Source organism: Molossus molossus, unplaced genomic scaffold (assembly GCF_014108415.1).
Source record: "Molossus molossus isolate mMolMol1 unplaced genomic scaffold, mMolMol1.p scaffold_m16_p_3, whole genome shotgun sequence".
In the NCBI taxonomy this organism is placed as follows: domain Eukaryota; kingdom Metazoa; phylum Chordata; class Mammalia; order Chiroptera; family Molossidae; genus Molossus; species Molossus molossus.
The window spans coordinates 67,925,578-67,997,666 of record NW_023425366.1 but is presented as its reverse complement, the minus strand read 5'-3'; the positions used below and the strand labels follow the sequence as shown (position 1 = coordinate 67,997,666).

At 39.9% G+C, this 72,089-nt stretch overlaps 1 protein-coding gene across 1 annotated transcript; it reads left to right on the top strand.

The window, feature by feature from the left end:
- Positions 1-20,627: 20,627 nt before the first annotated feature.
- On the top strand, positions 20,628-60,992 carry PCSK1 (proprotein convertase subtilisin/kexin type 1). The gene is made up of 14 exons (XM_036279466.1): positions 20,628-20,997; positions 24,592-24,696; positions 28,265-28,375; positions 30,569-30,715; positions 31,996-32,072; positions 37,827-37,915; positions 40,953-41,125; positions 42,123-42,335; positions 45,047-45,147; positions 53,685-53,918; positions 55,703-55,860; positions 57,232-57,365; positions 59,341-59,502; positions 60,059-60,992. The coding sequence occupies exons 1-14, from the start codon at positions 20,818-20,820 to the stop codon at positions 60,416-60,418; spliced, it is 2,244 nt and encodes a 747-aa protein (XP_036135359.1). The 5' UTR covers positions 20,628-20,817; the 3' UTR covers positions 60,419-60,992.
- The last annotated feature ends 11,097 nt before the right edge of the window (positions 60,993-72,089 follow it).

The window sequence follows — 72,089 nt, the reverse complement described above, 5'->3', positions numbered from 1 at the left end:
TTTAAAGTATCTTTATTTCAGTTGACTCACTTTTTAACCTAAAATTATTAAGAAAAGATAATTCATATCACTATCACAAATAGAAACTTGGTGCCAATGGTCATAAATAGAGGATATCAATAAAATAAATGCCCTTTTGCTTGCTGAAGCCTCTGAGTCAAACTCCTGCTTTCACTTTATTGGCAAATGACATTAGCAGGAGTTTAAAAGCATCGTAGCCCCAAACTGAGCCATTCTTCTTGATGGTTATTGCAAGGCTAAAACAGGAAATACATCTCCCTTTGAGATTCAATATTACTTAATTCAGGGGTTGGTGAATTACCTAAAATCATTCCAGTTGCCACTGCTTGGGAAATAGGGGGATTTTTTGAAAGCAACAATGTCTGTTTGGTTTTCCAAAGAAGGGGACTGACCTTCCCGTGTTTCACGCATTTCATTAGGCTCAACACAGGGCTAGGTACAGGGTAGCTGTGTCGTATTGCTGGTTTGATGTCTACAACCATGACTGCACCCTGCCTCTGCCAAACATTCACAAAATTACTTCTCTTGGTTACAAGGATTTGGGTATTGTGAGAGAGCTGAACTCCTGGGTAATAAAATCATAATGCTGGAATTATTTGACAGTGAATCACCAACACCTCTTTTGCGTTATAATGACACAAAAGTAGCAATGTAGCATTTTTAAAGGGAAAATAACTTTGGACCGAGGTTCAGATGTAAGCTTAGGAACTCACCAGTGTCAGGCCTTGGATAGGTTATTTCGTCTCTCTGCTTCGGTTTCCTTATCTATCATATAGGTCTGATAATACCTTTCTCAAAAGGATGGTACTAGGATTAGTGAGGTAACATACGTAATATGGCTGTCACATAGTATGGTCTCAATAATTTTGAGCTATTTTTTAGGATAACACATACTTAGGTTATGATATAGCTCTAAGGTCTTATATTACAGTTAAGAAAGAAAAATATATATATTTAGAGAGTTAGGCAAAATTAAAAAATCATTTCTATAGATACAAATTAGAGAAGTCTTGAGGAAATGAAAATCCTGCTTATTAGAACTAACCAAGGCTGGTTTGTGCTGTTTTGTTTTTGTCCTGATCCAGCTGGATGATTTCCTAAATTCTTCTGTCTTTTGCAGAATGAATACAGCTGTAGCATGGACCAGCAGACGCACCACTTTGCCCATCCTTGCTTCAAGGATCTTTCTGCATATTGAAAGGTTCTTTTCAGATGTAAGGTTTTTACTTAATGCTAAAGCATTTTTTTCTGATTAGATCAATATACCAAGATTTTCAACTGAGTCTAGTTACCCGAAAAGTCAATGAATCATACCCCATGCACACTTTGGAAACAAGTACTTATGTAGACCTCAGCTGCACATTGCCAACTGGGAGCAGCTCAGACCTATCATGCTTAATGGAAAAACCACACTCGAATCTTCTCTTCCAGTGGTGCTTTATAGGGACCCCCTAAAATACCTCCTGTAGCTACATTGATGCATTATTGTGATAGAGCCAGGACTGCCATTTTCCTCTTTATACTGTTCCATCTTGATTACATAAAGAAATTCAGGGGGAGGTGGAAGAGAGTAAAGGGAGAATAAATGGGGATGAAAAGAGATTTGACTTTGGGTGGTGAACACACAATACATTATACAGAAGCTGTATTATAGAATTGTATACCTGAAACCTATATACTTTTATTAACCAATGTCACCCCAATAAATTAATTTAAAACACTTCAAAAATAAGTTTCTCTTAATTAGAATTAAAATTCACAGTTTTCTTTATTTACAGGCCTCTCTGGAAGCATGCTATTAAGATTTACCACATATAGGCAGTAGCAAAATAAAGTTAATCTATAAAATAATTTCATAGACCAATTGTAAATCGTATTCTTTATTTTCCTTAAATACAATTAATAACTTTGCCTAAGTCAATGTCAGTAGGATTCAAAATTGAGTTGATGAATATACACAATGGTAAAAATTAACAGAAAAACACATTTTCAGTTAGTATCTTTTAGTAGCTGTTACCATTTGTGTTTTGAAATTCAGAAACAATGACTTTGAAGACCTACTTTTTATCATACCTTGCAGGCCCATTTCTCTGTATCCATTCTTTCTTAACTAAATAAACAGATTTGTTGGGTTTTTTCCTTATAACTGTTGAGGGTCATGTTTGTTGATTGGCTAAAGTTATTCCTTCACTACTTGGAATTTCTGTGACAGGGTTTTTAGAAAGGCGCACAGTGCCTTAGTTTCTTTCATTTATTCATTCATTTAACACAGACATTTATTAAGATCTAGGTCGTGGCCAGCACTGGGTTAGATCCTTGGAGCTAATACGTGGGTACTAAGTGATACACAAGGGTGTGTAGGACTAGATTCCTACCTTCCAGGGATTTACAATCTAAGATTACATAGAATTCATTTAAGCAATTAAAAGTATACCACACAAGTAAATGATAGACTCACTAGAATGCTGTAGGGAAAGTATAGAATAATCAGAGGAGAGGACATAGGTCAGATTTGGGAGGATGGGCTAAATGTCAGGAAATGAAGATGGTATAGAAGGAGGGTCTCAGGAGAGAATTTTCTTAATACAAACACATTCAATATAATTTGATTTAACCATCATTAACTGAGCAACTGCTAAGGATAAGATCCCTGGAACTCTAAGAGATAAAAATATGTATGTGAAATAATCCTGTACACAAGAATGGCCAGTCCAGGAGGTCTAACATGCAAATAATAGACGTTCCAGGAAGAAAGAACAAGTAATAGAGTAATACTGATGGCAAGGAAGTGAGTTTCCAATGGACCTGCCCTGAGGTACACCACTGTGAAATTTTAGAACATTGTAGAATATTTAAAATCAGGAATCATAACAACTTTGGACTTTTTAACAGAACTTGTGGTAGCAGTTAAGACCTTGGAGCAATGTTGCAATATTACAAGGAAAATTATTTTTCCAACATGGAATTACACATCCTACTAAATTCTTAGTTAAATGTGAGGGTAGATTTAAGGCACGTGTACCCTTTTTTTCAGGATTCTATTAAAAAGAGTGCTCTATAAAAACTAAGAAAAATACCAAGAGGGCAAAAGCTATAGGATCCAGGAAATTGGCTCTAACTCATTGATGATGATGGAGCCAAAGGTGCACCAAGCATGAAGAGAATCCTGTCCAGAGAGGCCAGGCCAGAGGCTCTGGGGGAATGTCCCCAGGAAAATGAGATTGATGGATTAGTTGATGCATTTGAACATAATAAGAGGAAATTCAGACAAATAGGTGAGAATTTAGAGATGAATTGATGATATTTATATAGAAAACTAAGCCAAGAACACACATGACAAAGTGTACAAGATAGTAAAGCATTCATAGACAGTATGCCTCAGGGTCAGTAGAATTTGGATGGTCTAATCATGCAGACATGGAGTGCATACTTGAGTCGGACTGTAACATAACTGTATGAAGAGACATAAGTTATTGTGTGTGGTTGACGTGCAATGGTGGTTAGAGAAAGCTTGATGCTTTTAGGCTAGATGGTGCCTAATGTTGAAAAACATCAGGGAAATGGAAAATAATAGTATTTTGAGTTGTATAAATAAAATGAAGTTAAGATACTAAAAACTAAGTAAGTATAAAGGGTTGTCTTGGAGGAGCTGGAAATGGATAGACTGAGGAAGGCAGAGGACTGTTGTTTTTCATTATACACCTAGCAGAAGTGGCTGACCTAATTACATATATAACTTGGTACAAATAAAATACTAAATATTTTAAAGGTACTATTTTTCCTCATAATTTATCCAGGGCGTCTATGTCTAGACAATGGCCACTGCTTTTGAATGGCATATGAGCCAATTAAGCAGCAAACAGGAATGTCTTGGAAGGTCTCTGCTGACCTTCCCTTTTTGATCAGTGATGTGGTCTTTGTGTCCCAGTGTCTTAGACCACAGTCCTCCCTCATGTGATATGACAACCTGAACAATCTCTTGATGTTTAGAGATTTTAGGTTGATCTTCCCAAAAGAACTACACCCACCAAGAGGTTGAGAGTTCAAATACTGACAGAAATACACCCAAATATCCACAGCTTGTTTTGATCTGAAAAGGCAGCCAACAGCAGAAGCCTCTATAACAGTTGGGGCGGGGGTAGGGGCAGGGAAACTGTTTTCATAGCAGCTGGCACAGTGCTTGATACTTGGTAAAAGCATGAAAACATGTGTTGAATGAATGAATGAAATATAGCAAATTACTTTTTGGACAGCTGACAGAATAGTCTATATATTCTAGCATAAAATATCTGGTTACATGCTTTTACTTCTCCTTTAAATCCAGAAAGGCAAGGACTTCAAGTCAAACGCCCAAGGGACACAATTAGAAACATTTCATGCACAAATTTCCTGTTCCATTTGGAGTTAAACCTAGGCCTTTAAGATTTATAGCCTACACACCCATAATACACTTTCTGTAACACTCCCAGTGTGGCAATGAGTAGAGCAATAGTTTTCAAAATGGCTTTCTTCATAAGGGTACTTCAAGTCCATGAAAACACTCCAGATAGATACCCTGAGCTGATTCCTGGCCTCTCGCCTCTGCTCAGCCAGAATGGCCCCCGTTTTATCTTTATGTTTTTACATATAAGAATTCCATTCAAAATGACATCTCTACCACTTAAAATGTTTACAAACCACTGATGTAGCAATGTGCTATTCTAGCAGAGCAGTGTTCTACTTCTCGTTGCATATTTTCTGGAGAGATTAAAAAGAATACAGGGGTCTGATCACACAGTGGACAGCATTTTAGCCAATTTAATTGAGAGTCAAAGGACAGGGCCCTTCAGTTGATGTCTAAGTTTTATAGATGTGTGTGAGTGTGAGCGCGCACACACACATACACACACCTGAGTAAGCATCTAATGGGTAAAACACATCTTTACTTTTCTATAAGTAAATCTAATTTCTATTATAAATCCACATTTCCTTCTAAAATCAGCAAACTTGATCAAATTTTCCCAAGTAAACTTAGTAAAATTATTGCTCAGTTATTTTAATATCAAACTCATACAATTTTAAGATTCTTCCCTTCCCTTCTCTATTTTCTCCCCTAAATGACATTCAAATTCCAAACAGGTGTGTGTGTGTGTGTGTGTGTGTGTGTGTGTGTGTGTGTGTTTTGAGTGTTTATGGTCAAAAGGCATTCTTTGTTCTCTTCTGCTATTTAAAGCGTCTTTCCTACCCTTTGAAAATTGGCCCTTATGGCCACTATCTCTGCTACTGCCTGTTAGAGATTCAAAAGTTGAGCACTAACTGCTTATTTTCTCTTTGTATTCTTGACATAAAACCCCACATCCTCTCTGAAGTGATACTTGCTACTGATTGAATAGGAAAGGAGGTTGTAGGACCCTGGCTAATATCTCAAAATCTCATCCTGCCACATCCATAGCAGTCATGGGTCTGTCCAATCTCTCCTTCTTTTAAAACACGAGAGAAAGCCCAGAAATCAGAGAAGCAACCGAGCAGGTACCCTTCAGTCATGTTCAATGTAGAGCAGTGTGTAATGTAACCCTGGGTCGTGAGCCAACAGTTCTCGTACCAGAGTAAATCAAGTTAACAATAGGAAAATGGGTTTATTCTGTAGACCTAATGAGAGTTTAGGAGGGAGGAACCCTAGGAGTTCTCTGATGTCATTTTACATCACAATTATTTTTTGCAATTCCAGTTAGAATCCCAGAATCCCTCACCCCTGCCCTGGCATCACACATGGCAATGGGACCTGGGCTAAAAGGGGCAGAAAAGAGAGTGCTTGAGATCTACAAAAAAAAGTAGGAGACTGAGAAAACCCATAAAACAAAGACCAGCCCGGCTGGTGTGGCTCAGTGGTTGAGTATCGACCCATGCACCAGGTCACTGGTCAATTTCCAGTCAGGGCACATGCCCAGGTTGTGGGACAAATCCCCAGTGGTAGGCATGCAGGAGGCACCAATCAATGTTCTCTCTCTTCACTGTTTCTCTCTCTTCCTTTCCCTTCCTCTCTTTCTAAAGTCCATTAAGACAAAAACAAAAAAACACACAAACATAAAACAAAAACCAAACCCAGAACTTGAGGATTCCAGAGTAAGAAGATGAAATGTTACCAAAATAGAGAAAGTAGAACTTGGAGTGAGGAGATGGAGTTTAAAAAAGGAGTGGACTGTAAATAGTAGAGAAGAAAGGTAAGGTTGGAAAACAGAAATGATTAAAATGAACAGCCCGTGGAGGTCTAGTGAGAATTCAAACGGACCCACTGAGGTCTGGGTAGTGAGGCCAGTTCTCTCCCACAGGCAAGCTGACAAGGTAGCTACACAGTGTTTGCTTTTCAATTCTCCGCCAACCTCACTCTGCATGTTTTGAATTTACCTGTGTGTGCTCGGTCTAGTGACCAGTGACCAAGGGTTTCCTTCCTCCATGGACATTGGGTAAATGCCTTCATTGTGGAGCTCAGGGTTACAGAGCACAATCCACAGGAATAGGAAACTGATAACACTGTGTCCAGTACACCAATGCGACCCTCAAGGAGAACCAGAGACATGCTCCTTGGGATTTCAAAAAAGAGGATTTCTATGGGTTTTGGAGATCTGTTTCTTTTTATTTTACAGAAATTGAATAATATAAACTTTGCTTATTAATTCTATAAAATGGGCTGTAGCCAGACCTGTTTATGGGGAGCTACTAAATGCACATAAATGAAAGATTCCCACAATTCAGGTATAGAATGAAGTAAATCACACAGTGGGCCACAGTAAGCACCTCTGGACTCTGAGCCTGGACAAAGTTAGGTATCAGGATTGCTATGTTGCAGAATTATTACTTTCCTTGGCAGAATAGGTTGTTTCTGAGCAATGAAACAACCTGGAACGCAGAAAAGAAAACAAGCCTGACCACTCTTTTTCCTGGGCCTTCAGACTTTCAGATGCTAAAATAAAAAGGATTGGATAAGGGACACAGAACATTGGAAGGTCTAGGAAATGGATTGGTTAGGGGGAAGGACCTAGCACCAGCTCTCCAAGGACTGGGAACTTGATTGGTTAGTTTGAAAGAGTGCCTGATCCTTCCCAAGTCCTAGATAAAAAATTGGCCTAAGAAAGGCAAGTGCTCTCTCTCAATCTCTCTCTCTCTCTCTCTCTCTCCCCCTCCCTCCCTCCCTCCCTCCCTCCCTCCCTCCCTCCCTCCCTCCCTTCCTCCAGGTAACATGCACTTGCCCTGTTCCTTTGTACTTTCTCTCTCTGCCTAGCAGACACACAGGCCCCAAGCAAAAGCCGGGGTACAGTAATGCAGCTCCCACCAGAGCGAAGCCGGGAATAGAGACTCAGATAGCTGAACAAGAGCAAGGCTGGACTGGACTGAGCTTTCACATGGACTGGACCTTGGTCTTTCTTCTGGGTGTGATGAAGACAAGGCTGGACTTCTTCCACAGCATTTGCTCCAGCTTCAACACATCTTATCACCTTACCTAATCCTTCCATGTGTGGCCCCTGAAATACTTTTCTTATGGACCCCATTTCCACCAGCAACTAGAATGGCAAAATACATACTTTCTTTGACGCTCTATAGACATAGTGCCCAAACAGATGACTGCACCTTGCTAGTTTAAGTGGTTTCCTACTGCGCACTTGGCTGTCTTCTCTAGTTTCTCAGTGCCTGGGTACAATGTGGGGAGTTGGAGAAGGACTGGGGACTGATGACATCTTTCTTGGAGGACCTAGATGACTTGAAGCAAAAGACCAATATAAGTAAAATTTCTATTGCATTGTATGGATAATGATGCTTTTCCTAGTTATTCACCTTTACAGGAAAGACTTTAAAACTTCCTGTCAGGGCATGTTGGCTCCAACATTTATAAGCTCTGCAAACAAACATGGGCCATTTGACTCTTTGTGAAAGGGCCAGAGCCCTACAGCAATGTGGGAGCAAATTATCACTTCAACCTAATGATTGTCTTCTTAATTGGCTCCAGGGAAATATATATATATTTTTTCCTTTCAGTAATTACTCTGTATTTTTCCCCCAGGCTCTGTGGCATTTCTCTAAAGAGATAATAATAGAGCTAGCCTAATAGTGGAAAATAACCTCAGGCAGTCTATTTGAAATGCTAAGGAGAGGGGAAGAGAAAGTGGTTGGGGGACAGGAAGAAGAAAGAAATGGAAGACAGAGAAGAGGATGACATTGGCTGTGACAACAACAGAAAAGGAAGAAGGAAGAAGAGAGGAGGATGGTGAAGGGGAGAAACCGCAGCCGCAGTGGTGCAGGAGCCAACAGGGGCTAACAGCCTTTCACAGATTCTTATGACCTCCAAGGGCATCTGCTCAAGTCTGCAGATTCCGGTGCTCCATGCTATCTCAGAATCATACTGGGAAGAGGAATGCTTAGAAATCTGAACTTTAATCAAGCACCCCACATGAGTTTTGTGCATAATAAACTTTGAAAATTATTGGCCTACATTATGCTGGGTATTAAAGCCAGAGGTGCTGTCCAATGTAACTAATTCATTTTTCAAGCTTCCAGAGCAACAAAGCAACAAAGGGTAATGTTTTATGATAATGTAAACCCAGGGACATAGAGCTTCTGGGATTAATCTCAAACCATGGGCAATTCTCTTGGATGCAAAGCCAAAAAAGTGACAAGAGAAGACAGACCAATAATCATGACTGCTAGTCTTTCCTGAGCACTTAACATGTGCCACGTCCAATTCTGACTGATTTACATGATTTAGTCACCTTCAGTTCTCATACGTAGCAGTCAGTATTATTTCCCCTGCTTCACAGATGAAAAAGCTGGAATTTCAGGTTAAGTAAATTGTGCTAATTAACAATGCTAATAAGGGGCAGAGAGGACTCATACCCTCAGAGGCTCAGACTGTTAGGTGTCAAACCATTCCATTCAAACCGTGATAAAAGCACTGCAGGACTGGGTTCCAGTTTTAGGTCTGTCACGTTAACTATGCAAACTCGGATGGCCTCACCTGCCTAGGATTTAGGTTAGTTGTCTGTAAAATGGGATTGTTAACAATGGTGTAATGAGAAGCCAGTAGATGTGAAATCTCTGTGAAGAGTATAAAGTACCATATAAATGTCAGTTATCATCATACTCCCACAATCATGGTGCACGTGGGCTGGATCTAAACATTCCCACATAAAGTGAGGAAACAGAAATAAAGTAGTTGCACTACTATTCGATCACACAGGTAGAATCACAGGCTAATTCTAATATCACAAGGGCAAGGTGGACGAGTAAGTACATTTTTTGTTGTTTAATCCTCACCCAAGGATATGTTCTTATCAATTATTTTTTATTTGTTTCATAAAGAGAGAGAGAGAGAGAGAAACATGGATGTGGGAGAGAAACATAGATTGGTTGCCTCCTGGATACACCCTGACCGGAATCCAACCCACAACATAGATACGTATGTACCCTGACCAGGAATCAAACTCACAAGCTTTTGGTGCACTGAATGATGCTCCAACCAACTGAGCCACCTGGCCAAGGCAAGAATCAGTAAGTATTTTTTAAAAGGTGCCCCTTTTGACTATTTTCTCGGTGTGCCTCCAGATGGGACCACCACTCCTGATGTTGGCTGTTGGACACACCGATTTATGCTTTCACACAATACTTTCCCATTATATTTACTGATAATAACATCGAGTGTACATAGTACCTTATATTTTTCAAGGCATTTTTAGAGGGTATGTTTAGAGTGAGCAATCCCCTAGGTCTTTCTATTACCCTTAACTCAGTCACTGTTTATTCTCCACCATGAAATCAAATCCAGCTACTCAAATTGGTGAAGTCAGCAGTGTGAGCCATGGGTAAATTCCTTCACCAATCTGCATTTCAGTGAACTGGAGCTAATCGAATCTTCCCTGCTTCTCTCAGCAGGCTTATGGGGAAATTCCACCAAGAATATGCAAGAGTATGTTAGAAAGAAAGAAATAAGGAAGAGGAGCAAATTGGAAACTAGTGAGTAGGCCAAGAGGAGAGTGATTTGGGAATTGGGTACAGAGCTAAACAGGTTTAAATTCTGAAATCATCACCCCATCCAATGTGCCTCCACAGCCACACAACCTTCTTCACACTTAAAAATACTTTAATGGCCAACTGTGGTGTATCCAGGGTGCTAGTTTCCCAATAAAAACAATGATCATTTACTTGCACAAGACAATGTTGTAGGCATGTTTTAGTAATAACTGCATCAGGCAAGTTAGTATTACAGCCCCATTTCACAAATGAGGAAACTAAAGCAAAGGGTCTAAAACATGTCTAACCCCCCCAGCCAATAGGTGGCAGAACTGGGATTCAATCCCTGGCAGTCAGGTTCCAGGGTGTGCTCTTATCTCTGTGCTTATTGCTTTTCAAAATAGTGCCATCTAGCCCTGCTGGTGTGGCTCTGTGGTTGAGGTCACATGCACCAAGAGGTCACAAGTTTGATTCTTGGTTAGGGCACATGCCCAGGGCCAAATACCCAGTAGGGTGCATGCAGGAGGCGGCCAATCAATGCTCTCATCTCTCTCTACTTCTCCCTTCCTTTCTCTCTCCAAAATCAATAAAGAAAAAGAAAAAAATAGTGTCCATCTCAAGTTTGGGTCCAGTGTTTCAAGTGATATACGTTTTCCAGTTAACTCTTAACTCACCTTGCAAATGAAATGAAAACCACTACTTTAGCTTTGTCTATTCACAGAGCACCAGGAAAGAATAAACTGTATCACCAGCCATTGCACCCCACAAAACACTTTCTCACACTTATTTCCCCCCCAGCTTTCTCAATGCCAAACCCTCACATTTCCCCATATGCAGGTGTGGCCTGCCCTAGATTTCTGATGAGACTGGGCTAGAGAGTCAGAAGAATGTGAGTGGCCTTAAATCGACCCCTTTGCCTTGCTAACACCCTCCACCCAGTTCAAGTCTTTCCAAAATTCCAGGACTGGGAATGAACTATTGCCACCTGTTAGTTTCTCCCTGGGATAGAACGACCCAGACCTAGACAATACATGTTTGCTTAAGATACTGGACCCACTGGTCTTTGCCCCTTTCTTCTATGAATAAAGAGCTATGGCTATAGCGTGGTCAGGTCTGGGCAGTATTGGAAAGAGCCTGCAGGAGGCTGTAGGCAAAGACCTGCAGACACAAATGCTCAGAGGAGACAGGCAGATGCCAGAAGGAAATGGAGTGAGTCAGGGGAAAGAGTAAATTGTCGTTAAGCACTTGATTCCCTCTGCTATATTTTGTTTTCCCACGTTCGACAGAGTTAAGAATACCTACAGTCTATCATAAGATAAAAAGTGGGTGTAAACATAATTGCAGAAATTAACACTTTGTCTCAGCATCTGAGAATGTTGGAATGTTGCTGTAAAGAAATTTAGGCCCATATTTTCCTGTTTTTAAAAGAAGCCAGGAAACCAGATTTTTATATGACAGCTCCTGAGTTTAAGTGTCAGAAACCAATTTAGAATTTTTAAAGTAATGTGCTGTGGACCAATTCTGCTTTCACAGGTTTGTTTTCTTTTTCCAGTTGGTGGTGGTCAGAGAGGCCCAGGAGGGCAGAGCCGAGAGATAAGCAACTGAGAACTAAGCTGTCCGTGCTCCGATGGGCAGCAACTTAATGTCCCCAGCTCTCCAGCGTCAGCTGTAGGGTGGGTCTTCTTCGGGCTTTCTTTCTAACAGAACCACTGAGGAATAAACAACAATGGACAGCTCTAACCTACCTTTGCTTCTCATCTCTCTCTAGTGAATGCTGGAACTAATCTGATTATTGTTTAAATAAATGTAATCCTTGAAGAACTGTATTGAAGCTATGGTAAACAGACAAGAGAAAAGCAGGCTTCAGACAATTGTCTCTAATTGCAGTTAAAAGAGTGGGCCAACCTTGATCCCAGACGGGACAAGCAGCAAACAGAATCAGTAATATTGGAAAGCTATCTCCTGACATGTGGGATAATAAGTAGCAAGGATCATGAACCCAAATGTCCATGAAAGTAAAACTTTCACTTTCTCCAAAATATATAAATTTGGATATTATTTTAGTATACTGTGTTCTTATCATGACTTTAACAATCATTTTTGAGTAGAAATATTCTTTCTCAAACAGTAACTTTATGGTTGAGAATAACCTGGCCAATGCCACCTTAACCAGGTGATCTGAGATAGGATCACTAGAATTAGACATATGGGCATCTACATCTTCTGAACCAAGGAGGTAAAGATGGCACACCATCCATCACTCCTTCCAGAAATTGCTTAACTTCCATCTAATCAAAAGAAAACTGTAGGATAGCTACCATTATTGTATCAATATTAGCATCTTGGGTACATAAGATGTCAAACTTTCGGAAAGTTGAGTGATGGGTATACAAAAGGTCTGGGTACTGTTTTTGTAACTTTGGTACTCTAATATAATTTCAAAATAAAAAGTTAGAAAAATAAATGATCTTTTTTCATAATCCGAAGTCTACTGTAAACAATTTTAAAGGATTTAAATTGATTACATGCTATCTTTCTATTATTTCGTCTAAATTAACTAATTCAATATCAATATTTGCTTTTCAATGTTGAATGATGCTTAAATGCTATGAACTATAGGAGGAATAATATTCAGAATGGAAAAATATGGATTTCCAATGCCTATTCTTTACTTGTTTTCTGTCTGCTAACGGGCATGGGCATTGTAGTTTAAGTTTCCTAACACTTTGCTTCCTTTATTATGGCACCTCCTCGCCATTGTTGTTTCCTTACTGAAAACACTGAAATAATGTTGGCTGCAAGCCATAGGAAAGCTAATATATTCCTCCCAGTTTCAAATAACCAGGTTGTCCACATGGTCTACATCTGGCCAAAAATAACAGAAAATTTCTGGCAATAGTGATTGGCCCAGGGTGAACATATTGGCCAAGCTTTGCACCTACAGTTCTTCTCTGGGATCTTTATATTGACCGTGGAAAGGAAGTCCTTTTTCTCTCTTTGCATTATAAACTGGAAAGCTGTGATCCCAGAAGTACCAACAGTCATGTACATCATCCCGTGGAAGAGCCTGAGAAATGAGAGCTGCGAAGATTTGTTAATGCTATTTAAGTCTCTGGTCCAATCTCCTTGGCCAGATCTATATTTCTTTTTTTATGCTTTAATTACACAAGCCAATAAATTTCCATTTTCTTGGTTAAGCTATTTTACTTAGAACATAGCTCTTTGTCTTTTGAAACCAAATAATTTTGATTCATTTAACATGACTTGAGATAGATAGATAGATAGATAGATAGATAGATAGATAGATAGATGATAGATATTGTTTATATCACTACTTCTTGGGGCTGAGTCAAGAGAAGGGCAGGCAATATTGGTACATTTTTAGTTTAAGAATAAATGTATTCTCACAGGGAGGTACCTGAACAAGTGTCAAAGATCACTGAAGAATATTAGAAAGCAGGACAAGGATCAGTGCTGAGAGACTGGAGATGGTAAAAAATTCTCAGTTCTAAGAATGAAAAGAAGGTAAATTCTATGACCTAAATCATAAATTTCTATTTATTCATAAATAAACTACCATTAATTTCAGAATGTAGTATAAAAAAATTTGGTTTGTATTACTGACAAAATAAACATTGAACCCTGGCACCAGCATAGCAATAGAGGAAGTCACACTATTACCAGCAAGAGTTGTCCTATAGCCGCTGTATCTCTGGACCTAAAGTATATCATGTGACAAGGTCTTTCTGCTATCCTTTGAATAGTACTGGAATGTAAATTAGTAACTGTTTCTAAAGCATAATGATTATTATATCAATTAACTTCTAGGAAAGTTTCTGTTGGCACTATCTTCTGTCTTTTTATTATTATTATTATTATTATTATTATTATTATTCCAGAGTGAGAGGAAGGGTGAGAGAGAGAGAGAGAAACATTGATCAGCTGCCTCCTGCACACCCCCCTACTAGGGATCAAGCCTGTAACCTAACAAACTTTTTCTGCATGGGACCTAGCCAGGGCTCTATCTTCTGTCTTTGTAAATATTTTTAATAATAGCCTGAATAAAGACACCAGTGAAAAGCTGACTGTATTTGAATATAACATGAAGCTAGAAGCAAATTGTTGGATGATAAAATCAAGATTTCAGACATCCCAAGAGGCCGAAATTCAGACAGGGAAATAAAATTAGTCTTACACTTAGCCTCCTGCCTCCATACACATAGATAACAGAAACATAAAAACAGTGTGAGTCAGGGTGGAAATGTGACTTAATAGCAGCACATGTGATTACAAATAGAGGTTCTAGTAAACTATTAGTTCAATAAGAAAAAAATAAAACTAGCTCAATGCTAAGCTATAGTGGTGATAGTTTCCCAAAAGAAGCAAATAAAATTCTTCCTGTAATCAGCACAGGTGTGGCCAACTATACTACATTTAATTCTTCGTGCCATATTTTTAAATGTATGTTTAAAAGATCCTGTCTAGACAAGAGTAACCAGGATGCAATTATTTTTAAAAAACTAAAGCTGTTTAACCTAGAGTAGAAAAAAATTAGGTAAGACATAATCTGTCTTCAAAGTCTGAAAAGCTGTCATACAGAAAAGAGATTGAGACTAATCAGTGTGGTGATATAGGGCAAAATTAGCATGCTTGACTAGAGGCAGGTAATGAGGAAAGATTTATGTCATTGTAAGGAAGGACTTTGTAATCATTTGAGCTGATCAAAACTAAAGAAAGGGCTGTGTGGGGAGACCCTAAATTATCTAATCACTTTATAGGAATATTACCTAGGAGTGTCATGTATTTAACAGAGTGGGGATGTGGGGGGAGTAGGGGGTGTTAACTAGATCGGTGCTTCTCAAACTTTAGTTGCAAATGAATCACCAGGGACTCATTAAAAATGCAGATTTTGATTCAGTTGCTCTGGGGTGAGGGCTGACAGACTGAATTTCTAACAAGCTCCAAAGTGATACCTATCACAATGATATGTGGACCACACTCTGAGAAGCAAGGAACTAGATAGCTCTTAAAGTCAATTTTCAATACTGAGAATCTCTAATTCTCATGGAAAAATATACTTCAGGAACAGAGAAAGCAGTTATATGTGGGATTTTCCGTGAGAAAATGGTAGTTTGCGAGCATAGAGGAAGCAGGAGCAGTGCCTGGAGACGGAAGCAGGGATACTTCAAAACTCACTCAGTAAACATATATTTTAAAGTAACCTCTTCTACAAAGTTGGAGGTATCACACTCTCTGACTTCAAACTATACTACAAATCTACAGTAATCAAAACAGTATGGTATTGGCAGAACACCGGACAGACCAATGAAACAGATTGAGAGCCCAGATATAAACTCATACATATAATAGCAACTAATTTTCAACAAAGGAGCCAAACACATGCAGTGGAGAAAGGAAAGCTTCCGCAATAAATAGTATTGGGAAAACTAGGAACCCATGTGCAAAAGAAAGAAACTAGACTGCTATCTGACACTATACACAAAAATTAACTCAAAATGGATGAAAGATTTGAATATAAGATCTGAAACAATAAGATTCATAAAAGAAAATATAGACACTAAACTTAAGGGCGTTGGTCTCAGAGGGGTCTTTGTGAACTTGACCCCAAAGGCAAGGGAAGTAAAAACAAAAATAAATCAATGGGACTACATCAAACTATAAAAAAAGCCCTGCACAGCAAAAGAAACCATCAACAAAACAAAAAGGCAACCAATCGAATGGGAGAAGATAATTGAAGACAACATATAGGATAGAGCCCTGGCTGGTTTGCTCCCTGGTTAGAGCATTGGCTTGAGGACCAAAGAGTTTCAGGTTCGGTTCCCATCAAGGACACGTACCTTGGTCCCCGCCCCTGGTCAGAGTCATATGGGAGGCAACCAGTTGATGTGTCTCTCTCACACCAATGACACATCAGTGTTTTTTTTCTCTCTCTCTCCCTCCCTCCCTCCATCGCTCCCTCTCTATCTGAAGATAAATGGAAAAATACCCTTGGGTGAGGATCTATAAACAAATTTATACAAACAGCAGACCAAATAGACATATTTCCAAGGAAGACATATAAATGGCTAATGGATACATAAAAATTTTTTTTCCAATATCACTAGCTATGAGAAAAATGCAAATCAAAACTATAATAAGGTACCACCTCATACCTGTTAGAATGGCTATTATTAATAATACAAGAAATAACAAGTGTTGGAGAGAATATAGAGAAAAGGGAACCCTCACATACTGCTGGAGGAAATGTAAATTTGTGCAGCCACTATAGAAAACAGTTTGGAGGTTTCTCAATCAATTAAGAATAGAGTTGCCATGTGACCCAGCAATTCCTCTTCTCTGTATCTACCTAAAAAGTTGAAAACACTTATTTGTAAAGATATATGTACTCCTATGTTCATTGCAGCATTATTTATAATAGTCAAAATATGGAAACAACCCAAGTGTCCTTGGCTGGATGATTAGATAAAGCAGATATGGTACTTATATACGGTGAAATACTACTCAGCCATAGAAAAGATAAAATGTTGCCATTTGTTGTCATGGATAGATCTTGAGAGTATTATGCTAAGGGAAATAAGTCAGATGGAAAAAATAAGAATTGTATGATTTCACTCATATGTGTGATATAAAACAAAAAACAACAAATGAACAATAAAAAAAAAACCCAAAATAATCTGATGTAAAGAAAGAAAAAGTGTTAATAAATACTTATATATAACTACATTTAATTATCCACTTTCATTAGAAATGACTGCTCGTTTTCAATAATCACAATAATAGCAATCATTTCTTCAATTCTAATAATTAAATTATATATTAAATTCAAGACTTTAAGTATTTGTCTAGTTCTTTAGAACTAGTTATCTATCTCAGAGTCTTTAAGTGTACAGACTTTGCTTTATTATTCTTTTACCTCCATTTCTGTAGAGCACAGCTTCTCAACTGGTGAAATTAGTGATGTCCCTCAAGATATCTGGTCTTCTCATCCTTTAGAAAGGCCTGTCAAGTTGCTTGATCCTGGGCTCCTGGGAAGAAGACCCAACCAGATTGTCAATCAGCCAATCATAATTAGTGACAACTAGCTCTCATTAGTCTGGCCTCATGGTAGGGGGCTTAATCAAGCTGAATGTCTATCACCTTAAAATCTGCCCCAGCAATTTTCTTCATGTCCTTTTCCATTATGGGAAAAGGATCTGTGGATCTGCTAGAGGAGTTCATGTTCTAAGTGCTTAATTAGCACACCATGCCCACCAAAATTTGGTCGTGGGAGAATAGACAATGAGAAAGACAGTCATGTACCTTTAGGTGTTGGCTCCAATATCATCAGTCTTTCCAATATCTTAAACAATCCATTGTGGCAAAGTAAGTGCATGGTAACATCTTTAAAAGGTATGTGTATTTTTTAATTTAGAATTTCAATATCAGTTGTAAAACTTGATATACAAAGTTTAGGTGGATTTTAAACCTATAGCTTCCTTTTATAACATTCCAAAGGTAAATTTGGTAAGAAAATAAAAGAAAGAGTTGCAATATTCAAAATCAAATCTTGCAAATGTTTTAATGGTTGTAACAGTTATTTCAAAATATTTATTCTTTATTTGTGCAATAGAGAATGTTTCATTGACAGCAGCTATCAAGAATTTGAAAAGATCTTTATTAAAATGCTTTGATTAGAAATGGTACATAGGCTTTCAAAGATAAAACTTGATTTGAGACAAAAAGTTATGTGGATGGAAGTATATTTATATTTCTCAATTTAAAGTAATCTATATTCCATTTTAATATACTGCTCCAAATATTATACTTTATTTTCTTACCAAAATTGTTTTATATAAAGAAAATGTAATGAATCTCTTTACCAAGCCCCATACAGATATCCCCAAATCTCCTCCAGTTTACTCCAGCGTGCTATAAATATTATTTTCTATGTTGGGAAGCACTGCTATAGGGAGATTTGCCTCTATAATATGTTGTGTTACTGAATATCTTCTAGTTTGATTACAGACTAATCAATTACAGATTTGTTTTAATATACAGTTACTATAACCCAAAGGCATCACGTAAGTCGGCACAACTGGAAAATGTCTAACCTAAGTTATTTCCTCACTTCTTCTCCAATGCCTCTTGAAAATCTTGGATTATTATTCTGAAGGGCTAACAATGTTCTTTTTCTTACCTCAATGGTTACACAGTGTTCACTTTGTGATAAATTACTGAGCACGTTGTACTTTTGTACACTCCAGTGTATATACTTTATTTCACAGTAACAAAGGGTTTAAATTTTTTTCTAAGACTAAAGAGATATGGTGATCTAAAGTAGTTTAACCTATTAAGTACATCAACCAAATGGTTATTCCAGGCTTGCATCGTGCTCCACTTAAGACAAACGTTTCACTAACGAGACCCTGGTCTATTGCCAACACTCTGCCAAACTGATTTTCCTTAACAGTAATAAGAAAGGGGCAAACTCTTCCTGCTGTATCCATACCTACCACTATTAAAAATTTGCCACAAGTTGCTTTTGCTTTGCTAGCACACAGCATCTGTCTACTGTGAAAATGAAATACCCTAGGGAGCTTGAGGGCACAATTCAGGCAGAGGGATGAAGGGAAAAGACAGTTCACCCAGCCATACTCACATATGTGAATTTACAGAGCAGACAGAGATATCATTCTGAGCCTATTCCACAACATTTCATGTGAAAGTTACTCACATTATTGTGATACACTTAACTGCTTCGCATGGCTCATTAACATTGGCATGTTTTTGTCAAGAAGCTTTCTATTTACATAAATTATCAATGTAGCCCAAATTTCTGCAAAAATAGAGGCAAATGAATAATTAGCTTTACTCAGCCTCATTCTCCATCAAGTGTAGTTTCATTTGCTTCCTGTAAAGGATAATTTTTGCTTCCTTTCTCCACAAGCTAACATGCCTTCTTCCTAATCTTATCCCTTTTTCTTTTTCTAAAATAGGCTGCGCCCCCCGGCGGCGGTTGGGAGTTTTTAAAAAGAAAAGAAAAAACCTTTCCCAGATGAGACTTGAGACCCTGCAATTTTACTTTTGGGCTGAGTCCAACACGTTCCCGTGAGCTCCATGTAAGTAGTCAGGAACATGAACCTAACCACATTTCTCCCCTGAGGTCAATTTCCTATGTTATATTTAAAAGAGGAGAAAGGCACAGGACAAAAGAAAAACAGCTTGGTTCCGGCCAGTTGCAGAAGGGCGGCAGTCCTGGGGCTCAGGACTGGCGTCTCGGACCACAAGCGCGTGTGGCGCTGTCCATTCCATGGTGCTGAATTCTACACACGGGGCTTTTCCCGTCAGGTTCAACCCTTCAGGATCTGAATGGGCTCCACCACGGCAGGCTAAACTTATTTCCGTGGGATGAGGGGTTCATTTAAACATTTGTTTATTCGCTTTCTACGAAAAACAAACAAACAAACATTCTTCCACAAAGAAACATTGTGCATTTTATAAGAAAGTAATGGCAGAGTTTTAGTTTTACACCAAAATGAGCTCTACTGAAGGAAAATGCCAAAGTTAGGAGTTAATGAAACCTGCTCTTTATCTCTCGAGTCAATACAACAGCACTTGGGCCCCTAGATATTGTAAAGTGGGTGGTACTGGGCTCTGCACTATCTGGATAGAAATTTAGATATTGTTTTACTGAGACTGAGAGACAGAGGAAGAAAAAAAGTAAACGTGTTAATTAAGATGGGTTGACTGTTTTAAAATACGTTTAAAAATGTTGCTCTGGCATTGTTTTCCAGACCTGCTAATTTTTTAAGGCAATTTAGATCAGACTCTGGGGAGTAACAGCTTTCCTCCTTCTACCCTCCCAGCCTCTGACCGACTGGAAAGATTTAAGAGCCCTGCTTGTTTATTTATTTATTTATTTATTTATTTATTTATTTATTTATGTTACAGATGTTTCTCCTTTTCCATTGACACCTTCCTCCCCCTCCCTCCCCGCCCTGTCCCCAGCTTTGTTGTCCATGTCCATTGGTTATGTGTACATGCATATAAGTTCGGTGGTTTATCTCCCCCCCACCCCCTCTTCTGCGTATTGTCAGTCTGTACCCTTCTTCCACGTCTCTGGGACTACCCTGTTCTTCAGACTGTTAGGTTCATTATATTCCACAAATAAGTGAGATCATGTGGTATTTGTCTTTCTCTGCTTAAAGAACCCTGCTCTTTATAGCAGGTGCTGACTGACATCCCCAGGGCCATTATAAAAATCCTTCTCTCTCCTTCCCCCACACATAAGAGATAATCAAATAAATATAAAGAAAACGGACAGAAGGGAGGGAAAGTGTGCTGCACTCCTAGCCTTTGGTTCTTGGTCCTTTGAGAAGTGAAGGTGTTTCTCACAGCTACAGAATTTATGGTCAGAAAGGGACAGAGTTAACTGATCCCAGCAAACGGTTCCTTCCTTTTCTTAATCCTTTGCTGCTTATTTTAGCCCCGTCTCCACCCCGACAGGAATACCATCCAGATCTTAGTCCAGGTAGATCTGACGTCAAGAGATGGCTTTCGTAGATTTGACGTGTAAACACTCATTTCCATTCCAGCTGGGAAGGGCTGGGGCTCCACTCAGCCGGGAGAGGAAAGAACTGCACTCAGCGCTCGCCACCGCCCTGCCTCTCCTGGAGTCATTCCGATCTCCTCGCAGAGCACCCGGGAGCGAGAAGTGGTCCAGAGCCAGAGGGTGGAAAGAGAAAATCATTCTGGCTTTTCTATCTTGCTTCTTTCCCCCTTCTGCTTCCCAGTTCTGTGCAAGCGAGTGTGTGAGCCATGGAGCGAAGAGCCTGGAGTCTACAGTGTACTGCTTTCGCTCTCTTTTGCGCTTGGTGTGCATTGAACAGTGTAAAAGCGAAGAGGCAGTTTGTGAACGAATGGGCGGCGGAGATCCCCGGGGGACCAGAGGCAGCCTCGGCCATAGCCCAGGAGCTGGGCTATGACCTTTTGGGTCAGGTAAGAGTTTGCACTTTCAAGAAACTTTCTGGGGCCCAAGGGGGCTGGCGGGACTGAAGCGCGATTTCCCAAGTGTGAGCTCCGGGTTGCACTCCCTGAGCCCTGTGGCAAAGAGCAGGAGCTTCTTCAGCTCCCGCTCCTGCGGGCTTGGAGAGCGAATACTTGCACTATTTATTGTTTGGGCTGGGCGCAGCCAGGCTAAACGAAGCCGCTGCTGCTGGGTAGAGCTTATTCTTGCTGTTGTCCGCTCTGGCATTGAAATCCGTTCCCGCACGATTTGAAGAAAAATCCCTCCACGCTTATTCACCAAACTTGAGATGCACACAGGCTCTTACCAACCAAGCGCCCGGGGAGAGGCGGTGCGCTCCGTCCCCTGGGACTCAGCCAGTCTGCGTCAGGAGCCGACTGTTTCCTTCTTTTCAATATGGCAGCACCAGACCCTCGTCCTGATGCAAGGGGCTAAAGAGGCTTGGAGGTGTCCACCAGAAGCCTTTGGGGGCTTGGCCAGGGCGTTGGAGAGCGCGCCTGCGGCCGGGACTAGGAACCCTGAGCCTGGGGGTCCGCGGGGTGGCCTGGGGAGCCGGCGGGAGAAGAGGTGGGCAAAAGACTTTGACTAACTCTTCACACCTGTACCGGGAGCCCCGGGATTTCTCCGGGAACTCGCGAAGTCCAAGCTTCACAACTTTGCTCGGTCAGCATCGCCCCAAGGGTCAAACTGTGCGGAAAGGATTTATTTTTTTCGAGTTCCTCCGCCAAATGCATAATAGCTTCCCTGGGGATTTCAGCTTGTGAGGGAAACTGCCTCCAAGTGAGGGCTGAGTTAATGGATAGATGGGGGTGGGGCAGGGGCTTTAAGGCATTGACAGGTGGGGGTTGGGTAGGGGTACGTAGGGCAATTTAGCTGTACAGTTCCGGGGGGAAATCAGGAGGTGTGAGTTCTAATCTAAATTTTCCTTTTCCTTGGTTTAGAATCAAACCCTCACCCCTTGCCTTGGAAGTTGAAGCGGGGGAGGAGGGAGTTGTAAAACATTTTGGCGCGTTTTTTTCTGGAGGTGGTGGTAGAGACGCGGCTGAAGTCACAGATGAGTAATCGGCGTGGGCGTTGGCTATACCATAGATCGAATCCTCAGGGGGAATACGCCTTCCGTTTGCCAGAAGTTTCATTCTCCAACTTTATGAGCCAAACTGTCTTTGAAATGCCCAGCAGGAAAGTCAGTACACAGATTGACTTCTCCGCGTCCCAGTAGCAGATCAAGATTTGAGCTTTTGCTCAGACATTATTCTGTGCCAGGCTCTGTGTTAGGGGCTGAAGACTAATAGAAGGAAAGGACTCTTAAAAAAAAAATCAAGAATGTAGAGGGGACTGCTTTAGAGACAAATAGTTGTAATTGCATGTAATTGGTGTAGTAAGAGCTGTGCACAGAGTCTCAATATTTTGTGATTGAAGGATTGGAGATGGAAGGGAATTAGGGAGGGGTGAGAGAAGACAGCACGAAGGAAGAAACACTTGCACTGCACTTAGGAAGAAGAGTCAAAGGTTGATAGGAGAAATCATGAGATTGGAGAAGGCACTCCACACATAGAAAACAGCTTGTGGGAGACAGGGAGATACAAAGAAAGCTGTTTAGTAATTTGGAAACTGCAAGGAATTGAGAGTATCTAAAGAGAGACCATGTGTTGAGTGGAATTATACTGGTGTGTACTGTGGGCATCATGGAACTCTTGTGTTTCATTCGGGGATGGGGGTTGGACTAAGGATTTAATCCTATAACCTTTGGACAGCTAAATAGCACTGGCAACTCCTGAAGAAGATTGTGGGAGAGAGTGAAAGATAATCCCTCTTCCTTTTCTCACCAAATAGCCCCAGGCCTATATCCAACCCTGGACCATTCATTATGGGAATTGCCCCAAAACTAAAAAAACCCAGTAAGTCAGTATTCTTGGTAGGATCTTCAAGGAAGGGATGACATAGCCACAAGCTTTAAAAAATAGTAGGAAAAACCATCTATATTTGCACATGATTTGCATATGCTGTATTTTCTCTAGCCATTTCCAGTTAAAGTGGCATTACTAACAAACATTTTTAAAATAACAATTATTTGTAAAAAACTAATAATGATTTTATGGTTCTGCTTATTTCTCCCTTTGTTCACACTAAGTTAGCATCCGGATAAAGCTAGGGTGGGGGGAGGGAGCTGTGACAAAAACCAGTTTGATAGCAGAAACACCTAAGCATTCATGATCCTTTTTTTAAGCTTCACCAGAGGATATGTTTGTATTGATTTTACAGTGAGAGGAAAGGAGAGGGAGAGAGAGAAGCATTGATGTGAAAGAGAAACATCAATCATTTGCCTCCCATATGCACCCTGACCAGGGAAATGGTATGTGCCCTGACTGGGAATTAAACCTGCAACCTCTCGGTACTGTATACAGGATGATGCTCCAACCTACTGAGCCACACTGGCCAGGCCTGGTGATCTTTTCTATAGTTACTATTTTTTTTTTCTCCCCATTCATTCTAGAGCTTATTAAAAGATTCACTCCCTGAGGTTCAGGCTTTGAGCAGGGCCTAGCATCTCTATTTAAAAATTCTCTAGGTAAAGAGAACCACCAATTTAAAGAATGCAATTCTTCTGAAATAATCCATTGTCAAATGTTTGCATCTTATTTTTAAAAGAAATACAGGGCATCTAGAGAATTTGGTAGCTTCAAATTAAGTACTATTTTAAATAAAGGGACACTAGCTTAAAAGAATATAATAAACATAGTTCTAAATGGACCAAAGATGTTGATAGTCACCCAGGGAAATTTATACCTGCCCTAAATGTGGCATGCTGGCCTTCCCCCCCAACCCTAACCTAGTGAAAAGTCTAATGGTCACTACTAATAGCTTATAACAATTATCACTGTGGATTCAATGGTTATATTTTAAATCTTTTTTTTTTTTTTATCCTCAGCTGAGGACATTTTTTTGTTTGTTTTTTGTTCAGATAGAGTGGGAGGGAGAGAGAGGAAGAAAGAGAGAGAGAGAAACATCGACATGAAAGGGACACATCGAGTGGTTGCCACCTGCACAACCCAACCAGGGCCAGGGACAAAGTGCAGCTAAGATACATGCCCTTAGCGGGAAAGAACCCGGGTCTCTCTGGACCGCAGGCCAACGCTCCAACCGCTCAGCCAAACCGGCCAGGGCTCAATGGTTATATTTCAAAACAAGTTGTTTAGCTGAACTTCATATGGATCAAAGGGTTTATTTGCTTTTCATAAATTATTGTTCTCTGAAAGAATGAAATTCATAAAATGGGTTTTTAAAAAAGAAATGCCTACCCACACAATATTGTCACATAGAAAAACAAATGGAGTTCCTGCCAAGTATAGTGGGAGCCCAAGTGATGATTTCATGAGGCTCATCGCACTCAACACACAAAGAGAGGGATGGCTTCTATCAGTATCTTCCTTGTGAAGAAAAAGATTAACTTCAAGTATAAGGAATGGGCTTAATAGAAGCTGTCTCTAAGTTTGTTGGGTTTCAATCTAATACATACATATTTATTTTGGAAAGTGGATTTTAATTTTAATCTTTTTCTTTTATAGATCGGATCACTCGAAAATCATTACTTATTCAGACATAAAAACCATCCCCGAAGGTCTCGAAGGAGTGCCCTTCATATCACTAAGAGATTATCTGATGATGCCCGTGTAAGTGTTGTGCATTTGTCTTCAAATCAACCTGACTTGTCTGCTTTCTTTATGGTTGCCCATAAGAGCAAAAGCACTTTGCAAATAGGATTCTTCTTTGTTGTGATCACAGTTATTCATCACTAGTGTTTCTTATTATTTCCATAGGATTATAATTGTACATAATAACTGGATTGAATGGAATTAACTAACTACACACACACACACACACACACACACACACACGTAATACTAGCTCACAAATCCAGTCTGATGGCATGAAAGTAAATATTGAAAATAAAGTGGCAGCACTAATTAAAATGTTTGACAATACAATCAATCAACAACCTTTTATTTTATGTCTGTTATGTACCAAGCACTTCAATTTCTGATGTGGGGATGCCAAAGAAATATAATATATGAACCTTGCTTTTAATAACATTTTATGTAATTGAAAATTACATTCTGCCATTTCTGTTTAGTTTGGTTGTATAGGAAACTAGTGTTTATGAGGGAGCTTTAAATCCTTTTCTTTACAATTAAATGTTTTCATAAGTATTATATTGTTTGATTCAAAACATTTTATCTCTTTTATCCTGGTTTGAATACTTATTCAGTGATTAGGCAACAGCAGAAATATCGAGAATGAATATAGGTAAATAGTGTGGGGACAATTCGAATGTATGTATGATATACCTATTAATTTTTTAAGTCAGTTTTAAGGTCAGCAAACATATCAATAGAAATGTTGATTATATTGGGAGTATTGCAGTTTGCATACATAATGTTGCCTTTTCTCGAAAATGTGCAACTGATGAAAATTTATACTGGCTGGCCGGTTATCTGTATACATGATTTTTGTTGACTAGAACAATCTAGAGAATTCTAGAAGCTTTGTGAGAGATAGAACACATTTTTTCAATTTCTCAGAAAGAAAAGTATAAGTGAAAGAAAGGTGATAGAACTGTTGAAAGTACATGGAATTCATAAATCCTGTGAAATAATTTGCTATTTCATTTGCTATGCAACTAATAGAATTTTTTTTTTTTTTTTTGGTACATGCCCCTAGCAGGAACCAAACCCAGGACTCTCTGGTCCAAAGGCCGACGCTCCAACTGCTGAGCCAAACCGGTCAGGGTAGAATTTTAAAAAGAGAATAAGACAACTCTGGTCAGGTGGTTCCGTTCGCTGGAGCAACCTTCCATGTGCCAAAGGGCTGTGGGTTTGATTTCCCATCAGGGCACGTACCAGAGACTGCAGATTGATTTCTCACATCAGTGTCTCTCTCTCCCTCCTTTTCTTTATAATCTCCCCCAACCCCCTCTCACACACACAAAATATCAATAAAAAATATCCTTGGTTGAGTATTTAAAAAAAAAATTTAAAGAATAAGACAGATTATGAGGGTAGGGAATGATTGGATCTGGGTAACTACTGTTTCAATGTATAAAAGCAACCACACCACACAGTGAATGCTATCTCAGGACCACAGACAGTGACCCGCAGCTCTTTTGTGCCTGTGGCTTGCTTTTCCTCAAGAAAATGTCTAGATTTGGGAGACCAAGACATAGGCCCTGAACACTACTTTAAAAGATATTTTTCCAGTGAAGACTTCCTGCACCATCCCAAGACAGATGGATTATTATCTGTGGGCTCTGAAATGTAGACAACTTTCAGGACTCTGGCTAGGCTTTGTCCTTGGGCAAAACAAGAGAGAGATTTCCTTGTTTACTAAAGGCATGCCTGACATTAATGCAGAGGAAATCCAACTGACCTCCCTTCTCATCTTCATAGGAGAAAACTGGACAGAGTGAAACATACCTAACTGTTGTTACTACTTAAAGTAATCTCACTAAAATGAACAGCTACTCAGTTCCATTCTTTAGAGATTTCCTTAATAGTTTATTTGGGGGAGAAATCTTAAGGAATAATGAAGAAGAGCTAAGAATTTACTCTCTAACATAACTTCATAAGAAAAGAAGTCTCTATGATGCTATAAAATTATCTCCAGAATAATTTAATTGTAGGAAAAATCCTAGAACCCATAGAAACTTGAGTGGAAGGTTGGACTAAGTGATCTTTAATGCTCTTTCCAAATCAAAAGCATTATTTACAAAATTAAGTGCATGATACCTATTATATACATAATAGTAAGGTACCACCAATTTGTTCTGTTCTATTGGTCTGCTCTTGTACAGATTAATTTGGGATTTGCAGCCAATGACACTGATCATAACAGTTTCCAACAACTGGATGCTTATGTGATCAGATGGCAGAGTGCCTCTTCTTATATTCCATTTTTTAAAAATTGCTTTTGATTGTCATTTTATTGCCTTTTTTTATGGGGAATAATAGCCTTTCAAATTAGCCCTCTGAAATGCAGCAATACTCTATTTTTATAAGACTGTTAATGAAATCTCCAACTGTAAGTTAATCTTTTCCTCAAAAATTAGTTCTTGTTCCCTAGCAGCCAGCTTTCAAAGACTAACTCAGATGCAGGCAGTGTATTCCAAGCACTGGGTATTTTAAGCCAAAACAATTAAGCTTGAAAATCCAGGCACTTTAAAAATAAATTATAGTGACTAATTTCTAGCTCTCAAGTCCTTCCAATATTTATAATATATTTGCTATATATTTTTTAATTGAACATTCAGTCTTAGTGGATGGTTTTATCCTTTAGATACAAATTATTTTTCAGTTTTTATTTTTGGATCTGACTCATAAGTATCCTCACGTTAACAATATCCCACCACACACTAAACTATCATCATGTGTACAACAGAGGGTATATGTTTTGGGTAGGAAACAGCCATGTTGACAGCGAAATAAGAGCAGGGCACTATCTCGTCATGAATATAACCACAAGGCAGCCCCTCACCCTCTCAGGACCTCAAGTATAATCTGATTATGCCATAAATGTGGGGCAGGTAATTTTTGTACTGTCAGACCTCTTTGCATACATAATACATGAGACTAAATTAATGGTAAGTGTGCATGGTCAGTAGTGCTCATCCATCACCCTGGATCTTTTTCTTATATTAAATACTCATAAGCAGGAGGTTGAAGCACGGGGGAGCCAGAGTTTCAGATTTGCAAAGACATAGCACCTTTCTTGTCTTGTGTAACATTGGCAGTCTCTACCTTTTGTGTGTAAAGACAGAGAAATTAAGCAGCAAGGCATGATAAAAATGGTCTCTTGTTGACTTATGCCATGAACATGGACAAAATTTTCAGCTACGGAGCCCTGGAACCTCAATATATATATAAAAAAAGGGTATTATGGTCCATTTGCTGATGAAAGCAGGCTGAACTTTTACTTCCACTGTAATCACAGTGTAAATAATGTGAGGCAATCATCATTTCACTGACTCCTTCTCCTCCCCCTAAATGTACACTTTACTGTAATAGAGGAAATGTTCATCTCCCCAGGGGGCAAATCCTTCTTGCTGAGCTGCCAGTTTGATCTGTAGTTAAACAAAAACACTTTGGGGCTGCCTAAACTCTGGTGGGAAGGGTACAGGAGCTAGTCAGAGGAAAGATGATGGTGGCTATTTGACTGTTGATTTTCTTGCTGTAAAACCCCTTGTAGGTGATATGGGCTGAACAACAGTATGAAAAGGAGAGAACTAAGCGTTCAGTTCTAAGAGACTCAGCAGTAAATCTCTTCAACGATCCGATGTGGAGTCAGCAGTGGTACTTGGTAAGTACCTACAGAAGAACTGTGTGGGACCCTGGTTATTTATTGTGTTACATCTGCACAATAGGTTCTTTTTTTTTTTTTTTCTTAATGATGGAGATTCAGCAGAGGGCTATGTTACTTGGAGATTAGGGTTGAGGGGACCTTCCATGGTCTGCTCTTTGTTTCACTAGGTGAAAGTGTCTGAAACACAGACCTTCAGCTGCTATGAGGGGGTAGGGATTGTTGCCTTCTTGTCTTCTTAAGTTTACCTGGAGTACGTGCAGAAGAATCACGTCTTGGAAGCTAGGGGCTCTAAAACAGTATTCATGGCAAAAATCACATTTGGTTAAAGTTACTCTTGAGAACCCTTTATATCACTCAAAGAATACAGTAAACACGATTCAGTATATAAACCTCTTAGTGGCAATTCTTACATGCTTACAGGTGAGAATTTCTGAACAAGGCTAAGGGAAAGATTACAAGGCAAGACAAAAGATACCTATTTACAGATTTCCAGACCTGCAAACCATTCTACCTGGAAGATAGTTACCAAATCCTCACTGGTGTGTGGGTGTTGAGTGGAGAAACGAAGAGTTCCTGCTGGCCTGCACAGCGTTCTCTCTTGTTTCAATACAAGCCTCTACAGTAGTAATATACATTAATAGAAGTTTTTATTAAGAATATCATAAAAGATAAATTTTGATGACGGCCATAAGCTAAGGTTGAGACATTTCTGTTGCATAATGGGCGGAACAGCGGATCTGTTCCTTTGGACTCTCTCTTAACCTGAGCATTACTTGCTCCCTGCAGCAGAGGCTCATTAGCTAACAGTTGTGCACTTGCTAAGTGCCAGCTACTATTCTAAGTGTTTGACATGAATTAGCTCATTTAATTCTTACAACATTATCTTGTAGATATAGAAGTTATGCTCATTTAACAGATGAAGAAACAGAGACATTGGAAAGCTGAATAACTTGCCAAAATCACATGGTTACTGGGGGGTGGGGGGGTCATAATTCAGAGCTCCAGAAGCTCATGCATAACAACCACATTCTGTGATCGTTTTTGTGACTGACATAGAGGCCTTCTTCTCTGGCTTTAGGCGACAATGTGAGCATAGTTCCAGCCTCCTGTAATTCATTGACATTGGTTAGTAAGGTCTTGTTTTCCCCCATCTCTTTCTGAGGAACGTCAGCCAGGGGACAGTCCGTTCATTGACACCTTTGATTGTTGTTATTTACAAATTTCTCATTGACCCTTCGCCAGAAACCTGGAATTCTTCTAGTGAAGCTCTCTCAAATGCTTGGGACTGTGCTCAGAGCTGTGTTCCCTTGCTGTCCAGCTCTTCTCTCCTACAGCCCCACACATTGTAACTATCAGAAATGCTTTCTGGCCCTGGCTCAGTGGTTAGAGCATCCACCTGCGGACCAGAGAGTCCCGGGTTTGGTTCCCGCTAAGGGCACGTACCTCAATTTCAGTTTGTCCCCAGCCCTGATTGGGGTCGTGTGGGTGGCAACCAGTCGATGTGTCTCTCTCACAGTGATGTTTCTCTCTCTCTCTTCCTCCCGCTCTATCTGAAAATTAATGCAAAAAGTCCTTGGGTGAGGATAAAAAAAAAAAAAGAAATGCTATCTGAAAAAAGAAAACCCCAAATCTCTTCTCACAGATACTTGCTCCCTAAATCACTCATATTTGTAAATAGGCAATTAAGTTGCAAGTCCCAGTGAGACCACAGTGTCCTGGGCATTCCAAGTTCTGCTTTTCTTTTTAGAAAAGGTACTTAAAAATCCACAAATGACTGTGAACTAGACAATATAAAGTAGGTTAATTGTGGCGATAGAAGCTTAGGCTTTGCGGGGGATGGAAACGTAGAAGAGCAAGTAAAGCTTAGGTAGATGAAAAGCAGGAGCATGCCATAAATGGAAGAAACATAGGGACAAACTTCTTTGAAGCCATGTAGCTCAAAGAGAAGGAGCACAGGATGAATCACCGTTCGAAGTGATTTTCCATTGGAACCATTGGGAAGACCAGCACCCTGATGATTCACCTGGCCCTACCCTCAACTTCGTTTTATATTTCACCTAATTGCCTTCTTCTAAGGAGGAGAGTGATCCCAAGGAAAACAAAGATGGGTCTCTGGACTGTGGCTTTAGTTTTCATTTTGCAGCAAGCAAATTATGCTTTTACCAATGCTTCTTTGTTTGTCTTTACCAGCAAGATACTAGGATGACTGCATCCCTGCCCAAGCTGGATCTCCATGTGATACCTGTCTGGCAAAAGGGCATCACTGGCAAAGGAGTGGTTATCACTGTACTGGATGATGGTTTGGAGTGGAATCACACAGACATCTATGCCAATTATGTGAGTCCGGGCACTCCCCTGACTTGAAACTCAGGGAGCTGTCTACATGGACACGTGATTAGGGCTTTTCTTTCCTCAAGCAAGAGGCTGCTTGGGTTTGGCCCAGGGAATGATGGGCAAAGGTCTTGCCACCTCTGTCACCCCCCCTGCTAATTCGCTCCATGTGAAGTTAGTGAATAAGGGAGTACTGAGAGAATTTAGCAGAGCCAAGGACTGTGCATTGCACCGGGGGTGGGAAAGGTAGCTACACCAACTAAATCATGAAAAGCCATCCCAATTCTGTGCACTCGGCATTGGCAGCATTAAAGCAATCGAATAGCCTGATGCCTGAGACCGTTCCACAGTCTTCCTCCTCGCCTCCCCCATGGGCCAGTATCTCTCACATTGTGAAGTTATGTGAATGTGATTCCTTACATACATGCAGATTCACAGTATGCCATGCAGTGCAAAAAGGACAAGCTGAGAAAAACAAAGATTAGCAATGGAAAATACATGAAAAGTATTTACTCAATCGTTTCTGAAGCCCTCCACAATAGCTTAGGCCTTTATTTAGATCAGTCTTTCATCTCTAACACTGTCCCTTGTCTTTCTCCCATCCTTTCCACTCATCCGCATTCTGCAGCTAAAGAGCAAAGGGAATGGGAAGGAAAAGAAGAGATAAAGATTAGTGGGAAGTAGGAATTATTAAAAGATATGGAAAACAGGTAGAAGTGGCAGTAGTGGGGAGAGAATTCCGTTGTGGGAGGTGTTAAGTGTAGCAGTATAGTTGGGAAAAGAGATGAGAGCTGGACGCTTGACCTGAGTTGCAAGAACGCTCTCTTTAATTAAATTACATATTTGTTTCATGTGCCTGGGGAAGCTAAGAGATCACTGTGGACCGGAGCCACCTCTTTGCAACTATATTCATAAGAGAGATGAGTGTCAAGGCGTTGCTAACTCGCTCTATAGCTTAGTTAGGTCATTCAACTTCTCTGGGCCTCAGTTTTCTCACTCAAAAAATTAGGTGGTTGAGTTAACTAAACTGATTCCTTCTGGATTTAGTATCCCATGAGCTCCTATGAGCTATCAGTTTGGTAATATTCACTGAAAATTGGATGCTGGCTCACTTTTCTGTCTCTGCCTGCGTTGTGGGTATAAGAAATGATCAGCCACTGGGCCAGAAACTGAAATGCAGACTCTCCAGCTGTCCGTCAGGATGGAAATGGGGTAGGGGTAGAAGGCTTGGGCAATGCTGTGTCATTTTTTATGATGCTACTGTGTTATTTTTGTTGTCTCGTTAGGATCCAGAGGCTAGCTATGATTTCAATGATAACGACCATGATCCGTTTCCCCGATATGATCCCACCAATGAGAACAAGTGAGTAAATGTGGATGGGGGTGGGGTGGTACTTTAAAATGCACTAAGCTTATTTGAGCTCTCAGAAATGTCCATGCACACCATACATACCACACTATTTTGTTGCTTTTAAAACGGAAACACAAACTTCTCTTTTCATATTCCTTTTGGCTCATAGAGCCATACTTCAATAAAACGTCCTTCTTATATTATAAAATACTCGCCTCAAATGTTACTGAATAGTTACAGCTTTAGAAAGAATGCTTGAGGCATAAAGAGTAAAAAACGTTCAGCCCACCCCCCTCCCCTGCACCCTATTCCTCTATTAATCTTCTACTATTAGCAACATGCTTGATGTTAGTCATGAAAAGAAATATGGATGCCCAAAGTAGTAAATCCCCACAACTTCCTATGGAGGTCACAACCATGCTTATCAGTTCCTTCAAAAGAGCATGGCCAGACACCAGAAAAGAGGCTCCTAAATTAACTCTCCATAGCAGCCACAGGGTGATAACGAAGGCCTGGAGCCAGACCTGCCAAAGCAAGAAGCCAAATAAAGATCTAAAGACAAGAGACAGTTTAACCTTTCCTAACCCTAAAGTTTCTGTGTCCATGTGTGAACTCATCTTTGTGCATAATGATATATCTCATAGACTTCAAGGAGACATTCACACTTTCCGCCTTATTTGTCCTACTTAGAAGAGACACCAAAACAGATAAAAGCCAAGGCAAAATTATGGCTTGCTGCTACAAGTGGGAATGGAAAGAGTAAGCCACAAAAAGCTTTGTGGACGCCATGCAAAGTGCTTCCCTCTTTTTGTATGCCTTTCTGTTTCTTGGACGATTACCCAACTCAGGTCGATCAAGTTCTCTCTCCCTCTCTCCTTCTGTCACTCACTTTGATTTTCCTTCTCCTTTATTCCCTCTCCCTTATCCTCTCTTTCTTCCTTATTCTCTCTCAGAATTCCCCTGTGGCTGATACAGTAATTGTGACCTAAAGTTGTTTCTTTGGATGGTTCCCCATCCAGAAGGCCAACAAAACCCAGGAAGGGAGGCTGGGACTCATGGATTTGGCTTCAACTTCTGGGTGTATGTTTCTTCCTTGGGAAGCAGAGGGGGCTTGGGGAAGGCTCCAAGATACTGCTTTATTCAGTATCATTTACTTCTTCTAGGGTTTATTTCTTTTCTTTTTTAAAAAAATTGATGTTTTAAAGAGAGAGGAAGGGAGAAAAAGATAGAATCATTGATGTGAGAAAGATACACGGATCAGTTGCCTCCTGCATGTCCCCCACTGGGCATATTCCCTGACCAGGAATTGAACCAGGACCTCTCAGTCCATAGGATGACTCAGTCTGTGGGATGACACTCAATGCACTGAGCCACACCGGCCAGGCTAGGATTTGTTTCTTAAAGGGGTTAACTGCAACCACCCACTAGATGTTAGTACATCTCAGTAACAATATAACAGGAACTGTGAGGGAGTGCCCTTTGAGGAAAGTGGGAAGTCTCAGGGACTTACAGCACGGTTCCCGGATCAATTTTCAGCTATTTTCTGAGTCAGAGTCGTGAAGGGCCAGGAGGAACATCTGCTCTTCTGGAGCACAAGCTTGTGATGTTAGCCGGGCTGATAGTCACAGCTTGGCTGATTACCAGTATAGAGAGTGACACGAGGCCATCACCTCTCTGCCTGTTTTTATTTTGTCTCCTAAAGTGACTGGAAAAGAATCTGCTCCCTACTCTCCTGAAAGGAACTTCATAAGGAAATGAGTGCTTGGAAGAAAGGGGGACCCTTCTTGTAATTTATCTCACCACCTTGGTCAAGCCTAAGAGAAAACATGCTGGCAGCCACATGGGTGTAGCAGAGGAGGCTGCTGGCTAGAGGGGGCAGCCTCCTTCTTCGGCAGTGTACCCTGGGCCTGGCCCCAGGAGCCATCGTGGGTGATGGCTGCATGGTAGGCGAATACTTGGTGAAATGTATTCTCTAGAGTCTCTCTACTCATGAGAAGAGGGACTCAGATTTCCCTCTCTCCTTCCCCCAAATGGGCAAATCTCACATCACAGCATTTATAATAAATGCAGTATTTATAATAGAATTCTTCCAACTCACAGAGCTCCAAAGGCTTCTAAGTAAGCAGACCATATAACTGTACTTTTTTTGTGCCTGAAAACTCTGAGCTACAGAGCATAGCCCTCTGTGGATCGTGTGCATGGTGCAGAGTTAGTGTGGAGTAGATCTTGAGTACTTAAGTGACCTTGAGTAAATTACTTAACTTCTTTGTGCCTCAGTTGTATCATCTATTAAAAAGTGATAACACTAGTATCTACTTCATTGGGTTATTATGGGGACTAAATGAGTTTATATATGTAATTGGCTTGGATAGTGCCTGCTACATAAAAAAAGTTAAGTGTTTGCTACAATGATGATGATGATGATGATCAAGGTTTCTCATTTAACAGCTAAGGTAGACCTCATATTAGTGAGAAATCCGCATGACAAGAACACTGTCACGTGATGGGAGAAAGCAGAGACAAGTCGATTTTCTGAGTCAGTTCAGAGTCTGCTATTTGAAAATTATACAGTAAGCAACTATCTCTCAGGGCCCTCTTGACTATCAACCAAAAGGTAGCATCCTCATCCTTTATCAAAAGGTATTATAAGAAATAGAGTTATCCTTCAAGCATGTTGTCAGAAATAAGACCTTAGGTTTGGAAAATGAATGGCCCCATTTTATCTTGGCCTTATAACAGTTAGAGATCTATTATCTCCCCATTCCAGGGCATTATGGCTCCAAACTGCCTGTGTTGCTGCTGTTCTTTATTACTATGTAAATGAGGTTAATGGAAGCTGCATTTGAATTCTCCTCTGCAAATCAAATGAGGAATCACTAAATAATAGAATCTTAAAAGTGCAGGTAACTCTTTCTGTTAAGCTGGCATGAATCTGTGTTCACAATTTCAATACCAATTACACATTATTTTTCTAGTTAAATAACATGTGTGACAAGGATATTTTAACCAGTATAATAGTAGTCTTTAAACTATCTTGTGGAATAATTTTCTAAAAATTGATTTATTTAAATGCCAGTTAATACTATTGTTCTAAGATAATAGAGGGTTACTTTACCTCAGAGCCTGATTTAAGGGAACGAGTAAAAGCTACAGGTCTATAAATAAAGATGTAGAACCACTTTGATAGTCTTCCTTCTTTCTCAAGGTATGGAGGTGGGAACTGAGGATAAGAGGGGAAATATATTCCAAGCCGTATTTGTAGCATGATTCTGCTGCACCTTTCAAGAAAATAGTCATCAGTATGTAAGAAGAGATAAATTCTAGGTCATGTCACATTGCACCATTTTTAGGACAGAGGTACAATACAATGCTAGGGATGTTTTCCAATAGGTTGATTCTGTTGGCTCAGGCTAGAGATTTTGCTATCCTGGGCCCTGACTCCCATACTATGCAAATGTCAATAAAAATATAGGCAGGGTGACTTTTGGGAAAACATTTCCCGGAGGATGGCAACTGAATCTCTCCTTCTAGAAAGGCAAAGAGGGCTAATCCATCAAAAAGATGCTTTCTATGTATTCAGTGTGATTCCATTTTCGTAAAAAATAGGTGTGAGGGTCAGGATAGTTTCAGTTGCAAGTGAGAGGAACCTAACTCAAAGATTAAGTAAGCCCTGGCCGGTTTGGCTCAGCGGTTAGAGCATCAGCCCATGGACTGGAGAGTCCCGGGTTCAGTTCCCGCTAAGGGCATGTACCTCGGTTGCAGTTTGTCCCCGGCCCTGGTTGGGGTTGTGTGGGTGGCAACCAGTCGATGTGTCTCTCTCACATTGATGTTTCTCTTTCTTCCTCCCTCTCTCCCTCTCTCTCTATCTGAAGATAAATGCAAAAATGTCCTTGGATCCTTGGATGAGGATAAAAAAACAAACAAACAAAAAAACATGCTAAAAAAAAAAGATTAAGTAATATGGGGATTTCAAAAAGATTTCACTCAAGGGATGCTCTAGCTTCAAGCATTGCAAGATCCAGGAGCTCAAGTCATATGCCGTCGAGACACCAAACACTCTGTCACCATCTCCTAGTGCTGCTCACCTAACTCAGTCTCATTCTTAAGAGAATCTTGACTGGCAGCAAGATCCACGTGGCTCGGATGGAACTTAAAGCTGACGATTCTGGAGAAATAACATAAATCTCTTCCCCAGAATCTGCACTAATCTTTGAAAGCCACCCCGGAGAAGGAGTCTCATGAGAGAGAGAATCACAAACAGTAAGGGAGGCCCACTTCCCAGAAGGAAGAAATTCTAGGAGACAAAAAGAAGCAGATGTCTGCTGCCCTAGGAAAGACCTTGAATTAAAGATAATTATATTGTTCTGACTCAGGATTCCTGGCCAGTATTTGGAAGAAGCAGGAATATCATTTAGTGGGAAATCATCTTTGGTACTTTAGGAAAAGGAGAGAAGTGAAACAAAATTATTTTGGATGACCCAGTTCACTTTGGATTTTTATATTCCTTCCCCAACTAAATTAATAGATGTCTAGTGTGATAGGTTCTAAAAGTAGCTGGCTGACAGTTTCTCAGCGCTGACTAGCCCTTCTTCCCTTTTCCTCTACGTCAGCATATCTGGTCAGCAGCTCCTCCAAGGCACCAGACAGCCTTCACAATGCTCCCAGGTGCTTGCATAATGGAATGCAGTCATAAAATAAACACATTTACATGAACGTTTTCTTGATTTACAGGCCCTCCTGAGATCAGGGTAGTGGTGGGAAAAGACAACTGTTATCTCCAGAATTTCAGAATTGATACTTGGATGGTGCGCTTTGGTCTGTTTTATTTTTATTTTTTTAAGATTTTAAAAATTGATTTTTAAAAAGAGAGGGAGGGAGAGAGAAAGGGAAACATCGATGTGAGCAGAGCACACCCCCTACCTAGGACTGAGCCCGCAACCTGAGTATGTACCCTGACTGGGAATTGAACCAGCAACACTTTGGTGCACAGTATGATGCCCAACCAGCTGAGCCATACTGGCCAGGGCAGGCTCTGGTCTATTTTAGAGATGGATTTTTTTCTTCCAAATACTCTGAAATCATGAATTACCCCTTTGCCTGATTGCAAATCCAATCTTGTTCAGGCCTCTGGTTCTATTCAGAGTTGCAAAAGCATTCTGGTTTTCTAGTGAGCCTTTAAGTGTCTTCTTAAAACCTCAGAGTCCTCTTGGTACCAGAAAACACTCAGATGTTTTAGTCTGGTGTATGGTTAGAGGAGAGGAGGATGTCTTGGGAGGGGACTGTTCTATCACATCCTACTAGGGCTGGTTCAGGATGACCTAATCCAAGCAAGTGCCTAGGAGGGAAAGTGAGAAGCCACTTTACTACCAGAACGTATGGAGCAGAAGCCATTTATTTGGAAACACTTTTTGAAAGAGTCAGAGTTGCTCATAATATTATCCGTAGCTAACACTGGGTTCTCACTATAAACCAATCACTATTCTAAGTACTCTATACACAGTACTCTCATGTGATCTAACAACTCTTCAAGGACATTTACCCACAGTCATACCACTAGTTAGTGGCAGAAGCTAGAATTTGGACGCATATATTCTGGCTTCTGTACCTATGCCCTTCATATGATACCTGCACTTCATTTAATGCTGATGGGAAGAAACCAGCAAAATGGCAGACAAAATGCCAATATATCCATGTTCCATAGATTCATGTGCAGAACAAATGTTTGTCTACATTTATGTTTTATAATTCCTATTTTTTGATCCTCAGACACGGGACCAGATGTGCAGGAGAAATTGCCATGCAAGCAAATAACAACAAGTGTGGGGTCGGAATTGCATTTAATTCCCAAGTCGGAGGTAAAGCAGAGGACTTCTCCTGTAGTTTTGTGCTTTTAATTTGAACTTTGCATCACCTTGTATAAATGAGGCAGGGAGGGGGCCTTTCAACAACCAGAAGAAGAAACGGACTCCATGCAAAATGTGCTGTAGGACTTGAGTGTGATTTGCAAATGAATCAATAAGTCTGGATTCCTAGAAAATGATAGCTGAATATAAGCCATACATATGGGGGTGTAGGGGATGGAAATGTTGAATAGCTTTTATCAATTTTTTTTAGGGTGAGAGAGAGAGAGAAACATTGATGTGAGAGTGAAACACCTATCAGCTGCCTCCTGCACACCCCCCTGGGGTCAAGCCTGCAACCCAAGCACATGTCTTGACTGGGAATTGAACTGGCAACTTTTAAGTGCATGGGATAATGCTCAACCAACTGAGCCACACTGACCAGACTTAAATAGCTTTTAAACCAAATCTAAGTTTCTCTGTGTTCTGATTTAGAAGGGTTTGTTATTGAGTGTTTGCTCAGGGAACAGAAGGAGGAGGTAAATTTAGATAAAGAATTTCCCTGCCTCTCAGTTCTGCAGTTCTTCATTTCATAGCAAAGAACAGGTTTTTTTTTTTTTTTTTTTAAATAAAAAGAACACATACTTGTTAAATTAAGAGGCCAAAGTTTATCTTCAATAGCAAGAATTTAGAATTTCTAGTTGTTTCAGTCAGTGTCTTTATGGGGAAACATATGGTAAGTTCCGTCAGGGCGATTAAATAAAGGAACTGTTTACAAGAGTTAAAAGGAAACCAACAAGGGCTAACAAATGTGGGCAGATGTTACTACCTTTAGGCTGAAAGGAGCAAGAGGAAGGAGTCAGTGGAAACTGGAGAGAGAAAGCTGTGGCCATAGGAAAGCATCACTGGACAGGAGCCGAGCCTTGAGCATAGCAACCGAGCTATTTGTAGGCAAGAAGGGTTCAGGAGAATGAGCACCTGGCTCTGCCCTCATCCAGCCTCCTGCTGCTGTCCTCAGCTGGCTGAACCCAGTGGGAAGACAAGAGAACCCACTGATGCGGCTCCTGTGGAGAAGGGGGTGGAGACTGGATCTGCAAGGGCTCACAGACTGCATTCCATTTTAGAAATCAAATAAATAGTCTATCCTGGTGTATGTAATTCCTCCCTCACGAGTACAACACGCTCTTAGATTTTTGTCATTCCTAATTACTTTGATACCAGCATCATCAAAGTATTAGCATCATCAAAGTGCCATGCTAATTTAATGAAAATGAAGAAAGAAGTACAAATTATGTAATCACCTAGAAAAAGAATTTGCTTTTTAAGTCATAATGAACTGAGCAGCTATAGCTTATGAGAGAATCATCTGATCCCTTTATTTTATTTTTTAATCCTCACCCAAGGATATTTTTCCATTTTTGTTCGGATAGAGAGGGAGAGAGAGAGGGAGAAAGAGAGAAACATCAACATGAGAGGAACACATCGACTGGTTGCTTCCCGCACGACCCCCACCAGGGCCGGGGACAAACTGAAACAAGGTACGTGCCCTTGACCAAATCAAACCTGTGACTCATAGGTCTGAGGGCTGACGCTCTAACCGCTGAGCCGAACCATCCAAGGCAGATCCGTTTATTTTATAAAGGAGGAGACAGAAGTGAAAGTCTCGAGGAACAAGTTTGTGGAACTAAAACAGACGCCTTCTTCCAAGACTGCTGACTTCTTTCCTGCTCCAGCCTTTGACAGTCTAGCCCCAAGTGCATTTTTATATAATAAAAATCTTTAAGCACCTACTGTATGTCCATCCCTTGTCCTACGACACATTATAGACATTGTATCTTGGAAGTTAACAGGATATATTTGGGTACCAGATTTCTGGGATTCAAGTCCTGGCTTCCCAATTACAATCTGTGTGGCCTTGGGCAAGTTGCTGTCCATCTCTGGCTTCAGTCTCTCCATTTCTAAAATGGGGTGATTTATAGGACCCACCTCAAATGATTGTCGTAAGGATAAATGAGTTCGTAAGTTTAAGGCCTGAAGAATGGTAGCTGCTTATAGTATATCCTTTATGCATGTGAGCTTTATAGTTGAAAAAACTGAAACACAGAGAAGTTAAGTGACGTCCCCCAAATCACACACCTAGTAAATAGAAGAGCTGGGATCCCCCCCACCCTAACAAATGCATTCTTAAACAAAATAAGTATGACTTTCACTAATTATGTCAGTTACCTGCTCTTCCCTATGCTCCGTTGTAAATAGCATGAAAACCTGAGGCTGTGTACTCCATTGCGTTATCAGCCTGCAGCTGGGAATAACCAGGTAGCTGCCTGTATCTGTCTAAATTGCTTTTGCCTCCCTGGCTCTTGAGTACATGAGTCTGATGATGGGTGACAGCCTGTTGGAAAGCACAAAGAACTACCGCATCTGCTTTCTGATGAAAAATGATTCTCCCTCAGGAGCAAAATCCATGGCAATGATTTCATCCTTGAGATTATTTAGAAGAAAAGGAAGCATGTTCCTTGAAAATGTTTCTTAGCAAACACATAAAAGAATGGCCTCTGGGTTATATTTAATCATTGCTGAGAAACAAGAGTTCTTTCCCTATTTGTTAGTTTCCTTTTGCGGGGAGACCTTTTTGAGCTGCACGGGTCCCTGTACAGAGTCATTTGTATGGCACAGGCTGGGCCATAGCCATTCGTGGTTTAGTCACGAGCAGGTATGTCAAGGGAGAGCTGTTAGGTGTCTCTTTCTAAAAGCCAGCCTGTCATTTCCAGGTTTTTGTTGTCATGGAGGGAGGGGGGAAATGTTGTAATCCTCAACAACCTGGCCACTGCATAGTGCATATTTATCTCCAAAGAGCAGATAAGAAAGTTCATGGACACAGTTACTTGAATCTTTTGTGCAGTTAGCAGCAGATCATGGCATTTGGGACATCCAGTGGTTACCCTGTTTTTGACTGTTTTGATAGTCCTTTAAAAAAAAATAAATATTGAGAGCATTGTGCCATTCTACATGTACATGCTGACATCGACTTATTGTTTGTGTTGCTGTTCAGGCATAAGAATGCTGGACGGCATTGTGACCGACGCAATTGAAGCCAGTTCAATTGGATTCAATCCTGGACATGTGGATATTTACAGTGCAAGCTGGGGCCCTAACGATGATGGGAAAACTGTGGAGGGGCCTGGCCGACTAGCCCAGAAGGCTTTTGAATATGGTGTGAAACAGGTGAGATGCTTAACACAGACTCACTTCAGATGAAACCAGACTATGTGGATACGCAGAGAAGGGAACAACATGCAGCTCACTTGGGAAGAAATAGTTGTGAATTTCTGGTAGTTGCTTATGATTTGAAGTGCATTTAGACAGCCAAATCCTTCTTCAGAGGGATGGAAGTTAAGGGTTAAGAGATTTTTTTCCCCATTTGGGTTTGACATTCAGTAGAGACTCATTACTCTTAAAACATATACTTAAAAATACTCTGGGTTATGTCCTTTCTCATTCTTTCAGCTTCTGAATTTTTACATTAGGTGAACAACTACCCAGACTTCTTTTAAGTGCTCTGAAAATATCACAGAGTGCAACCTCCCTCTCTGCACGTGCCTGGTGATACATGTGCCTTGGTTGTGTGGCTCTGTCCCTTGGGTGTATTGCATTCTTGCCAGGATTCTAAGGCCTTGTCCTGCACAGGATGAAACAAAAGTAGAAGCTCTGGAGAGCACAAATTGAAAAATCACAGAAAGAGTAGCCTTGACGAGTTCCATTCAATTGAAGTGTCCCTTTCAATGCAGCTGCAAAGCCGATCTGAATAATGCTAGATTTTGTCATTCTATTCGTCAACCAGAAGGTTCAAGTAGAAAGAAAGAGAGGAAGTTCAAAGATTAAATGTAGTGACATAAGCCAAGGCAAGAGTGAAAACATAGGAGCAAGTGCTAAGGGCTGGATTATGGATCTGCATAATAAAGAAAAGAAAGATGAGCACCAGCTCAGCCAGCCCCAGAGAGGGCCCAGACAGAGAACTCACAGGCAGACCAGAACCAGCCACCTAACAATAGGCAGTCTCCTGAGACTCCCAACATTGATGCTGGAGAACCTGGAGATGACACAGACCACAAATGACGGCCTCTGAGAACTTCATGCATGTATTTGTTGGGGATTTTATTGGGGTGTGACAGTGACCCCAACAGATAATAACAGATGTGATATATTTTGGTTTTTCTTTTAGGGGAGACAAGGAAAGGGTTCCATCTTCGTCTGGGCTTCTGGGAATGGGGGGCGTCAGGGAGACAACTGTGACTGTGATGGGTACACAGACAGCATCTACACCATCTCCATCAGCAGCGCCTCGCAGCAGGGCCTGTCCCCCTGGTACGCCGAGAAGTGCTCCTCCACGCTGGCCACCTCATACAGCAGCGGGGATTACACTGACCAGCGAATCGTACGTGGCTTTTGTCTCTGTCTGCCTAGATAGAAGAGCATGGCTTGCATAGCAAAGAATCCTTTGGTCAGTACCTTTGGTCAAATTGATTTGTTTGAGCTTGATGTCTCAGTTGGGGAGACTCATTCTTGACTCACTTGAAAGGCTGCCATATATCGGGAGGTTTTCTCTCTCGGGGATAATGACGCTTCTGCCAAGATGATGTTGCCTCTCGGTCATTTTTAAACTCAGCCCTGAGAAGCCACCAATCTGTCATATATACGGCTGAGACTCCGAATGTCTATTCGACTTGTGTGATGCCTCCCAAAAAGAGCCTTAAAGGAGATTTCAGGATTGTAGGGGCTTTATCATCCTGTACTCTTTGATCCTTTAATAACAGGGATATGGTCTGACTTGCCCTTTAGCAGATGATAAAAATACAGAGCATACACCAGCTAAGTCTCCTAAGAACAAATGACCTGCAGGAAAATAACAGTCTAAATTTCCCCTGAGGTGAACTTCTCAGCATCCGAATAAGCAGCTCAGGAAGGGTATACGCTCAGAGAGCATCTCCAGCCCACACGTGGCTGTGCCTTTGCTCCCATGAGTCAGACTGCCAAGGACAATTATTGGATTTCCCTTCAAGGGCACAGTGAGGAAGGGCCATTCAAGGGCTTTGAGAATAGAGAGGCACCTTTAATTAAAAAATTTAAAGACCCAAATTTAACTTCTAACATAGAAGAACCAACCAGCTAAAGTACGTATATTTAATCTCAGTGAAATAACAAGTCATTTAGGTTAGATCATGGGTTGAACCCCATAATTATTAGACCTTGAAATGTTTGTAAAATGCATATTAATAGCATTTCAACAAAACTGTCAGAACTACTGTCTTCATACAGGATCACTGTTCTGGAACTGCCTGTTTCTGTAACCTACTCTAATTTAGACAATAAGACTATGGTCGCAAGTTAAAAGCATTGGTCTCCCTCTCATGACCATATCTTCATTTACAGAAATAATAGTGATAGTCTACCTAGAGATTCTTTTTTTTTAGGATTTCTTAATTGAATTTTTAGAGAGAGAGGAAGGGAGAGAGAGAGAGAAACACCAATGTAAGAGTGAAACCTGGATCGGCTGCCTCCTGCACACCCCCTACTGGGGATCGAGCCCAAAACCCGGGCATGTGCCCTGACCAGAAATTGAACCAGTAACCTTTCGGTGCAGAGGACGATGCCTAACTGAACCACACTGGCCAGAGCTGCCCAGGGATTCTTTATGATGGGCATATGTTACAGCCTTTGAAGGAGCACATCAGACATGTTTCTTCTTGTGCTCAGAGCTCCTGGCTGTTGTCCCTGTGCATGTCCCGAGATGCTTTTGAGAAAATGGCCAGTTAGGCACTTCAGAGTCACCATTTTGTAGACCATTCCTCCTCTGAGCTGTTCTGCTCCGAAGTAGGAGGAAGAATTTCCATCTGTGTCAAGTCTCCTCTTTAGGTAAATCAGCCGTAGGAGAGACAGCTGGTGAATTCTATTTGAGACAGTGGCAGTAACATAGTCCTCCTCTTACGCAAACCTCTTCCCCAGCACAGTCATCTCTGGGGGCTTACTTGCGTCAACAGGTAAAAAGGGCAACCTTGCTTCTGTACCGTCTGAGGAGCAGGGCCACCGTAAGTTGAGAAATTCAGCCACTCCAAGTGGGAAGCCAAAGGAGGTGATAATAGAACAAATTATTTTTTTTACACCTCCCTCCCACACACTGAAATCTCTAGTTGAAAACCACAGTGCGGGAGTCTGGGTAGGTGTCCTGTTAGTAATCCTTTGGCCCAACAACTTGCTCAACCAGCAGTACTGTGGTCCTTAAGGCAAACTGATTGGAATTCTTTTTGGTTTCTTTCCTTCATCTTGGCAACCCATTCAATTAAGCTAAAATTAGGCTAGGTAATTCTCTATGTTCAATAATATTGTGTAAAAATGCTTTCACAGATAGGATCTCTTTTTGGCCTCAGAATATGAGTCAGGAAATGTCAACCTCATTTTACAGATGGGAAAACCAAGTGGCTTGCCCTTGGGACCCATGTACTGAACGGCAGTTTTAGAATTTGGGCCCAGATCTAAGTCTAGTATACTTTCTATTTGGAAAAACTTGCCATTTTCATCCATGTGCAAATGTGGACTCTGACTCATGGGCATCAAATTACAGCAACAGTGAGTGCAAACTACACACTAAAGAAACTTTGTACAAGTAGTTCAAGCAGCCAGAATCAGAATGGTTTTATGTTCTGTACTGAAGAAGCAGTCAAATGTCAATCTGAAGGCAAAAGGGAATTTTGCAGGGGGCAGAATTTCTAAATATGCCAGACCAAACACAATGGACCTAATGATTAATGGGCCAGTGTGATTCACAGTGACTTTGAAATAGTCCCTTTTTTACAGACAGCATTTTGTTTGGGAATCTCAGAGGAGAAAATATCCGCAGTGGGAGTACTTCATCCCCAGAAAAGGCATCCTGATGCCAGAATTATAGAAAAGTTGCATATAGAGGACAGAGAACTAAAATATCAGCAGATGGCAAGCATCCGTCTGTGGTTTAGAGGAGGAAGCAGGGAATTGAATCAGTTGAGTATCCTGATCATAGCAGATGTGGCCCTCGGTATGGTTAACCCCCAGGGACAGGATCACACTCCTCACATGTTCTCCTGTGTTTCTTTCCATCCTGATGCCACACAGACGAGCGCTGACCTGCACAATGACTGCACAGTGACCCACACGGGCACCTCGGCCTCGGCACCCCTGGCTGCTGGCATCTTCGCTCTGGCCCTGGAAGCAAAGTAAGACCCAGAAATCTTCTAATCACCATTACTAAGGCTGCTTCTCCTTCTTTTTAATAACATATTGTTTTCTGAATACATGGTTACACTAGAAAACTACAAAAAATAATAAAAATAAACTCTCTGCTTATTAACATCTCAATAAAGATTTAATATACACATATCTTACAAAACTGGGATCTTAACATATACATTATTCTGTAATTTTAAAAAATCCATCCTACAATATGTTACGAGCACTGTCTCACATCTAAATCAACGTTCCTTGACTTCAGAGCCTCACGCTGGCCCCCAGTTCTCCCTCAGCTGCACGGCCTTCTCACTTCCGCTGATTCCCACCAGGAAAGACTTGGTGCAGACAGTCTCGTGTGGGTAGTGCTGGAGTGACAGGTTTATAAAACATCTTGTTCCATATTATATAAGCCCGTTCTTAGAGCTGAAATAACATGTCAGAGGTCATGAGAATTAAAAACATAGTTTTTATCTTTTTGTAGTATTCTATTATATAAGTGCAGATTTTATTAAAGTTATCTAATCATGCTTAAACACCCATGTCCATAAATATTTGTTGTCATCTCTGATAATTTCCTCAAGATAAACACTCACAATGGGAATTTCTGGGTCAAAGGGAGTGCATGTTTCAATGATTTTGATATATATTGACAAGTTACTATTTAGAAAGACTATACAGCATTTTATATTTCCACCAGCATTATATGTGTGAAAGTGCCATTTTCCTAAACCCTTACTAAAGCTTTTATCTTTTAGTTTTTGCTATTTTGACACATGCAAATGGTATCTCATCTTCATACACTTTTATTGCATTACTAATGAAGCTGAATATTTTATATTCTTTGACCATTTATCATCTGTGATTGCTTGTTTATGGCCGTGATTTTGATTTATGGCCTTAGTTTAGAAAAGCTGTTAATGCTTTGTTAGTTTGATATTTACCTTTTAATTTTATTTGTATGTAATTTTTAATGTGATATACATGTAAGTTAACTTGTATACATTTTCCAGTTTTTTAAAGGATTTTTTCTTCATTTTTATACTCAGAAAAATATTTACAACCCCAAATTAGATAAACATTTATCTATATGTCTTTTATTATGATTCCTTTGCCATATTTAAGTCCTAAAGCCCATTGGAATTGATTTTAGTGTATGATGTTAAGAAGGCATTTAACAACGTTTTTCTTCATAATAATTACTTAGACTATTAATAATACTTAGACTATTGGAAAAGAAATCCAACTGTTTCACACTGCATATCCACAGATTTTTATTTGTCCTCATTTCTAGTTTCTAATGTTGTGTGGTGCGAAGTATTTAAATGTCAAGTCAGGTGCTGTGGTTGCATGACAGAGGAAGTGATTAAATTTGTAAATTACTATTATCTTTCTTAATAAGGATGTTCTAGAAGAACATTATTCTCTAGAGAGGACAAAGCAGTCCCCTCATGTCATGTTCAGTGGACGAGATTCACAGCAGCAGAAGAGAAGAACCTTGGCTCGTGCCACAGCTAGAAGAGCCCAGAAGTTGCTGAATCTTTGTCCAAGAGAATTCAGAGTAGCTCCAGGAGCCCCGGGGCCACCTGTGGAGTTAGGATTTAGTCTCTGGTATCTCAGCTATGAGATGGCCACAGTGGCTAAGCCAGGCCTAGCAAGGGTCATACCAAGAGTCTGCTTGGACAGGCTGGGAAGATGTCTGGTAAGGAAAGAATAAATCTGGGAAGAGCCAGTTGGAAACAGAGGAACACTTAAAACTCTTGGGCCCAATAGAAGAGCTTTGTTTAGAATCCGATTTCACTTGTAACAGGAAAGGGAAGGACAGAGGGCAAAGCCTACAAACACAAGCTGAGACTGGTATTAGCAAACCAAATTTGAGGAAAAATAATCCAAGCAGTGGAAAGAAAGTGCAAAGGACACCTGGCTTCAGTTTCTAGGCACATCACTAGCTGTGTGATCTCCAGTAAGTTAATCCCCATTCAGGACTCAACTGACCATCTATAAAATGGTCAGATCAGATGATTTTTCTCAAACCTCTTCCCTATATGAAATTCTCCAGTTTGAATTGGAAGGTATCAGCATATATAGATCATCCAACATGAATTGTTGAGGTTGATGCTGAGCAGTTCTGAGTGGAAAAAATAAGGTCCTCTGAAGGGAGGTGGTTACACACAGGTGGTAAAACAGACATAGTATTTATGATTTCAAGATCTAAACTGTGAGCTCCAGGGAGCTGTCAAAAGAAAACCATCCTTAAAATATTGCCTTCTCTACCTAACACCTATCAGATGCATGGAAATATAACGAGCCAGGCCTACCCCATCCTTGTCCAGTGATCAGTGTAATAGAAATACCCCACTCAGGTGAATAGATGTAATGTTAACTTTCCATAAAAACTGACATTTTAACATTGTAATCTCTGATTTCTAAAATTTCAAACTTTCTTTTTCTAAGGAGAAAATGATCTAAGAATGATTTAGCTTTATTAATCTCAGTTAATTTCTAACGGACTATTTATAACACAAGGCTTCCATCAAATACATGGATGAGTTTCCAGAGGTCCATGAGCTTTTGTGAAATGAGATGCAGAATTGTTTGTGAGTATATGTATGGCATTTTTCAGGGAAACGGTTTGTAGCTTCCATCAGATTCCTACACTGTTCACAATTTAAGAGACTTAAAGTCTATAATATTCCTGTTGCACATAAGAATTTAATCCCTTTTATTTTGATTCAATCATGAGTAAGATGGACATAATCTAGCTTAACATTATATACATTGTGCCAAAGTACATAGAGATTATTGAGATGCCTTTTCTCAAATGGATAGTTTTCTGAACTATATTAGTCTTATATACCAAGACAATTATTTCAGAAAATCTGAAAGCCCGAATTTCTAGAAGTGTCCCTAGACAATCAAGATTGGGAGACTCATTTAACTATGGGCTAATTCTGAAGGAACATCTATGGGGACTGAAGAAAAAACTCTGGGCTAAATTTATTGAGATTAATAACATCCAGTATTTATCAGGTTCTTGCCATGAACCAGACACTGTGCCAACCTCTTTATATATAACACTAATTCTAATCCTTACAACATCCTTGTCACATAGAAATTATTCATTTCATTTTATAAATGAAGAAACTGAGGCTTAGAGAGGTTGAGAAATGTAACAAAAATCCCACAAGAAGATTCAAACTGAGGTCTGTCTAACCCCAAAACCTGTGCTATCAGCAACTCCACTATGCTTCCTTCCATGGTCCGGATGGAGAGGAAATGTTGAATGGTAGCCTCTCAAACAAAGGGAGTTAATAAGATTGAGGTTGATAAAGGAACATCATAACTCTCATGTGTTTGAGTTCTTCAGAAAAGACTCCTTGTCACGAGCAAACTACTTACTGTGTTGCACTAAATATTACTTAGCTGGAGCACTGGGGAATGAGGAAAGGAGAGGAAAGGAGAAAGAATCATTTCTGGCTCAAATATGTATAGGGAGATTTTTTTCCCTAGAAAAGTGTTTCTCAAACATCAGGATACATAATAATCATCTTGGGAGTTTATGTAGTATGCAGACTCCCAGGTCTTATTACCATCAACTTAGGTTCAGAAGTTTCTGGTATTTGGCCCAGGAATCCCCATTTAAAAAAAAATTTTTTTTTCTTTCTTTATTGATTTCAGACACAGAGGAAAGGAGAGGGAAAGAGATAGAAACATTGATGAGAGAGAACATCGATTGGCTGCCTCCTGCATGCCCCCCGCCATCAGGCCCACAAACGGGCACGTGCCCTGACTGGGAATTGAACCAGCAAACTCTTGGTGCATAGGTCGATGATCACCCACTGAGCCACACTAGCCAGGCAAAGAATTCTCATTTTTAACAAATATCCTAGGCAGTTTGAATGCTAGTAGTTACTTTAACCACATTTTGAGAAATAATGCTATAAAGAGTAAATTTACAACTGTTGTTTTTCCTGCAACCTCATCTAGCTGTAATTGTGAAGGTACCCATTTGGGTATGTAATAGCCATTAAAAAGACAGGAATTCCTTGAATAAATGCCTATGGCACCATTATTATTATGTAGTGAGTATACATAAGAAAGATGGCAGACAATAACCTCAGTCTTCTGTGGAGAGAGCAAAAGAATCAGAATAATTTTTAATACAGAACACAAATTCTGTAGTGAAACATTGAATCCCTTGACATCTTCAGAGATATTAAATAAACAGATGAACCAATCTTCTGTTTTCATTAAAGACTAGACAAAGAAAACTAAACTTTTAATGCTGCATGAAACCTTTGGATAAATCACATCAAAGAAATCTTTGACTCAATGGATTATGAAAAGTTGGAAAGTCTCCAGGTTATAAAATCTTCAACATATTGGGCTTACCTAGATGTGAGTAGAGGCTAAACCAGGTAGCCCCTAAGACTGTTTCACTTTAGAATTTTGTTGCAGATTATTTTACCTACACTCTTCTAATTAGAAGCAATACTTAATTTCAGTGTTTAATTCCACAACCCTTTATTCTCTATAAACATATCCATGATTAGCAACCTAATGCAGCTCTGAAATTTTTAATTATTGTGGATGCTGTTGAGCACTAATTAACAAAGGGAGGCTGTCAGGAATGAGATGTACTATTATTAGCAGCTCCTTTTCATTTATGAAATGCAATCACACAAATGAAGAATAACCCTGTTAGGAATATGGGCTTAATTTTCTAAATTGCATGGCAATAAATCCCCCTTGAATATTTTGCAAAGAATAGGTAAAAGAAAATGTAAAAACAACAAAAAAATGCAACTAAATGTAAAACGAATGTTCTACTATGGAAATCTAGGAAGTCTATGCTTTGCGGTTGATTATCAAGACCCTGCCTTATGCCTCCTTAGCATACTTCCTCATCCCAACCTCCATACACCTGCTCACATTGATGGTCCAAATAGGAAAGTGATGGGTTGTCCATTGACCACCTTAATAAGAGGCTTTTTACCTAAACTCTCTTTACAAGATTAGAAGGTTGTAATAATTTCAATAAAATGCTTTATAGGGCAGAATTAATTACTACATTTAGAAAATGGCCATTTCTACTCAGCCAGTTAATTATTCCTGAATGTGGGTGGCCAGTGTGGAGACAAGATCATCAATGAGGTATTTACAATATTGGACAGATAGGAGGTTTGAATAGTAAGAATTCTGGAGATGATTATACTTATTCTTCTATTCTTATAAATGAGTCAACTCAGGACCAGGAGGATGAAGTGACTTGCTTAAGGTCACATAGGTCTTTGGTAGTAAAATATAGCTTAATATGCTTTTTATTATTCCCTATTTTGACCTCCATGATTTGAAATGACTTCTTTTCTTACTTATATGCTTGTATTCTTTCTTCCAACTCTTATTATTTTAGCTATAACATAGAACTGGTTATTTTTTAAGAAAATATGAATATAAAATCATGCTCTACCCTGATATTTTGATTCAGTAGGTTTAGGATGGGACTCAGGAATTTTCAATATTTACAAGTGTATCAGGTGACTGGTGCAAGCAATCTGGAATCCCTGAAAAATACTGCACTGGAGTCTTTCTAAAGCCTACACCGGTCACTCTCTGGGTAGTATGTTCGTCAGAGCTCAGCTGAGCTGAGAGAGAGCCTACTGAGCTGCTAGGCGTCAGAGTAGCCAATTAAAGCAATACACCAAAAATAAAAGACTTAAGCCTTTAATCGCTTACCACGACAGTATAAGCCAGAGTGTAAAAGGAGAGGAAACACTGACTCGCCTGGTCCATTTCCCCACAAGGAATGGTGCACCAGTCAAGGGTCAGGTGGAGCACCACATTCATGAGCATCTTCTCACTGTTGAGGGAGCCCCAACAAAAGGCTGTGGTATTTTTATGGACTCTGGGGAGGGGAGGGGGCTTGGAGGAAGGGTAGGAGTGGAGAAGTACTGGGGAAATTGTCTTCAAGGTTTCCTCCATTCCCCCCATAAGGAGGCCTGAGGCAGAGAAGAACTCTGCCCAAGGCCTCAGATAAGGAGACCTAAGAATGAAGGCATGAGGGGCTAGGAATGTAAATATGGGAAGAGCTTGACCAAGGAGGGGGACTGAGTCCTTGACTGCAACTTTCTAGAGAGACCGCAGTACAAGGGCTGTGCACCCAGGCTGGCATGGGGAGGGAGCTTCCCTGTGAGGCCTGCCAGGTGGCCTTTGCAATACCTACCGGAGAACAATTTAACCAATATATTATTGGCTTGAGGGAGAAAACAGAAAATTGAGCCTGAGGGTTGTTTTACAACCTAGTGATAAGATAAGAACCTCGAGGACTAAACACTGGGCCATTTATTTATTAAATAATGTTTGATTGGCTTAATAGAAACTGCAGGTCTCAAAGCGAAGGGAAAGCTTGAGATCTTAAAAGACTCTAACAACTAATAGCAATAAGTTTTAAAATTATACTTGGGGCTAGTTAACACGTAGTCACATTCAGTCATTCAACCAACCAGTATTTACTCAGCATATGCTCTGTGCCTAAAATTCTTGAGTGCTAGGTATACCTCAGAGAATAAGATTTATTAAAATGTCAGACCTTCTCATGGCTAATTCTAGCAGGTAGAAAGGTATTAATAACATACAAAACCAATGTATTGCCTGATATGTTAGAAGGTGATAATGCTATAAAAAGAAAAAAGTATAGCAGGATAAGAGCTCAGGAGCATGTGGGGAGAACTGAAATTTTCAATAGGGTGATGAGGAAAGGCTTCATCTTTGATAATAGATCCAACAATCCTGTGCATCTATGATTTATCTTTATATTGTTGCTAAATTAATTTTATCAAGACTTCCAGTTATACCATGTCCTTGCTCAAAATTTCTCAGTGATTCTCCATTGCCCAAATGATCAAGCATAAGCCCCTTTCCTGGCAGTCAAGGCCCTCACCAGCTCAGTACCCTTATCACATCTTCCTGCTCCAGCAAACCAGACTCCTCACTGTACTTGGGCCACATCCTGTACTTCCCCCCTCCTAGGTTTTGCTCCTTTGCCTCATGCTCTTTTCTCTCACTCCACTTCTTGACATTCTACCCACTTTTCAAAGTTCAGCTCAATGATTTCCTCCCATCAAAGCCTCCCTAGATTTTCCCATCTCAAAAGAATTCTCTCTCCTCTAAATTCCTACAGTACATTATACAATAAACATAGCATTCAACAGATATATTACAGTAATTAAAAAAAAAAAAACTTAGTTCTTCTACTAAATTGTAAGCTTCTTAAAAGCAAGAACCACCTCTTTGAATATCCCCATAGTATTAAGCATAATGCCTTACAAGAGTGATCTCAAGTAGCTAAGAGTTTCTTGGCACTTTGGGTAGATAAAGAAAAGAGATAAAAAGTATTTGAGTAGGTAGCCAGCCTATGTCTTTAAAATCTGATATATCCTAAAAAGCTTGAAACACCAATTAGAAGAATATATGCACCCCCTATGTTCATAGCAGCACTATTTACAATAGCTAAGATCTGAAAACAGTCCAAGTGCCCATCAGTAGATGAGTGGATAAAAAAGCTATAGTACATTTACACAATGGAGTACTTACTATGCAGCTGTAAAAAGAAAGATCTCTTACCCTTTGAGATTGAGACAGCCTGGAGGGACCTGGAAAGTACTATGCTAAGTGAAATAAGCCAAGTATAAATGTAGGACTTGGTTCATGATTTCTAATTAGTTCAATTTAACTGGAGCAAAAAATTAAAAATAACAGCACTTCCTTTGTGTCTTCCAGTTTGGCTTATTTCACTTAGCAAGTGAAAGACAAGTATCACATGATCTCATTTATTTATAGAATCTAATGAATAAAATAAGCTGACAAACAAAATAGATCCAGAGACATGGGAGTGGGAAATAGACTGACAAACCTCAGAGGGAAGGGGGGGTGAGGGGAACAGGAAGAGATAAAGCAAAGACCTTATATACACATATGCATAACTAATGGACACAGACCACAATGTGGTTAAGAGAGGAGGAGGAGGGTGTGTGTGTGTGTGTGGGGGTGAACAGGGACATCTGTAATACTTTCAATAATAAAAATAAATTTGAAAAAAATCTGAGTTCTTCTTAAGAAGGAAATCAAGGCCTTATCTGTAAGTTAAAAATGCTAAAATTGCCAAGGATGTTAATGGACAGCAGAAAACTGGAAGACACAAAGGAAGTGCTGTTATTTTTAATTTTTTGCTCCAGTTAAATTCAACTAATTAGAAATCATGAACCAAGTCCTACATTTATACAATGCTGAAGACAAAATTTTACTCATGGTAAGAGCTTAACTTATATGGCACGGGGAGTTTTCCATACTGTAGTTTGAATTCTGAATGAAAAGACACAAGAATAGTAATGCAAACTAGAATTACAGTAAGCATAGTTGCAAAAGGTACTAAATACTTTCTTAATAAAGATGCTTGTTTTTAGCACTTGCTTTTGCAAAGAAACTTTATTCTATCACTGAAAGATATTTTGGGTCACTTTCCATCCAGTCCAAATCTCACCTGGCGAGATATGCAGCACTTGGTTGTGTGGACCTCTGAATACGACCCACTGGCCAATAACCCTGGTTGGAAAAAAAATGGCGCAGGCTTGATGGTGAATAGTCGATTTGGATTCGGGCTGCTCAATGCCAAAGCTCTGGTGGACTTAGCTGACCCGAGAACCTGGGCCAGTGTGCCCGAGAAGAAGGAGTGTGTTGTAAAGGACAACGACTTTCAGCCCAGGTGAGTGTCTCAGGAATTTTGAACAAATGTGTGCATATGGCACTATTTGATATGATGTTGGTCACTTTGCCTACTTTTTTCTCACTTACCTTTCTGAATAGATGGGGGTAGTATTTGCCAGTGTTCCCTGAGGGTCCAGGGGGAATATTGAGATCAAAGATCTGTAAATCATATTAGCAAATTTGTATTTTCCTCTCATAGCCCATTTACCATCTAGCATTAAGTTTAAGGTGTACCATTGTTTTATAGAGCTCCAAGAATAATCATTGCTTATTAAACTCTTAGCAATGACCAGTTTTAAGATTTATCCCAAATTTAAAGATGATAAAATGTTTTTAAAAATTCTCCTTAGAAATGATGGAATACACTACTTGCCAACTAATATTATCCAAAACTCAGGAGCCTCACTTCATGCCACGGTCCTGTGTGATTCATGATTTTTCTTCCATGAAGGAACCTTTGTCATACCACTTTTACATCAACCACATCTGACCCACCATATCTGGCCCCAGAAGCAGAATCTGCTACGACTGTTTTGTTGATTCTATCATGACAACTATGGTTATATTGAAGACCCACTCACCTAAAATACCCAAGAGTGGGAAGCATGAAGGCCATGCATTAGGAAGATATAATTATTTCTTAAATTATTTTAGTAGCATCTATTGCAATAGACCGCTTTTTGATGGGTCCAAGGCAAACCTGCCTGAATTCAAATTCTACATTAGCGTTTTTCCAAAGTACTATTTTCTTTCTTTTTTTCTTTTTAATTGTGGTAAGAACACTTAACTGGGTTCTATATTCTGTTCCATTGGTCTATATGTCTGTTTTTTCCTACTACATACTGTTTTGATTACTGTAGCTTTTTTGATATATTTTGAAATCAGGAAGTATGATACCTCTAGCTTTGTTCTTCTTTCTCAGAATTGACTTGTTACTTGTGATCTTTTGTGCTTCCATAAAAACTGTAGAATTGCTGCCATTTGACCCAGTGATCCCACTTGTAGGAATATACCCTAAGAAGCCTGAAACACCAATCAGAAAGAATATATGTACCCCCATGTTCATAGCAACACTATTTACAATAGCTAAGATCTGGAAACAGCCCAAATGTCCATCAGTAGACGAATGGATAAAAAAACTCTGGTACATATACACAATGGAGTACTATGCAGCTGTAAGAAAGAAAGATCTCTTATCCTTTGAGATAACATGGAGGGACCTGGAAAGTATTATCCTAAGCAAAACAAGCCAAACAGAGAAAGACAAGTATCATATGATCTCACTTATTTGTGGAATATAATGAACATAACGGTCTGAGGAATGGGGTAGTCCCAGAGATGTGGAAGTGGGGTACAGACTGACAATCCCCAGAAGAGAGGGTGGTGGGGGAGAGATAAACCACAGAACTTATATGCCTGTATGCATGAACAATGGACATGGACAACAAAGCTGGGGGCAGGGTGGAGAAGGAAGGGGAGGGGGGTATCAGTGGGGAAAAAGGAGAAACATCTGTAACAAAAATAAATTAATTAAAAAATAAAATAAAACAAACAAACCGACAAAAAAACTGTAGAATTGGTTTTTCTATTCTTATAAAAACCTTACAATTTTCTGTTCATTAAAATTCATTTATAGCTGATCTTGAATTGGGCCCTACTCATATTAGGGAGAGACGAAAAGCTTAGTTGAATATCTAGTCAAGACTGATGTGTACATATTTGCATAAAATGCAAGGAAAAAGAGATGCACTTTATTCAGTGATGATTCCTCAATATATGCAGAGCCCTGAAAGCTAATGGAGAAGTTATCATTGAAATTCCAACAAGAGCGTGTGAAGGACAGGAAAATGCTATCAAGTCCCTGGAACATGTACAGTTTGAAGCAACAATTGAATATTCCCGAAGAGGAGACCTTCATGTCACACTCACTTCTGCTGCTGGTAAATTTTTTTGAACTTTAAAAATTTCTTTTAAACCATTTGTTTAAATTTTTAACTGTGAGCCCAATTATTTCAAATCAATGAATTTTTATTTCTTTATAGAACAAAGTCTCCTAATAGATTTTTTTCAGGTCTTAAACAATATACTTCTTCTTTTTTTTTTTAACATCAGAATTCTGCCCTGCTCATTCTCATGGGTCCTTCAATAAGCAAAGAATGAGGTCTATTCAAATAATAACTTCCATTAATAAGCTTGTCTGGAATTTAATTAATACCTTAATACACATTTTCAAATTATGTTCATTTTCCAGGTCAGTGATCTATCATTCTTTTCTCTCAGGAACATATTAGCTATAATTACTCTGATAATTAATAAAGCTGACAGGTACATCAGACACATCCAAGGAATAAATTGAAAAACTGAGAATTTTGATCCATGAAAGAAGGTTGAGAAGACTAACAACAAACTTTTCATAATGATATAATTAAGGCTATATGATATGATGTATGGACATTTGCTCTTTCCTGAGAGGGTACCAATTCCAATGAGATCTTGGATGGAAAAGAGTTTGTGAACACAAACCATGATCCAACCAAGAGAAGCTGTCCCAACACTCTTTCATGTTGTAGTAGGATTCAAGTTCTGACTAAATCCAATGTCTGTAGGTGATGTGTGAGGACAGATGAGCTATCTCTACAATGTCCTTCCAAAATATGAACTTCTTAGAGGTTTGGAGTAGGTTCTGTTAATTTTGGAGTTATACTTTCTAGATTTCTTGGAATTGGCCTAAAGTATTAGTGGAATGCTATTTCACTGATGGCTCTATAGTTCATTTGACCCTTTTACTTAGAAATATTATTTATTAATCTATAGAAAGCTTGAATTTAAAAATTTAGAGTTACTCTTACTACTAGTTTTATATGATGAGAGATTATTAAATTAATATAGCTTCATTTTTTATGTGTATAAAAGATTATAGACTCAGGAACCTATTAAATTCTCAAAAATTTATCTTAAATTTCCGAATAATAGTTCCATTAAAATGTATTTTAGGTCATTGACTTTCATCTTTAATGTAGTTTATAAATATAGTTCTTTGAGGTCTCCTTATTAAAATAAACCTTAATATATTCTTTATTTCTATTTCCACAGTATGTATTGAGAACTTATATGTCAGATAATGTGCAAAGAACTGTAGATAAAAACTTTTTTTTCTTTTTCTTGTGAATGTCTCTATCCTGGTCTTATACTCAAAGGGAACCATGGGAGGGTTAATCTCTGCCAGCTTTTTCAGTTATCAGATGCTACAGTGTGTGTCCTATCAGAGCTGTTAGGACACTTATTAACTTGTGTTTGTTGTATGAAAATAGGAACCAACACCGTTCTGTTGGCTGAAAGAGAGCGGGATACATCTCCTAATGGCTTTAAAAATTGGGACTTCATGTCTGTTCACACGTGGGGAGAGAATCCCATAGGCACCTGGACTTTGCGAATTACAGACATGGTAAGTAAGAAGGAAAGGCTATGGAAGCACATGCTTCCTTTTAAGTACATCGAAGGAGTGTGAAGGTTGGTGCCATCACTAATAAGGGTCCTAAGGAACTTTGATCACTCTTGAGTTGAAGTAATAAAAAGATGTAGTGTTTCAAACCCTGCCCACTTGGCTACATAGACTTAAAGAAAGAAAAAAAGAAAGAAAAAAGAGTAGGCACTGGCCATAGAAGGGAGAGAAGATATTCTGATATGCAATGTAGCAGACTGTGGGACAAATCCAAGTGTTCTATTATCAGAACATAGCCAGCCACATGTTCTACTTACCAGAATGAGCTGTGCTCCCAAACATTGTTAAGTGCTCCACCAGCTTTGCTTATAACACTCCGCTGGAGGCACATGAAGGAGCTATTACAAATATTTACTGCAGCGACCATTTAGATGTAGCTTATTTATTAATTAGACATCTTATTTAATATGACTTTGTTTCATTTTGCTTCACTTAGAAACAAACAAAAAAGCATTTCTTTCACTCTGTTTACTAACACTCTTAGATATCTCTCTATAATTATAACATACAGTCACAAAAATAAAGCAAGGAGTGTCCGAGCAAAAAGCCAAATTATTTATACAGCTGAATTATACGGTTGAGTTATTTATTTTTGCCTCATTTCTCCAACATTTTCTATAGGTGAGCATATAAATAATGTTTTGGTCTGAGTTCTCCTGAAAGAGATGTGTTATGAGTATCAGCAGCACCAGATCTCATACCTAAATAACTTTTTTTTAAAAAAAAAAAGAATTTTAAATTCCTGAAGGTGTCAATTAAAGTAGTACAGATTCTGTAGTTATAACTTTTCCCTCTAAGAATAGCTTTCTCCTAAAGACAGCTAAAATTGTATTTTGGAAATGGGAGCTGTAAAAAATCCTGCTCTCATAGGGAGAATAAGGAAATGTTCTTAGCAGGTGGTCCTGTCCTCTACGCTTTAACTCAGTTTTACCATCAGAAAACTAAGAAAATCTGTTTACCAAGATAAGTCTGCAAAATTTGACTACACTTTTAAATACTTTTTAAGATATTTTGGATTTAAGCACATTATTTTTAATAGTTTTTGAGCCTCTGAAAAGTATTACTCTTCCCATAAATGTACAGTTTTTATGGGTTAATTAATGCTGAAGGCTATTTGTAATGCTTGATAGAGGCTGACTTTTTCCTCCAATGGAATGTTTCTACAAGTTGATAATTGGTAAATATAATTCTATTTATAGAAGGTACAGACAACTTTTCAAGAACACACCCCATGTACAGGTTAATATAGAGAGTTCTGCATGTTTAATTAAATGAAGCAATTAATCATTTTTTATTTTATTTATTTATTTTTAATATATTTTTATTGATTTTTAGAGAGAGGGGAAGGGAGAAAGGGATAGAAACATGGATGTGAGAGAGAACCATCTATCAGCTTCCTCCTTCATGCCCCCTACTGGGGATTGAGCCTGCAACCTGGGCATGTGCCCTGACTGGGAATAGAACCGGTAACCTTTTGGTGCATGGGTCAATGCTCAACCATTGAGCCACACTGGCCAGGTGCAATTAATCGTTTTTTAAATCCTTGAGCCTATAACCTGCAATTTTCATAGCAAGAGTGAATTCAGTGGTTTGTTTCTTTTATTATCTTAAAATTTTTTTTTTCTTTTTTCTTATTGGGGTGATACTGGTTAATTAAATAGTATAGGTTTCAGGTGTACAATTCTATAATACATCATGTGCACATTGCATCGTGTGTTCACCACCCCAAGTCAAGTGTTCCTCCATCAACATGTATCCCCCACCAGTGATGTATTTCTTTTTACACAGAGCTCTACCCATGGACTGCACAGAATTTTAAAATTAGATTTTAACTATGAAATTCCTTCTGGAAACTTTGAGGGTGCTTGCTTTATGTTACTCAGAACACACACTAAAATTATATATGCTTATTCATTAGTCTGGAAGAATACAAAACGAAGGAAGAATTGTGAACTGGAAGCTGATTTTGCACGGGACCTCTTCTCAGCCGGAGCACATGAAACAGCCTCGTGTATACACGTCCTACAACACTGTGCAGAACGACAGAAGAGGGGTGGAGAAGATGGTGGACTCAGGGGAGGTCTGTGCGGCCCTGTTCTTCTTGGCATGCTCTCTTTTTGAACTGTAAAGTGACAATGTAGTGAGTGAAGCTGCCCCTCACTTTTAGGTGGGGAGTCAAACATGGGTAAGGAAGAAAAGGAGGGGGAGTGGTAAACTTTTATTTTCCATAGGATGAAACCCTATTGTCTTCATTTATTCTTTCATTTGGAATTTAGACATTTAAATTAATGAATTCAAAATTATTAAATTCCCAAATGTGAATTTTACTTCACTTATCAAAATGGAGACCAGTAAGATGATACATATATCATCTTAATTCAGTCTTCAAATCCATCAGACGTGGAGGTATTCTTACTCCTGTTTTACAAGTGAAGTTGAGGAGATTAAAAGGTGCCAAGGGTGTGTCAGTAAGTGGAAAGTGGAGGACTGAAAACGGAGTCAGTGTAACTCGAAGGCGGGTGTTCTCTGCTCCCCAGCTGCCTCTCAAGGGGCACGCAGTGGGCATGGGCTGCAGCTGGCCTGCCTGGCCCTAAATAACGAGCCTTCTTCATGTTGTGCTGGTTTCTGTGTTTCAGGAACAGCCCACAGGAGAGAACCCCCTGACGGCAAAAAGCCTGAGCAGCGTGGGAATCAGACGAGATGAGCTGGCGGAGGGAGATCCGTCCGAGGTCATGCTGCGACTCCTACAAAGCGCTTTCAGCAAAAACTCACCGCCAAAGCGATCACCAAAGAAGGCCCCAAGTGCAAGGCCCAGCATCCTTTATGAAAATTTCTGCCTAGCCCCGGAAAAGCCGACTAACCCTTCCCACCTTAAAGTCGCTGAGGACAGTCAGTATAGCGACTATGTGGATGCTTTCTACAGCACCAAACCTCACAAGCACCGAGACGACCTGCTGCTGCAAGCTCTCGTGGACATTCTGAGGGAGGAAAACTAAATCAGCCTGTGATTCTGAGTTGGAAATATTCATGCTTCTTCCTTACCCTCAGATTTTGCCTGTGTCTGAAGTGGTTGTTTTTGTCATTGATTCTTACGCTTATAAGATCCTTTGTGATACTTTTTCTCCTCAAACTTGAAAGGGGTGAGCTCAAACAGTAAATCCCACCTCCTGAACGGATCACAGCTCTTTCAGAACATCTCTTCCCTGCGCAAGTACAGTGTTTGTTCTTTTCTAGAGCCACAGTTCCCACGTGGTCCTCAAACCACATTAGAATGCCTCCTTGGGCCCTCCCATTTCATGTCTCAAAAGGAAAGTCATAACCTGGGCAATAGACCTAATTTGAAAAGTAATCTGCAAAGAATGGGAGGAAGGAAATCTGTTCTGATAGCTTGTCTTCTGTCTTTGCCCCATGGCTCTTTGAATTTTGTTGCCAGAGAAGGCTTTGGAAAGTCTCTGATGAAAGAGTTCCCAATTAGACCTCTACCCTATCTTTTCTATTCCAAAGTACTACTTATTCAGGGAGTGACTATCTGGTCATTTGGGCGGAAAGCTGGGTTATTTAGCTCCATAAACACACCTCAGAATCTGCATTATCTGGTTTGAGCAGTCTTATGTCATTCTTTGCCTGGTGTGCCACGTAAGAGTCCTGAGTGGATCTAAGGTGACTGAAATCATGCTGTGTGCTCTGGTTTTCCTCTGTTTCCCCTTCCGAAGGTTTTCCTCCCGTGTCTTAGCCACAGTCTAAATACTAAGAGAACTAATTTCTTAGAACAAACTTACACTTGGGACTTCTGCAGATTCCAAGTCATAATTTTTTTTGTTGTGGTTAGCAATAATAACAGAAAACCACTCATAACACAGAACCAATATACAGCAGGAAAATATTCATAAGGGGAGAGCCAATGAGAGGCTTTATTTATTTTTTCAATTTTATTCATTAGAACAGGATTTTCTGAATCTTTAAAACTGAGCGCTCATTCCTGGACACCAGTGACTCTTCCCCAACCATACAGCTGATGATAACCAAATTCTCACCAAATTGCTTCCAAGCTTCGACTCCCAGGACACGAGCTGGCAGCCCACAGGCCACATTTGTCACTCAGGTAGCGTTTGTTTGGCATGTAATATGGTTTAAAATGTGAGTGACTATTGAAAATATGAGATTTCATGTAAAACCTGATTCTCAGACCCATCTTCCCTCATGGCGACAGTTGTCTGGAGCCAAGTAGCAATTGTCCAGCTAGACATGAATGCCAGGCCCCCAAGGCTGTCTGCTGCCTGTTGCTTGCGGCAGCTGCCTCATGGGAGCACCCCAGGGGCATTTTATTTGGCCTACTCTTGCACTAAATGAACATGTTCAAAGTGTAAATACATTAGGAAAAAATATCTTCAACTTCTTTCAGGCAGGGTCTGTATGATAATTGAGAATTTCCCATGACGTAATTAAATTATTATCCCCAAAATGATGTTTTAGACTCCTAAAAGTACCTCTGATATCTAGTTTGACATGTTCATTTAATCTCACCTCCCCTGGATGTCCATTTATACTAATTCATTAACTGCCAGCCCATTAGTTCCCATCTCTGTACGCTCACAAAGGCTCTAGTCACCTACCATGGCGTTCTCCCAGTGGGTTCACCACCTGCAGTTCTTCCAGGGAGTTTGGACTTTATCAGGCTACCCAGGAACTGGACCAGGAAGAGAGCACCAGAGTCTGTCACTTGCTTTGGTTTGAAGTATGATTAGTAAGAAAATCTCACCCCCTATTCTACCATAAGAATTGTGCAGAATAAAGATATTTCCAGAGCAACACCCATGAAGCTTTGAGGAGGTTCTCCTGAAAGAATCATAGTATCGCTCTATTCTTGAAGTTTCACATACTGTTTGATATGGAGTGTTAGACAGAATTTTGAAAATTGCAACACATCAAAATGTATTAAAATAAAAAAGAACCAGGGAGTTGTGAGATAAATTTTCAGCTAAAAAACAAAGCTAAGGCCCAGAAAGGACAATAAACAGTAATAAACAAAAACATATCCTTTCCCCGTTCCTAGCCTAGAACGAATTGTATGAAGCTTTCTTTTTCAGCCTTCTAACAGTCTTTTCCTGATTAAAACTCCAGTCAACTCATTGGATTGTAGCCAAAGGTTCACTTTAGAGAAGCTTTACTATTTAAATAAAGTCATGTTTGAATGTTTCCAACCTGGGGTATATTGTTCAGACAAAAAATATTTTTGTCAGTCTTTCTTAGTGCCTGTGTGAATTTTTGTGAAAATGTAAAAGAAAAAACATATAATATTTCCCTCAAAATTTTAAGCTATATTTTCTTTACAGGTATTTATAATGTAGCAATGGTTTTATCAAACAGAATTTTAAAAGGCATAATAAATTATATTAAAGAACCAAAATTTTCCTGAGAATAAGAAAGTTTCATCTAATAAAATATTTTTTGAAAGGCATGTTCCTCTGTCAGTAAAAAATAAAGTGTAATATGTATGTGTTGTGATATTAAAAGCGACCTTTGTCTATAGTCTAGCACAATGTGTAGCTGAGTAACTTGTGTGATCCTAGTTAAGGAAACTCCCACAGTATACACTTGATGTATTAATCAGAATGTGTAAAATATGCTTATAAATCAGAAGAATAAATGATTTCTCACTAAGTCAAAAAGAAAAAAAGCTCATGTTTCCAACAAAAATAGGATCTCCTCTTATTGTTTCCCAAAGGAACTGTAAGTAAAAGGAAAGTTGAAAGTGTACATTAAGAAGTTAATTCCTTTATAGGAAAATGGGCTTTCTTACAGGCAATTTAAGAATTACTTGAATAGGTATATTTTACTTTTCTTTACAGCTCAGTCTTTCACTTCTTGACAACATAAAAAGGCGTATGACTGAGCCTTAACTGAAGTGTTGGGGTGGGGGGAGCAAATCTAAAGGGACTTACTACATGTGAGAGAAATGATTTGCAAGAGTTTATTAAACACGACTGTTTCTAGGCCAGGTTGTAGCAGGCTAAGCATTAAATTCTTCCCAGAAGTCCCCTCATCAGAAGCCCCCAGTTCCCAACTCTGATACCCTGCCCTCTGGCCCACTTTTCTCTCTTGCTTCAGACCTTCATCCCTCGACCTCCCACCCGCCATTTCTGAATCTGGCCTTCCTACCTCGGGTGGGTGGTTTTCCTGCAGACTCCATTCCTTTCTCCCAAGTCATAATTATTCAGTCACACTAAAATATTTTACTCAAGCCCTGGCCAGTTTGGCTCAGCGGTTAGAGCGTCGGCCTGTGGTCCGGAGAGACCCGGGTTCAGTTCCCACTAAGGGCATGGTTGCAGTTTGTCCCCAGCCCTGGTTGGTCGTGTGGGTGGCAGCCACTCGATGTGTCCCTTCATGTCGATGTTTCTCTCTCTCTCTCTCCCTCCCACTCTATCTGTACAAAAATTGGAAAAATATCCTCGGATGAGGATTAAAAAAAAAAAAAAAAAAAATTTTACTCAAGAATCCCAGAAAGACTTCTAATCAGCTTTGTCCTCCACATACAGCCGTCTTCAAAGTCTTCCCACCAGAAGGATCCAAGATACACCTGTTTTCCTCTGAAGCCTGTTTGTAACAATTGGATTAACTGTGTGCAAGCTGGGAGTATAGACACAAACACACATATGTCCCAAGGATATACATGAATTCTTTTTGATATTTTGTTCAGATAGAGTGGGAGGGAGAGAGAGAGAGAAACATCGACGTGAAAGAGGACACATCGAGTGGTCGCCACTCACACGACCCAATCAGGGCCGGGGACAAACTACAACCGAGGCACACGCCCTTAGCAGGAACCGAACCCAGGTCTCTCCGGACCACAGGCCGACGCTCTAACCGCTGAGCCAAACCAGCCAGGGCCACATGAATTCTTAAATACAAATTTAAACCCATAAAGAAGAGTAATGTTTTCTAACTGCCTCATGATTTGCAAGGTTACAGCACTAATACACGGTAACGATGATTATTCTCTCCACCCTCCCTGCCCCCGTGGACAGTGTGTACTTTCTTGACTGTGTGATTTGCTCTGGTCAGTGGAATATTAGTGGATATAATGCAAGCAAGGGCCTTAAAGGTGCCTGCACAGTTTGTTTCGGGTCTTGCTTTCAGTGACCCAGTGCTGTGACAAGAGCATGGCTCAGGGAACTAGCCTCATCAGCCTGTTTCCAGAACACCTGTATACGTAGCATATCCACGTTCTGGAACCAAACCCAGCCAATTTCCAGTATGAAACAGAGGTGTCCAGATAAGAGCAGCCCAAATAAGCTGAATTTGTTGTCTTGGCAACTTGTGAGAATTAGAATAAATGCATGTTGTAAACAACCGAGTTTTGGAGTAGTGTGTTACATAGCCTTACAATGTCAATGAAACTCACCAATAACTCATTGCTCACTAATAACAGAGAAGTTCCATTTTTTTATTCCATCAATAGTATCCCTTTTAAATTGTGCCTTGTTGAACCTAGAATACAAAAAGAAAAGAAAAAAGAAAAAGGAACCAGTAATTAACCATATGTCACTTAATGCCGATCCCATAGTTAAACAAAGACCCTGCCTAAGCTGTGAAATTTTTATTTTTAAAGATCTGGCTTAGCTTAGTTCCTCCTATAAGCAGAGCCTCAGATAATGAATGACGTGTGTACAGGTAGTTTATTTAGGAGGTAATGGCAGAGAACAGAAGAGAGTCACATATACCCATGACTATTATGGAATAGCATTGGTCAGCACAGGATTTAACAAAGACTAGAACAGATATTTCACTTAATAATAAGATTGGGAGCCCTGGCCGGTTTGGCTCAGCGGTTAGAGTGTCGGCCTGTGGTCCAGAGAGACTCGGGTTCGGTTCTCGCTAAAGGCACGTACCTCGGTTGCAGTTTATCCCTGGACCTGGTTGGGTCGTGTGGGTTGCAACCACTCAATCTGTCCCTTTCATATCGATGTTTCTCTCTTTTCCTCCCATTCTATCTGAACAAAAAATAGAAAAATGTCCTCAGGTTAGGATATAAAAAAAGATTGGTAGAAAATAACTCAGAACAGACATGCTTCCCTCACTCCCCCATCCACCCATCCAATGCCTTGATACTTCTATTAGCCTCTCTCAGAAGTCAGATGTAACCCTGGGGTAAGGGAAGAAAACTTACTGGCTGATAGCAAGTGCACAATACTTATTAGAAAGGCAACTTTTAATAGAAACAAAGTTCTGTCACACACAAAAAAAGTGACTTTTGCTCACCTGGGTTTTGGCTTACAATTTGTGCATGTGTATTGCTTGTATGTTGTTACATATAGATATTATATAAACATTGCTCTATCATCAATGTATGGACAAGGAGGTGATTATAGTCATTGCAAACTGCTTCTTGGATAGTGTAAATTTTGAACTAAAAATGTTATTGAGGCTTTGTAATGAAAGAGAAATGTATGAGTTATTTTAAGTCCTCCTGTCAGAGGGAACCAGAATGCTGAAAGCCCACTTGGGAGATCTTATCCATCCCAACAGAGCTCGCACAGTGGATTAAACCCATCTTGTTTATCTGAACACCTATTCCCTGGCCCCGGTCAATATTTACTAGTATTCATGACATGAATGAATGGCCCTGAATCAGATGCCATCTTGTTATGATGCTATTTTTACTTTCGGAAGTGAAAAAGACACAAGATTTAGGCTTATCAAATAGTTGATATAAAGTCTATTGCTCCAATTATTAGAAGAGAAAAAAGGGCCTGAAAACATCAGCCACAAAAAGAGGCTAGAGGTGTGGGTTCTTGAATCAGCCACAAGATAATTTGAATCCTGGCTCTACCATCTCTTAGCTGTGTGCCCTTGAGTAGTTACTTCACCTCCCTGGGCCTTATGTCCTTATCTCTAACAATGATGTCTATCATTAATACGTTTGCTGTTAGGATTAAATAAGATAATGTAGATAAATAATTTATGATTATGGTAATTCATAGTACCTTTTAAATATTCAATAATTGTCCATTTTTATTATTGGTGAGATCGTTGCTGTTTTCATTATTGTGGTGTTGTAAAAAGAAAATGCACTTTAGAACCAAGCAGATTTGAATTTGTAGCTCTTATCTACAAATTCAATAAAGGAGAAAATACTAGAATCACTGAAGAAGATGGAAATACCATAAAATGTCACTAACCAAGATGGTGTTGCTTTGGGAATTGTCATTCCAATGTGAGCTTTCTTCTCCTAAGGCCACACTGGAAATCATTTCATTGTGGCTCATGTGGACTAGACTGTAATGAGAAGGGAACGCTCAAAGTGACAGCTAAGACTTAAAGAGCAGATACCCAAGGCTGAGGAATACCAGAGGTGACAAATGAAGAGAAAAGAAGATGATAAAAAGAAAATCATTTGTTTAATTTTATGCCCAATTATTTTTTATGTGCAATGAGTTAGAGTACCACTTTTCAAATGCAAGCATTTTATAAAGCATTGATAGCCCTGGCCGGTTTGGCTCAGTGGTTAGAGCGTTGGCCTGCGGTCTACAGAGACCTGGGTTCGGTTCCCGCTAAGGGCATGTACTTCGGCTGCAGTTTGTCCCCGGCCCTGGTCAGGTCGTGCGGGTGGCGGCCACTCGATGTGTCCCTTTCACGTCGATGTTTCTCTCTCTCTCTTCCTCTCTCTCCCTCCCACTATATCTGAACAAAATATCGAAAAATGTCCTTGGGTAAGGATAAAAATAAATAAATAAATAAATAAAATAAATATATATATATATATATAAAGCATTGATAAATGCTGATATTACCAGCAATGAAAAACAAGTTCTTAAGTATATCTACAGCATTGTATACAATTTAACTAAATTCTCACAATAATTGTAAAACAAATAGAAAAAAAATAAATTGTCCCAAATTATAGTTTAGGAAGTTGAGGCAGTGGGAAGTAGCATGGTTTGTTCAAGGTCACAGTATGTAGTAGAGTTGAGTTTTCTTTTTATCTTCACCTGAGGACATTTTTTGATATTTTGTTCAGATAGAGTGGGAGGGAGAGAGGGGGAGAGAGAGAGAGAGAGAGAGAGAGAGAGAGAGAGAGAGAGAGAGAGAGAAATATTGACGTGAAAGGGACAAATCGAGTGGCTGCCACCCGCACAACCCAACCAGGGCCGGGGACAAAACTGCAATGGAGTTACGTGCCCTTAGCGGGAACTGAACCAGGGTCTCTCTGGATCACAGGCCGACGCTCTAACTGCTGAGTCAAACAGGCCAGGGCTAGAGCTTAGATTTTAACCCGGCAGTTATTCTAGAGCCCAGGCTATGCCTTACGTTACAAGACAAAGGTGACATAATGTTAGAAGATATTTATAGTACAGGAATCAAATGAATACTGTGTATCTTACGTTATCAATTATTTTCTACTAGTTGAAATAATAGAAATTATTTTTGTTAATTAAACGTTTACTACATATTAAACATATATATTTTTTTCACAAAATATGATGAGATAATAATTCATGAGGATAAGCCCTGGTCAGTTTGGCTCAACGGTTGGAGCATAGGCCTGCGGACCAGAGAGTCCCAGGTTCGGTTCCCACTAGGGGCACGTACAAAAAAAATAAAATAAAATAATTCACGAGAATAAGATATTATTTCTAATGCTTGTATTATTCTGCAAGTGAAATATCTTTACAGATATGGAAACTGGGATTCAGAAAGGTTAATTACCCAAGGTCACACAGCTAAGCCAGGATTCTAAGACTGGTCTATCTGGCCTGGCTGGTGTGGCTCAGTGGATTGAGTGCCATCCTATGGACTGAGAGGTCCCGGTTTGATTCCTGGTCAGGGCACAGGCCCAGGTTGCAGGCTCAATTCCCAGTAGGGGGTGAGCAGGGGACAGCCGATTGAGGTGACATATTAAAATATATATATAAAACTGGTCTTTCTGATCCTATCTATCCATTATGCCACTCTGTCTCACTTTTCAGCCATATTTCCAAATTTTTCAAACTGATGCCTTCGTAGGCAATCTTATGCTTCCAGGAGCAACAAGATAGATTGTATACTCCTTCTGCATTTTGAATTTTGCACAGTGACAGAGGCAGTTGTCCTCATCAGTTATCACTGCCTGATGTATCTTGAAATGAACCAAAGCCATTCTCTCAGGGGAGCAACAGGCCAAGCGGACATCTCAGACATCCTTTAGACTAAGAATCACCCCTATATGAATTTACATGTAGCCTGGAATATTTTATTTCTCTCCCTACTGCTTGGCTTTCTACCTGATGCTAATGGGTCTTCTTTTTAAAAAAATTTTCCAAAGTGTGTTCTTCAGCATATTGGTGTGTGTGTGTGTGTGTGTGTGTGTGTGTGTGTGTGTGTGTGTTGAAAAAGGATTCCCTGGTCATGTACATTTGTCAAACACAAAATTAAAAGCTGGGTTTTTCATATGATTTCATTGTAGTTCTCAGAAGTCCCTTTAATATACTGGTATGCATTGTGACTCTTCAAGATGGGGATTTATTTCTCCAGACAGAATCCCTTTTCCCTGGACCGACTTCCAGAGCCAGTGTTCTCTCAGCTCACTTGAAAAGACATTGTCTTCCATGTAACTATTTTCAGCTAATAATTTCCCAGCTTGACTCTGGGTTCTATCAGAATTAAAGCTTACAATCCCCATGTGCCTGACTATTCCTGAGAGCTTACAGCTCATGCCTCCTCCTTGCTCAATACAAAATGCTGCAGCCTCACACAGCTGACAGAAAACAGGTACCAACTATGATCGCGGAGGAGATAAGTCAGAGCCCACCAGCAGTGCTCCAGGGGGGAGCTGGAACTCGTCTTCAAGAGGGAAGACAATGATATGTGGGAAGAAAAAGGGAAGCCACCCAGTCACTCATGTCCACAACAGATGGGGTAGCTATTGTTTCATTTTGTGGAGTGGAGCTCAGTTTATCTGTTTTCTGAGAAAAAAAATTATGACTTCAAAAGTATCTTGTTGGATAATAATTATATACTGTTATTAGAGCATAGGATTGGACTACCTTCTTGGATGAAAATGCATTTGCCTAAATTTTCCTCCCAGCACAATCAGAGAGTCTCGGAATTGGAAGAGGCTGTCTATTTTTTTACTCAAACACCTACACTTGAGAGAAATGCTGGGAAGGATTCTGGGGAACGTATTGCCCCTTTGTCAGAAGAGATGCAGAGAAGAAAGCCCTCCTCTTCGTCTGGACTTCCTGGTGTTTGTACACAATGTCTGGGACTTTGCCAGCCATTTTTGGACCTTCCTTTATACAGTAAATCCATTTCGGGACGAGTTCACCAATCTATAAGCTTCAGGTCCCATAAAACCTGGAACTGCCTCCTGCTCATCTCCCTGATCTAAGTCACCACGTCCATGGACTCTGTCTTTTCAAATCTACCCAGTTGTCTCCGTCTCCTGGTCCACACTGCCGTCTTCTTCCAACAAAGTTCTCATTGGTCTCCCTTCATAATGTGGTCTTTCTAAATTGTATATGTTGTCACACCACTTTCTTCTTTAAAATCCACTCTTCTTAGGACAAGACCAAGTTATTAACCTGTTCTGAAGCTCTGGGAATTTTTGTCCTAACCTGTCTCTACAGCTTCATATCATCTTATGGTCACACACTCTCTCTCTGGGTGTAATGCACTGGCTTTTATTTTCTGACTGCAATGCCCCAAGTTCGTCTTGAAACACTCTGTTCCGCAAGAAATTCTCTTCCACCATTTCTTTTCTAGTTGATTTTTTTCTACTTGCTCTTCAGAGCTCAATTTTAAAATTCCTTCCTCCTGGCAGGACCCCTGTGCTAGATTCAGTCAGAACCTCTGACATATGCTCCCATACGGTATTCATCGTAAGAGCAATCACACATATAATTAATTGTTTAGTGTCTGTTTCTCTGGATAGAATGTAAGTTTCCCGAACATCTCTCAGGTTAACTGCTACATCCTCAAAGGTTAGAACAGTACGATGTACAAGAAGGCAAGTATTCAATATATACCTAGGAAATGTTTTGTTGAGCATATGGTATACTTTAGAAATTGGACACTGGCAGCCAAGTGACACTTCTCCAGCAGCTCGGATAGCTCGTGTGAGCACATCCTCCACAGAGATGCAGTACAGGTACCGGCTCTGAACCTGGTCAAGCCCAGGTGGTTTCAAGTCTGATCCTGTGACTTACTACTGGATTATACTGGATGAATTACTCTTCCTCTCTAAGTCTCTGTTTTCTTCATTTTTAAAATGGTAAGAGTAATCACACTTATCTCCTACAGTTGGTTGTTTGCTTACTGGCATGTATTTGTTAAACATCGACTATACTCCAGATACTCTGCCAGGGGCAAAAACAGAGTAATGTGCTGCGTGGACATGGCCTCCACCCTCGCGGACACTGTTTTTACTCATCTTTGTATCCCCAGCCCTAGTTCAGTAGTTGGTATGGAACAGTTTAGTATGTATTTGTTGAAATATCTAATATAGTTCTTCATTTTCCCACTCATTTAATGTACAGTTAAGATAAAAGTGCCAATGAGTAAAAGTGCAGAAGCAGCACAGCTGGTCTTCATGGAGGACTCACTGGGTGGTGGGCAGAGGGCTGAGCATGCTACATGGATTGGTTCACTTAGTCCTCATTCAATGATGTAGACCCGCTAAGAATTAGCCCGTTTCAGAGCAAGGGAAATAGAATACAAACAGCTGAAGTCACTTGATCAAGGTCACACAGCTAGTTATGTCAAACTCTGAGAATTCAGAGTCCCAGGGAGAGAGGAAACGAGGGAAAATTTGAAGCTTAGCAAGGGAAATACTGGTATCAGAAAGCAGAAGAAAACTCTTTCTTTTCTTCCTCTGGCTATGTTCATCCGGCTGCTTAGTTGTCTACAAAGATCTTGTCCACCTTTTCCCCTCTTCTGCCTTTATGTTCTATACCAGGTAATAGCCTTAAGTATATCAGGCTGTATACTTTTATTCAAGTTTATATGATAGGTCATCAGTTGAAGCACTGAGTCCCAAGACTACCATATAATTCCGTGTATTTTGATAAGGAAAGGCACTTAAAACTGAATTGTAGCCTGCTGATTATTTCACATACTGACTTCAAAGTACCCTGATGAAATAACATAATAAAAGGTAGATAAAGAAACAGACCATATGTCAGATGTATTAAACACAAGGAAGCCAGACAGAAGACTAGGATCTGAGATCAAAAAAGCGTGTGTGTGACATGGCAAAGCAAACAGCTTGCCCACGAAACCACGTCCTGCATTCACTCTCACACACCAGTGGCCACTGTCAGCCATCTTCAGTGCACAGGAGCAAAGTATTAAAGAGGCGTTTTGAAGCTCTCCTTTTCCTTTTGACTTCTCTGAATCAATTATCTATGTGACCTTTGTTGATCTTTACCCATTTCACATCAGATCAGGAGGTGATCCTACTATATTGCTGAATACATTCACTTGCTTGGTATTCACATGCAAAATTCCTCAAGAATAATTTATTAGAGCAGAACTTCTTAAGTTTTTGGAGTCAATATCACATTCAATATTATTGAGTACCCCAAAGAGCTTGTTAATGCAGGTTATATCTATTAAAACATTTTAAAATTAATATTAAAAACATACATATGTATTATTTCAAAAATTACAGTAATAACCCCATTGCATATT

Coding starts and splice junctions, on each gene's coding strand:
- PCSK1 (XM_036279466.1), top strand. CDS start 20,818: ATGGAGCGAAGAGCCTGGAGTCTACAGTGTACTGCTTTCGCTCTCTTT. Junction 37,916..40,952: donor ATTTAATTCCCAAGTCGGAG/GTAAAGCAGAGG, acceptor GTTGCTGTTCAG/GCATAAGAATGCTGGACGGC. Junction 42,336..45,046: donor ATTACACTGACCAGCGAATC/GTACGTGGCTTT, acceptor GATGCCACACAG/ACGAGCGCTGACCTGCACAA.